This window comes from Glossina fuscipes, unplaced genomic scaffold (genome assembly GCF_014805625.2).
Source record: "Glossina fuscipes isolate IAEA_lab_2018 unplaced genomic scaffold, Yale_Gfus_2 115, whole genome shotgun sequence".
Classification (NCBI taxonomy): Eukaryota; Metazoa; Arthropoda; class Insecta; order Diptera; family Glossinidae; genus Glossina; species Glossina fuscipes.
The window spans coordinates 559,259-631,347 of NW_023998458.1; the positions used below are offsets into that span (position 1 = coordinate 559,259).

Sequence of the window (72,089 nt, forward strand, 5' to 3'; positions counted from 1 at the left end):
CGTGTATTTCATTTGAGAAGTTCCTGCAGCACCGCACTAATATTTTGCCAATGGACATAAATCATGTTTATTAATATGACTTAATTAATATCCTCTCGCTTATCTTGTCTGTCAGTCAGGCCTTGTTTAACTTAATTATAGGTATTGCGTTGATAGCTTATTTTATATTACATTTACTCTAATTTTTTTCATTTCACTTTTTCTCTGGTTGCAACTAATTTTATAATTGCTCTTCGTCATTGTATTGTGTATGCGCTCATCACTGCCGTCAACATTCTTGACTTGTGCAGTAAATGCGTTTTCGTAACAAAAGGATAACATTTTTCGCTGACGTATGTCGTTACCTTGTTAATAAGTTTGATAACTTAATTGTCCCGTTTTTTGTTGTTGTTGTTTTTTTTTTTTTTTTTAACTTTTCATTTTTTGCTGTTTTCTGCCATTTTTCATACATGCATGCGTACGTACCACCACCACTATGCGCTATCGCTTAGGTCTAAAACCTAATTAAGTAATTATTGTTAAAATAAGTTATTAAAGCAAAATATAAAAAGTTTGTCACATTTGCATATCAATACAATTATTGTGCTTACATGCAAAGACTTCGAATTCATGATAATAAGAAGGAATACTCTCTTCGGAACTTTGAATTATTTTAAAAGATCATGTTTTTCATTTCCCGTCGAAGATCAAATTTTTTCTTTAAAAAATTTATATCTTTATTAAGCTTTTTTTGCATTACTATCTATTTCGGCATATTAATTAAAAGACAACGAGTGGCTTCGAGTGCTTTTGCAATTGTTACGTACAAGTTACGTACATCTAGCACTTGCACATGAATCTTTCTAGCGAATTTATGTCTGATCAGTTCGTGGAGAGCCCGGTCCCCAGGTAGCAATTACCTTATTCGCTCACCTAACCAACTACTAAGCCAACCTTTGTTTTTTTTTTTTTATTAGATAACCAATCATTCAGGAGATGTCGTTTATTCGCGTAGTTCAGTGACGGCCGGAAGCAAGTGAGGAAAGAAGAAGAGATAGGAGAATGCCCTAGCAGCCTAGTGGGCTATAAGTGTTATGCCCTCATCGACTAAGCAACTATTAAAACTGCGATTAAAGTAAACTCTACCGCACTGAAATTCGAGCCAGTGAATACTGAAACACTGACTTGGTAATCGCGAATCTTACTTACTCGCCTACTTATGCGACCAACTTGTTTCTAAGCAGTCGGGGAACTTTCCGCACTGGGCCAGTTTTTTGTTTACCAGTAAACTGCTCTCCTTCTCTGAATAAAATAGTTAGTCTAGCTTTATTTTCTGCATCTTTTTAACCTTAGCCTTACGTTCCTTCATAGTCAGCCTTTTATTGTTCTAAGAAATGGGGCCTCTGCCTATAGAATACAAATTTTTGTTAGCCAAGGTTGGTTTTCATGTTTTTATCTTAAAAAATATAATCACTAAGCTATGAAAAAATTATTAACTTTTTGTACCCTACTCTACTTGTGGTGGCGATGTATGCGCATCTTGGGATGCAGAATTTTGCCCATCTGGCTTTCTTCCGTTCAACGTACCAGTCGTAATAGTTGAGATTTTTTGGTGAGTTTTGGTACACAAACATGTTTTGACCAAAAAACGAACGCTATCGAAAATCATTCAGATCAGCCCACTTTTTCGACTACCTACTATTTAACGCCTTTTTTTGAAAACTCGTTATATGAATTACTGTATCAATTGAAATAAAAAATAATCGCTCAATTAAACTAAATGTTTCTCCTTAACTCGAGAGAATGTAGCCCAATATGCCTTAACTTAACTCAATAAAATCACTCACAGATGAAGAAGAAAACTTTTAACATCCCAATTCTTCAGTGCTGCCCGCTAAAGTTTCGTGGTCGAATTTTGCTATATAAATAAATAAATGCCACACACGTTGGGCATTCTGACGTGTCATATTTCCCCACGTTGTGCAGTAGCCGGGCCGCTCGCAATCAGCTAGGGCAAGGCAAAAAACAGCAGTTTCACTTCGCTCTTTTCTTTCCCATACTTGCACAAGCACTCGCTCCCTACAACTTCATATTTATTAATAATTGGGCCGGAACTCCGGCGGTACTGCAATGCCGGGCCAACCCGCGACAGAAGTGGAGCAAGCCCCTAACATTCCGTCTATAGACAAAAATAAGTTTAACATTTGTTTGTCCTCCGATGGAGGAGCTATCAGATGTTAAGCTGATAAGAACAGATACTACACTTTGATCTTAGCCATAAGGCCGAGAAGCGATAAATTCCAAGCCTTTTCAATGTCTACTTAAATTCGTAAAATTATAATTCGTTTGAGAATTATAAGCATGTTTAATACAACAGCTTTATCAACTGTATAAACACACACTCACTCAACCACTTCTACGCCAACCCTTATATATGCGAATGATTGTAATGCTCTCTTATGCATGGGTTTGCTTTTCGCTTCGTCCGTTCACTTATACATTGCGGGTGTCTCGTTTTAATTTGGTCTTGTTTAAGCAGAAAAATGTGTTTTTCAAGAATTTGTTTTCAATATAACTCCACTAAACCGATTATACAAGTTGCAGTGCAAAGCAATACGTAAACATTTTACCTGCGATAGTAATTATAAGTAATAGATGGGAAATGTGAACTCTTTGCTCTTAGTAACAAAATTAGTTTTTGTGTGTTCACCAGTCACTATTTAGCTCGCTAACGTGGGCTAGTAGCAATAACTACATGTTTAGGATGTTGTTCGAACTTGTTATAATAATTAACTATAGCATCATACATATATATGTAGAGAATAGATCGTTTATGCTTTATTACGACTTCTCACAAAGAGATTTGATGTCAACGAGGCCGAACGTTACAATCTTCGTCAAAACGCTACTGCTCGTGATCAGAAGCATTTAATTCGGTTAAGAGCCTCATTTAGTGAATTGAAACCTTCTCGAATCTCTGAAATTAAATAAAAACAAACAGTGGACGCAACAATTGTTGCACTAGATCCGAAGTCTGCTACTTTCCTATTGACTTGAAAACAGTTCATTGGTGTAACATGCTCATCGTTCGTCACACATCATCACAAAATCCGGCCGCCTTCTTCTATTTAGAAAAGCTATAGCCAATTAGAATTTGAGTTCTATCGGAGATATCAGAAGCAAAGCCTTAACTTGTAAACTGCTTTAAAGGATAAGTCGTGGAACACATCAATTAACCAAAGGATGAAGGGAAATGTGATTAGTAATGGGTAATACTTTGAAATGATAAGCAAGTTCACATTGAGTAAGTCAAACACACTTCACATCAAGACGCTGTCGCATAGAGCTGTGAGACCGTCCTCCACGGAACATTTAGAAATGGCCACGAATTTCACCTATACTGCCGCTTTATCTCTTGTTCCGGTCATTCCGAAGAACAAAGCTTACTTAATTACTGTCGAAACAGAATACCGTTGTCTTGTAATTAAAGTAAGACACAAAATATTTTAAATTTTATATTTAATCTTGAAATTAATTTTTTGTTTTTTATAAAAAAAGACTTTCTCTCTATTTTATTCATATAAAAACGTTTTTGTAGATTTTTTTTTGCACAGACACACACACATACATACAGTTGCGTTCACAAATCAAGGCTTTGTGCAGTCGTTTGTAAATTGTTTTTGTTGCTACTGTTTATTCTTGCATTTTTTTTTTTTTGTTTTTCATCATCATAATCTTTCAAAATCATTGATCACTTTTTGATGTTTTGTTGTTCGAATCATTCATTCGTTTGAAAAATAATTTCAATACTCAAAAGGTTTTGCTACTGTTGTTGGAAAGAGAGAATCAAACTGTAAATCTAACGTTAAATAATTACTTTCTTTGAGCAACAACGGGAAAAAATGTTTATTTTTTTTTTCTAAAAAAAACAACAACAACAACAACAAACGAGAATAACATAAAAACAACAACAGAATTCTCACTTCACTTGCTGACGTTTGTTGCTTCTTTTTTGTTGTTACTGTTGTTGTTTTAGCGCCCTGTGTTTTATTTTCTCTTCTACATGAATTAATAGCAAATTTTCATTGTTCATCATGAAAATGATACTTACTCACTACAATATGCAAACTAGAAGTTTAGATACTTTAACCGGATCGTAACTTTCAGAAAAATGGTCTTAGGGCATTAAATAATTTATATGATCTTAAATAAAAGTAACATCACTATATCTTGGGTGGGTTAATTATTGGTGATATTGAATATATTGAGCTACTCTCTCTGAACCACTCTTACAGAACGATTGATCTGAGTTATATTAACATTTCAAATAAAGTGCACCTCAAGTTATTTAATTTATTTTAATGAGAGTTTTATAAGTATCGCCTCCCAGTTAGCGGCATTGCCCTGTAATGAGCAAAGAACCAACTGGGCAAACAGTGAAACAGCTGCAGGCACTAATGATCAGTGGTATCCCTGGGGCCCACCATAATACCTTGCCGTAGTTGTTGTCATTAACCATCCACGAGTTCTTCACATGTGCCCACTAATATCCTCAGAGGCTAAATGGGATTACAGTACAACACGCCCTTATGTACGATTACCCACATTTGCACACCTTCCCCGAGCACAAAGAAAAACGTTGGGGGAATAAACTCGATATCGAATTGGCATTTTGGATTGGTGGTGCTCGATAGCGTTGTTGTGTTGTGCTCGCACCGATGATACTGCAAATATTTTGCTGGAAATGCAACGAGCCGGTATCTTAACTCGATACAAGAGCAATCGAGCAATCGCGCAATGCGGTCGTATAGTTCGTATCGTACAGTAGCTCGCACTACGTACACGAGGAGAGCTGCTCTTAATTTCTGGAAGTGCAAAGCGTAGGCATTGTTCCGAACGTTTCTGAAACTTAACCGTAGATGGAGGAGAAAGATAACTTTCCGGTAATACTGCGCAATATCGCTTTAGCTATTGTAACTAGCGACGATGGGAATAACAGTGACAACATACTATCATCAATTGTCAGTGTGTTATGATGTCATAATGAAATTACTAGCGGTCACAACTATCACTAGGGACAATAACAGATCTTTCCTCAACTACGGCCACTAGTTAAAGAAAAATAATTGCGGAAAGGGTAGTTCGAGCTACTCTTTGCTTGCGTGAAAGATTGTTTTAGTTTTACGTAATGCAACCCAAACGTGGATACGAAGCAAATGACCTTACCCAGAGCCGAAAATACTCTAGAGATAACTGTGCGCACATACAACACGAAGCTTTTAATTGCTGTCATCAATGCTCACAAGGTTTAATGGAGTCATAGCGAAATCAAACATTTAAGTGGGTCACTATGAAATTCGTCTTTGTGCAATCTCCGCATCTGTCACGAAGGTAACTTGGTCAAATTTGTTGTAAGCCATTAATTGTATCTGAGGGAATAGGAAGCATCGAGAAACCTACTCTTCTCTGTTACTACTAACGATGGCAGGTGTTTAATTTTTCTTAATCCCCAAGAGAGAAAGCGAATCATAAGCTTAGTCGCAGTCCTTTTTAAGTGTCCGTCACCGTTGATCGTGGACATAGCTGGAAATTCTAGGATAAGCTGGCCTTAGTTATGGCCGTCATTGACTAAATATGAAACTGTACGTCTCTCCTTACTTCGAGTCGCTCGACTTGATTATCAATCTACTAAAGTTTTACAATTTCTTGCCTCAATAGCAATAGCAGTTAATTAACTTCAGGCTAATAACACAATTGTTGTGAAAGACGACAATAACTTTTGACGATATTCCTGGCAGTGTGCCTGACTTTCGTATTCCTTTTAACATTGCCGCTATTCTCGTTATTGTTTCCTTTTCATATGCTTTATATTTTACATTTTCTTTGAAAATTGATTGGTAGATTGTTTGAAGTGTTTAACATTTACTAAGAAATAATGGGAACGAAAAGAAAGAATTCAAATACTGAAAATATGAAAAAGTTGTAAAAAAACATGAATTGAAAAACTTTATCAAAAATAGATGACTAGCAAGCAGAACGAATCGAAGTAGTTTTTTAATATTTTGTTTACTTAAAATTTAGTTTAAAGCCAAATATAGAATATTGCTATTATTTTAATTTTAGACTAGCTAGAGTAAAAGAAAAAGACATTGAGCACTAGCAACACAGGATATCGGCTCTAATTTATAAAAGTACATTAGATATTGAGCTTAATAGTCTTGATAAAGTAATATATTGTATTGATATTCTGTTCTGTTTTTATGCCGATTTTAGAATGTCCATAGGATTAGTCGGTCTAAATGCAATACTCCTAGCCAAGGAAAAGTTAAGGCAGTCACATAGAATGTGCTTTATAATGAGACTTTGTCCACAATTGCAGATTGGAGAGGAGTGTATGGCCAAGGCGAATTCTCGAAAATGTTCGCATCTTGATTTTGTCAACATAAGTTAATAATTAATTGAGGCTTAATAGAAAAGTAGTGCTGACAAGGGTTTTGTAGATTTCCTTCTGTAATTTTCTCTTTAACTTTTCTTTCAAAGTATCTTTGAAGATCCATCTTTTCCATGAGATCGTACAAAATTAGAGACGCATGCAGAAGCAGCATATATCGCCGCTCGATCAATTTGCTCATTTCCCAATAAACCGATATGACTTGGTATCCAAAGCAGTTTAATTTTTCCCCGGGGTTTGTAACGATATTCCTTAATTTGTTGATGGTGCCCCACTTCGAAGTTCAAGGATTCCGTATAGCTTTTAATACAGACAAACTATCAGTAACAATGGCGGTTCGTAGCGTGAAGGAGAGCTATGGCTTTGGTTGTGAATGTTGAAGCGCATTGGGGAAATATTTGATTGAGATGAATCTACCCTGAAGCGTCTACCACGGCACAAGCCGATGGCAGACCGGAAGATTTTGAACAATCTGTGTATAAAAGATTCCAACTGCTACCCTCCAAACTTTGGATTTTTTCAGGAATCGGATTCCTGAATATTAAATTTAATTACTTCATACGATTGTGCTACGATTTTGCTAAAAAAATATTGACCGTTTCGACAACACTAGATAGGTTCATTCTGAAAAGTATGCAGACAATTTGGGAGTATAACGGACATTAGCCTTTTCTTCATCCAATTATCATTAAATTAGAAATGAATTTTTTTCATATTTTCGAGTATGATTATCGATCCCATGAAGATATTTCGGATATTTTCATTTACATTCAGTCCAAAAATGGTTCTGACCGAATAAGAATAAGTGAGAAATAAATTGAAATAAAATTGGAATTAAAATTTTATCATAAATTGTGGACGAACGAAAATTGCCGATTGTTTTAGTTTTTTCCATATCGTGGGCGTATATGTGATCGGACCGTTGCCATTTCTTAACCACATATTTCTAAACGGTCAGGAAATTTCTGTGCCAAATTCCGCATTCTTACTTTTATTTTTGCGACTGTGGCAAAGCACAGAAGTTGAAAAGAGGTACGTCATGTCTAGAAAAGTGGGCGTGTCCCATAATAAAACGGGTTGACATATATGTTCGTTGCCTTAAATTATTAAAACCAATGCATAACATCTGTCTTCCGGTTCATTATGCCAAATTGCTGGCCTTGAAATCACAAACGTGTCTCATTGACGGATGCGGTAAGCCCACTGGTAATTAACATTGTAATAATCGATTTGATTTCATTAAAAAAAAAAAAAGAAATGCGTACATAAAATTGTATCTCCTTTCAAAACTAATAATGAACTCCAACAAAAAATCCCGATAATCCAATTATTCATACAGCGTAAATAATTCCTAAGAAACCGAAAATGACCGTTTTTCCAGATTGTTGATTCATAGTCGACGAGAAATTGTACTAAACCCAGGACAAATTAAAATACATACTCGTGGATGAGTGAGTATCAACGATTGTTTGGAAAGGTCGGGCACGGCAATAAAAATCGAAAAGAAGGGATCATAAACAAGGAATAAACAAGAATACAGAAATTCAAATTGGTCAGTCCATCATTCTCCTGAATCTCCACTTCGGAGGAAAAGTGTAAACAATGTCAATAAACTCTTCACAAACATCTAATTGCACATCTAACGTTGCTTTCGAAAATAGGAACTTTTGAAAACGCCCCGCTTAAATGAACTCTTATACAGTAGAGAGCTCAAAATGTGAACGGACCCGGTCCAACTTTAGCATAATGTAATTTTATTTTTGGTTTGTCAGTACGGAGGGACTAGAAACTACCCTCATACTATTCGAATTTTCCAAACGTAATTTGTGCGTCAACGTACGATTATTTATTGCTATTGCTAAATATGTTTTTCCATGGACTATATATAGAGTGGTCATAAAAATTACCCGACCTTATATACTTTCAAAAGAGCTCGTTCGTGGGCCTAAATTTATCCGTGTACCAAATTTCATCAAAAACTCTGGAAAATTACAGCTCGTGAATCTAATCCGTGAATACCTGAATCGAGTAAATCGAGTCAGACACTAATTGTGAATAATTTATATCAAGCATGTCGCACAATTTCCAATAGTCAACGTACTCGTACCACAAGAGAGTACTTTACTTTATCTTGGTTTTAAAGGCAAGACCTTTTAATTCAGAATTCAGTTCCTATGACATGACATTCTTTCAAAACATCATTTCTTTATATTGTGTTTCGATTTTAGAAGATTTCTTATTTTGAAATATTTCTACATTTATCTAAAAGCCATCTCAGCAACAGGTCCTTCTAAATTTACATGATCGCAGGCAGCATGACCCCAATCATTATCAGAGATCTCCTTCTACGGAATACTAAGACTTTTTAAATGAAAATTAAACTATTCACATTATTCCCCCGGATGCTGTTTATTGCGTTTAAAGTAATCGGCTTCGAGCAGAAAACACAGTTATGCTCTGGTTTTTCCATCCTTGTATTAATTTCGATTTCCGATATGATTTTCAAGGTCATAGTCGATCCGGCTTTATCTCCTTGATATGGCGAACATGATATCCACGGAGCATCTTTTTTTTAATTTGGCGCAAGTCAAATGGAGGTAAACAAGACCAATAAGGCGGTTGCGTTGAATGTAGGATGTGAGTTGAATTCGTGGTGGAAACGTCTCGAACAACTTTCTTCTTCTTTTTGATATGGCCAGTCGGTCGGTGAATGCGAAGTGGGGAAGAGAAAGACAGGAATAAATACGGGGGTGGTAACCGTACCCTAGTGGCCTCACTACAGCTGGGATGAAAGTAAGCTCCACCGCATTAAGATTCAAATTCGTGAACACTGACTTGGTGGATGCGATTCTTACCTATTCGGCTGTTCATGCTGGCCGTGACACAATGCTACAAATGTATCTGCATTATACAAAGATCAAGAGCTAATTGTCATCAATATTGTCATAGCCTATAACGCTTAAGTAACGTGTTTTGCTAACACTTTGGCCCGGTGGAAGAAATGCTTAAAGAGTATTATCATTATAAGCAAAGGAAACTTGCAGCCGTATTCTGACATTGTAATCACTCACTAGCTATCGTAGAAAATGTATATTCTTGTCATAGGTGTTGTGACTTTATATTTACATTGACATTTCATAGCACAAGTCCGGAGAAATATTAATTAATATCACTCTGTGAGATCACAAATACAGAAAAAAATGCACTACGACTTGTGAGCTTTCTCTAATTACACTTATAATGCGGTTGTTAGCTGTGCTAACTTTCCGATTACAAGGTAATGATCGGTAGATAGGTCTCTCTTTTATGGAACTGAGTCTAGCGTGGAACTCTATCACAAATCATTTACCCCTGACAACCGATTACCAACATTGTTGGTCTGAAATTTGAAACATTGTCTTATTCATGTGTGCATCAAGCTGAGCAAGTTTATGATTTTGAATTTATTAAGCAAATTATGCACATTTTTATGATCATGTTTAATAGTTGAAAACAAAATGCTAAACTCACACGCCTATACGTACGCGTATTATTGCATTATGTGTTTATTGCAGTTGCTCGCCCTGCTTGCACAACAAACATCTGACCAAGAATATATTCTTTTTTATTCATTATCATTATTATTATTCGTTTCAGCAAAGTTATTGGCTTGTAATTCGTTTTTCTTCTTCTTTTTTTTTTCTTTAACATTTATCACCTTTAGCTAAACTTGCAAATGCAAATGCAGTGAACTTTTTTGGTTTTTTGGTTTTTTTTTAATTTTTTACACAAGGGTGTCAGGTCCGGCATGAAAGTAACGAAATTTATGCATGCATGCCTATGTTAGGTAGTAATCTGTATGTTACCGCACATTTACCACTTAACGGCTCGTAAAGTAAAAACAATTGTTTTGTTTGTTTTTAAAGACTGCAGTTAGGGTTTCCTGCTTCGCCTTTGAGGCTTTTTCAATAACAAGCGAAAAAAAAAAAAAAAATAAAAAAATAAAGGGACGATTTCCTTTAGTTAAATGAAGAGAAATTGCATTTTAATAACAACTAAATATACGATAAGTAAGTGCAAGCTTGTGATGTTAATGGTGAGCCAAAGTTATTTTGTAATAATGTGTAAAAGAATTTTGCTTATTAAAAATACTGTTGACAGGTTAAGAATGTTGCAGGATATAAATTAAAAAGATAAACTTTGGCATAAGGAAATTTCCAATGTGTAATAAACACAATATTTGTATTTAAAAAAATTTATTACTACACCACTTACCTTAAAATGAGCAAATAAAGGCTGCCTCTTGATAACTAAACCCATTTCGATTTTTTTGGTAATTTTTTCACTTTTGCGAAAGAATAACATGCATGCTCCATTGAATTGACTTGCAATGTGAATTTAAAATTTTGAAAGTGTTTAAGATTTCGCATTAAGCCGCATCTTAGCGAACTATCAACGAGTTAGGTATAAAATTTAACATGAGCTCAAAATCTTCACGATAACTATAGGTTTCCAAGTCTCACATACTAAACATAAACAAGTGCGATATGGCATAATATTGTCTTTGTCGCTAGTCAGAATGTGCGTAATCAAATGCGAGTTATAATCATAAAATTTTATAAATAAATTATCATAAATCATCTGCATCCGCTTTCTTTCGTATTTCTGTTCAACGAACGATGAATAATTTACACGAGTGTAGGGTAAAAGCTATCAATTATCCTTTTTTTTCTTAGTGTAGGGGAAATCATACGCACACACCTGCTTGTTAACACGTTGAACATAGAATTTCCCAATTTTGAAACAATATAACGATTTTCGATGCTCCACCTCTTGGTGTCTTGCGTAAATAGTAAAAACAGAGAACGCAATGTGAATATGAATGACATTAGGAAATATTTGTGATATAGGACATATATAAGAATCGAGTGTATTTAGGCATCAAGCTCAAATGGCATGCGTCACCAATCAATAGCACTCGTCCTTCAAGAGGGTTCCTTTCAACCCATCTCTAATACTTGAATATCTTTTTGACAGAATGATTTGTCAAGGAACAAAACAAGCTTCGGTTTCCATAGTGAGCTCCTTAATCGTTAGATCCATTGTTTTTGAACTACCCTTTTGAAAGTCGCAAACGGATAATAAGTCAAAGCTGGAAGATAGGGTATGACTTGCGGAAGGAAAATACTGAAACGGAGATATAAATGAACATTTTATAAAAAGAGACATACTATGACAATGACTGACTCGACGGAGAATCTGTGCCTAAAGTATAGAAAAGATTTTCGAAGGGAAGGATAAAATTGATCCAAGCTTTTGAAAATTATTTGTTCATTGCATAAAAAATTAAGCGCTGGCCGACAGTGCCCATAATATCAAGTTGCGGAGGAAGACTGTGAATGGGAATCTCATGGAGTAAGTTCTTCCCCACTTGCTTTTCATAATTACCTAATCGTCATACATCTACAAGATGAGTAGTTTTTTCATCTAAAGACCATAACATAAAGCAATGCGTCTCAAGACAACACTAAGATAGTCTCAAGTGAATGAGACTGAATGATTGACTTTAGAGGTAAAGCAAAGTCGCAGATACCAAGATAACATCTTGAAGTTGTTCGACAGAGAATCTTTTCCTAATTCACTAATAAGGACTTCTTGACGTAAAGCTTAATACATTTTTTTTAACAGAGTCTCATGTTCTTGACTGGAGCCAGCATTTCATCCTAACTCACGGTGAAGTCAAATTTTCAAAGAGGATTGTTTCAATTCCTGAAAAACATTCAGACATTTACTCTGCCCAATATAAAAAGCTCTAATCGAGAATAGCATCTTAAATCAGTAAACTGAAGGGCTATAAGATGTTGAATCTTGGAAATCCAAACAGAGATTTTTATAAAATTAAACTGGAGATCGAATGAACGAACGAAGTGAGAATTCCGCTGGGAATAAAAGATTCCGAAGTGAAGAAAAAGGCGTTGTTTGAGAACAATCACCCGAATTCAGCTCACGCTTATTTCACTGCTTACCACTGCTTATCTTCTCAGACATTCGAAATGACGTTAATAAGTAACGAGAAGTGAGAAGCTACGAATTCAAAGAGAAAGACAAGGATTACATACAATTTTTTGAATGTTATCTGCCCATTGCCGTAAGAAATAAGACTGAAATGGTTCTTGCGGTTTCCTTGACTAAAACCGCTCAGACAGAGAACAGAGATTACATCGAAAGTTGATAAAAGATATTTTAATAAAAGATATTTGCTTTTTAAATATCCTTAGCAAGAGATTATTGCGTATAAAAGCCTGTTAAGGTTGTTTCTTGTTCTAAAAAGCATCTAAACTAGACGTTGAATGCACCCTGTTAGTTCAGCTTAACGTTACAGGTATTTAACTGCAATAAATTATTTGAATTTATGCAGGCGCTCATCTAATAAATAATAATTGAGACTTAATTAGCGTCTAAAAGCCAGCAATTAACTTAAAAACAAGGCACACTGACGGTCCTCGGTCTTCGGTCTTATCTCCAAAGGTTTTTTTTGCTTTCAGTTTTGTTTTTGGTTTTTAAATGCTCGCACGTGTCATTCTAATATTTTAAAATATATTTTCATTTAATGCCGAGCGAAACACATGACAGTTGTTGCCAGTAGTGTAACGAATAAAAACAAGAATGCGTTAATTAGCTGCCAGTTTAAGCAAAGGAAGAAAAAAATGAAAAAAATTGAAACTTTTAAGTAAGTGAAAGAGGAAATTATTCATAGAAAGAGAAAAAAAAAAAAAACACACACGGAAAAGGAAAAAAAAAATTAATTTAACTCATTTTATCTTTCTGACACTAGTTTTCCAGTTTTTTTTTTTTTTTGCGCCTCGCTTACCCTACTGTTAATTCCCTTAAGAGAGAAGACTTTAACTTTTGCTGCCAGTTCATCAAGCCAGCAGCGGCAAAAGCAAATGTTTGCATTTGTTTACAGCAAACCGCTAATAAAATATTAACAAGTTTTGGATTTTGTTTCGTTGCTGCTTGTTTTCGTTTTTTGTTTGTGCTTTGGCCAGAGTATGGTTTGCGTGTTTAAATGCGTGCCTATACTAAGTTAATATTCCGGTATGTATGGATGTATGCAAGAATTTCACATTTGTATCTCAAATGTTCACACCCTTAATTAAGTGAGTTGCGTGTTGTTGCTTTTTCGTTTTCGTTTTCCTTTACTCTTTTCTTTTTTTCTTCTTCAATTTTTCTTGTTGTTAGTGTTGTTGTTGTTGCGGTTAAGTCAAATACTGATATGAAAATAAATTATAAAGATTAAGAGAGTTAAGTAATCGGGTTCGAAATATGTATTACTTTCGGGCAATTTATTGAAACATTATAAATATTGTATAAATTAAATATTTTGACTGCGAAATGTCATAAACGACTTCATAAAGATTATTGCTTGAAAAGTTGTTCGTTCATTCAAGCTTGATTGATTTTCTTTATAAATATTGATTGGGCAAAAAAGGACCTTCGCTTTTCTTTTTCATCATTACATCATACAAACAAACACACAAAGAAGCAGAGAGAGAGAGAGAGAGAGAGAGAGAGAGAGAGAGAGAGAGAAGAAGGGAAAATTGAAGCGAAAGTTTACCGCAATTTTTTTGAAATATCTTTTTTGACTGACATTCTTCTATTTTATACAAAAACGAAAAAAGAAAGTACATAAAAAAGTGTACTACCTTTGAATAATTTTGTATTTAACTTTGACAGATTAATGCTGTCAAAGTTGACGATTCAGATGTCATAAACGGTTCGGCTTGGTTAAGTTAAATAACAACAGCCGGATGAGTGCCATTCACCGGCCAGTAATAATAACAGTGGCAGTCGAAAAATGAAGGATAAGCGAAAGTATTAAATGCTTCATATGTACCTAATGAAAACACGCAGCCAAACAAACAAACAAAGGAGCAAGCACTCAAACAGCAGGATTACAGCCAAAATGATTGCTTATCGTTGTCATCTTTAATGATGCGATCAACAAATGTATTTGTTATGTTCATTACAAATATATACATGAAAGGGTGTCGCTATCAAGCCAGTAACAATAAAAAGTCGTCATAATCATCATAATCATCATAATAATTATCATTAAATATGAGTTGATGAAAACCAAATATTTTCAAAATATTTTATGTGAGTACACCGTTGTGCATGCGGGCACTTTGCTGGTTATGGCTTATTGGCATTAATGTAAGCAATTGTCAAAGGATTTATTAATGTCTCTTTTTCTACATCATAAAGCATTAAGTCAGATACTAAACAAAACTTTTTAGGGTGTCTTACTTAATAAACTTTTTTCTAACCAAAAGAAGAAGAAAAACATTTTCCTTCGAAGCCAATTACCGAAAAGAGGAAGCGTGCTATGTTCATTAACTCGGTTATCGAAGACTTTTTATATATATGTATGTGAGTATGTCTTTGATAACCTCAGCGGACCATTTTAACTAGTGAGTTTCCAAAGTTTGAAAAAGGAGAAACTGAAAGTTAAAGCAAAATTCTGCACAAATATACTAACAATTATTAGGCGACTGAAGAACCGCAGAAGGGAAAACGATAGCCCACGTTTTGCATAAGTGGTTTTTTTTAAATCCTATTATTTATGTCCCGCCATTTTGCTGCTCGCTCACTGTTGAAGTTCCACATGCCGTAAAAATTGATCTTGATTAGTAGGGTATACGTACACTCTTGGTTCAAGGTTGTGATGTACGTAGAAGACCGTTCGTAATCAGCTACGATCTAAAGGAGATTTGCAGAGCAGACGAGTAGGCATACTTGGCCCTTAACGGACGCGTAGTTCTTAATGGTTCACATGCGCCATTTTTTCTTCTACGTCGTCACCTATACGCATACAAACACTTGCTTTAAAATACCTAAAAGGATCTCCTTAATTTGCTCACACATACCCATCACCAAAGTAACTCAAATTAGAAGATCCGAAGACGAAGCAAGTAATAACCCTGAAGCGATAGATCTCAGTCGTGGACATATCTATAATCCGATTTAATTAAGTTGAAAATCTGAAGAAGAGCGTTTTGCCCTGCGTGTTTGCTTGTACTTAGTCCAACATGTCCGCCTTTATACTTTCTTCGCTCTTAGTCTAGCACCTATAGAAATAAAATAACTTAACAGGACACTTATGATCTTTTCTTTATCAAGCATGCAAGCGAGCCAATGGATACAAAAAGAACTTAAGCAAGAAGGGAAGTAGAAAAACTACACTCGTTAGTCCCAGCCAGATCAGTCCGAGATGTTAAAATGGTTTCCAACTTGTTGCTGGTTTTTCGAGGTTCATGAAAGTGCATCTTCTCTTGGCTCATTTGCCTCTGCCGTGAGCTTAATTAAATTTGAAACATGTTCTCTGTAGCTATCTTGTATGACTGAAGCAAGTTCACGAAAAAAGAGAAACTTTGCCGTAGAATCATTGGAATTTTAGCAGAGCTCGAGATTCACTATCTGCAAGGCTCAATAATTTCCCATAAACAATAATTTTAGGCCTCGATTGGCCTTTTCATCTGATCTGAGATCAGTAGGCTTTTTATGTTTGAAAAAAGTTTTTTAAGCGAACCATTTACGCACAAATCCAGACATTTCTGCTCAAAAAATACTCTCTTTCAAAGTCTGTAAAATATGCCACGTCTTTCTTTATAGCCAACAATATATTATGAGAAGCATAGTAGCAGGCATCAGTATCTACTAAACTCATTCAAATGTTCTACACTGCTTTTGTTATCACTTTAGTGACAAAAAAATGCTCTTCCAAAAAGGACATGTTCACCTACTCAAGAAGGCCTATGAAAGGAGCCAAGTTGATGACTTCTGATCAATAATATCGAATCCACCGTTGACTTTGACTCCTCGTTATTATTAATCAGCAGATGAATTTGATTGGCCGCTGGTTCACTCTGGTACTCTTTTAAGCGGAAAAGTTCTTGAAATGTTCATTTTCGTAAGAAGAAGAGCTATGAACTAGATTAACTAGATTATCAATTCCAACCAATACCAATGCAAAGAAGACAAGAAAATTATTCTGTCCTCTGGTTTACTTATTTTTATTTTTTCCTTAAGTGAAAGGCATTCAAAATTTGTTGCTCTAGCACATCTTTTTTTTTTTTTTTTGATTATCGGCATAACCAAGCAATTGCTGTTGTTGTTATACAATTTTGCTATTTACATATTTACTGTCAGCAGATTGATTGATATTAACGGATCTGACATTTTGGATGAGATTTGATTGCCAATAACTACATACGGTTATCATATAAAACTTAAATGCAAGAGTATTTAGTATTTTTATAAATTGCCACCCCGATGGCTTTAATTACATACATGCGCCCATAATATGTGATGAAATTTTTCGAAAGTTTATTTTATCATTCATGGAAAACAAACGAGAAGTAATTCATGCCTTTCAGTCCAATCTGTCGTGCAGTCAACTAACCAAAGAAATTTTAAAGGCATAATTAATCTTTCAATATTACTTACCATTATCTGCAATGAGACAAGACAAAAATTGTTTTTAATGTTAATTTAAATTTCCATTTTTTTGTTTAATATTTTAATGGTTGATCATAATGGCTACTACTTTTTTCCATGTAATCCCAAGCTTCTTCTTCACGTTCAATTGAATCGCTTTCTAAGCCTATGTTTATAAATGCAGTTGGGAATGCTGGCTTAGCTCACTTTGAGTGTAATACGATATTTGACGCATTTTTGCAAGTAAAAACACTATAGTGGGACATTGCCCACCATTAAATACCTTACACCACTTTGCTTAATACAATTATTCATATAACGACTTTTCCAAATAACCTCTTATGTGGGAAGTTAGGGTGGAAAATGCAGTTCCACCTAACCTATTTTCGATGGTGGTCGTTCTTGAGTAAAAACACGTCAGTGTGTGTCCATTTGTATCAAAGAAATAGAAGAAAGCAAGGTTGACAGAAGGGCAGACAAACTGAGAACGATCCAAAGAATGATTAGGTGGGTCTGCTTCAAGTCTCTCTGGATGATACATACATCCGCCTCAACTTAATATTTGATGTAGGGTATAAGAAGCAAGAGTACATTGGATTTAACAGAAATTTTTACTTTATTTCAAAAATAACGCAACTAAAAGCTAAAAATGATACAATGATGGAACCCGTGCAAAAAATATATAGAGGGTAAAGAGGAAAGGATAATGATAGGGAATGCATGGAGAAATTCCATGTACAATTTCTATACCTTTTGTGGAAATTTGATTTTTCGCTTGCCAGGAATAAACTTTATTCCACCCGTTGTCCGCGGGTGATCTCGTCGAACTGCTCAAGTTTCCTTTATAGATAAATTGCATTTCATGGTGTGTGGTTGTGCTATTTCTTAGAGACCTTCCCGATTAGCGTTTCACTGGTTTACCTAGTTGCACTAATTCAAACACGGACCACCCTTAATGTAAGCGTATGCACCATTGGTTGGTATAATTCACTTTATTTATCTGCATGGCCCAATACTTAATAGATGCATTAAAGACAGATTTCTTACTGGTATTATAGTCAAAGCCTGTGAATGAACGTAAAGGCAGACGACGTTATCTAAACGCAAAAGCAAGAAGCCTATTCATCCTTCTGTTGCCCGGAATTACTCTTAGCAGATTCGTGTTCGGACCTCATTCTTCTTTTGCAACTACTAATTATCATTTGCTTAATAGTTAGATAATTCATGCTACAATCTATTCCTCCCTTAATGTGGTTAGCACTCAGTGGAGGGTGTTAAGTCAAATCGATAATACAACTTTGGACTTTTACACGATCCTATTTAATTCTTCCTAATTGATTGACGAGCAGCTTCATTTTCAAATGAAATCAAGTATATACTGTCTCGCCGTTGATCCGTTGATCATGCTTGCAATAAGCAGAGAATAATAAGACAAAAGCACATTTACAGATAAGTGATATCGCTAAAAATACCAAACACCAAAGAAAAGTGTACCTGAAGAATAGTGACACCAAAGCAGACGATAGCAGTGGATAGTAGTGGGACTGTAAAGACTAGCAGGAAATTGCAACACATTGCTTTTGAGTGATGCTATGCGCTAAGTGTTGCAAGAATAAAGAAAGCCTAAGATATTAGCAAAAATACTGGCAGTGTTGTAACATATGCCAAATAAATAAGCCAACAACATAAGAACATAACGTTAAAGCATTACACTGAAATAGTGTAAATAATGCGGTAAGCATCAAAAGCAGTAATAAACAGTATTTCATCTGTTATAGAACGGGAGACTTATAGAATCAAAATATTCAAGCGGTCACTTCTGTAACATCTGAACAAAGAAGAACACAGAGGAAGCAGCAGGAGTAATAATGACAGGAACGTCATCTATGACAGAAGGGGACATCTAAAGAATAAAAACAGATTCGTGCCAATCGTACGGAATCAGAAATCGATCGCTATCGTCATTATTTCTCGTGGAATGGAAATGAAGAAAAAAAAGCCGTAGCAGAAGTAGTGAGTGGAAAAAGCAAGAGTAGCGATGAACGCCGCTACAGCAGTGAAGCAGTGGTCAACCAAGGAAACGGGATTAGAGCACCCAATCGCATCGAAAGCGAAGCCGATAATCAAAGTCATTATGTATATTGGAATAGTAACTACGATTCAACACTAATGTCTTTTCTAAATAAAATGAATTAATGAATTGTGATAGCTTCTCTAGAAGAGTATGATGAAATTAGAAGCAATCTCCGTGTAATTGATATTACAATTATACAATTTTCTCGAACTTTTTTTTTTTTCTTTAAATGCCTTTCGTTGCAATTCTAATAAAATGATCCTTACACAGACACATAATTCACTTTGTTGAAGCAATGACTTGTGATAAAAGCATAATAAATTCCTTGCAAATTAAGTATAAAAAAAGTAAAAAAAGTTAACTAAATTTCAGCAGGAAAAAATGTAATTCGTTTTTTTTTGCTTTCACAATAAAAACTCACAAGAATACAAATTATTATCTCTGAAAACCACAAAATGGAGTCTGTCGCACTCAATACGCATACTCGTCTTTGTTAAAGCTACGACGTATGAGAAGAGAAAACCAATACACAAATGTGTGCATTTATACAAAAATGAAGTAAAGAAAAAAAAAAAAAAAAAATTTGAATTTTTAAATTAGTTTTGTTGACTTTTTTCTTTTACAATTTGTATTTTGTTGTTGTACAGGAATGTAAATAAGAATAGTCGTTTGGAATGTTAATGCAGAAGAAAGCCAAGAAAGACAATTTATACGGTTCAACACGAATACATTGCTGCCTAATATTGTTTTATAACGAAAAGCGCTGGCAAATAGAATCTACATCCAGAATACAAGGACACAATACGATCCACCTTTAGAGGTAAGTACCAGCTACATCTTTGCACATGTCGTTCAACTAATTGCCACGTGATGTTGGCCGTCAAGATATCTAAAGTCATCACCTAAACTTTACATGGCTTCGGCTTTAATGTTCACACAGTTCCAAATGTTCGACAAGTGTCATCGACAAACTTCATCTAAGCAGGGAGAGTCGCCGTAAAGATGTCTATTGAGGTAAAACATATGAGTTATATTTACTGTAAATAATTTAGATCGCCTGCTTTACCTCGCCCTGGAGAGTTGATCATAAAAGTATTCAAAATTTATTACCCAATTTTTGGACCCATCCAAATAGGCGATCATTGTTGCATGTTACGGTATTGGTGGCAAAGAGGGCTCGAATATTTTCGATCACCGTCAAACTTTGTCTAAATATGAACCGTGAAAGGTCCCAGGAGTTCTGCTCAAAACATCGATTCGTCTTTATTAGTTTACTTAGTTGGTTTTTCTTCTTCATGAAAGAACTACGTTCATTATAGAGACCTGCGGACACTCTCAGTTAAGTGAATGCAATGCTAATTAGTTATGGTGTTGAGTCCATCAAGCTGGTTTTCAATAGTTCCAATCAGCAGCGTCGAAGCTAATCTTATCTAACTACGTATCAGGAAGCTCTCAGAATTTCATCTTATACGGCACATCTTTATATAATCTCATGCGATTACAACATCGTTGATCTACGGTTGTAGTAAAAAATTTAAATAGTCATGGATCGTAAACGAAGTGAGAAAAATTGTTACTCAGTCTAAGTACTTTCACGAATTACCTGATCGCAACATTATTCAGACATAAATGACAAACAGGTTTTAAATTGTTCGGAAATTGTCCTCTTGCTAGCTTTATCTAATCGGACAGATGCGATACTGAAGACGTCTAGGTTCCAGAGAAGGTCTGCTATAAGCTGTAGGCAAATAATTATTGGATCATATACGCGCACCATAAAATTGATGAGCGAATACCTATTAAAATCCCATATTATTCCTTAATACGTTATAGACAAAATGATATTCTATCCTTGCAGCTTAGTGCTCCTTCGACTCAACATCCAAATATTTGTCACTTGATGTAATGGAACTGAACCGTGATATAGGTAAAATACTACAAGCATACACTTTCAGCATAGTTTCGTTAAAATACTTAAGGGGAAGGCAGATAAGTCATAACATTCAATGAATGACTTGAAAGAAGCGCTTGCGGAGATAATAAGAAAGCAATCGTGGGCGATTCTGCGAATCGATTTAGCTGAATATATAAACCTGTAAATGAGAAACATTGAAAACCAAGTGTATTGTTCTAGATATTGTGCAATTTTGGAGCCACATTTCCCTTTCAGCAATAATGCAAAAAGGGAGACGAACCGTCTGCAAGACGGTGCATGAGAATTGTCTAATTTGCATTTTCATGCTTTACGATCAATTAACAAACTTAATATACTCTGTGTAGTGGCTGCAAAAAAAATGGAAAAACGTGTCGGAAAAAACCTTAAATGAAAGCTAAAGCAATATCTATTATAAAGGTAAATATGTAGCAGAAACTTCCAAGTGATTTGAAAAGACATCTTCGAAGAGATTGTCAGTGAAAGACTATATAAAAATAAAAAAAAAATTTGTATGTAAAAATTTGCATGTAACATATGAACCGTATAAGTATGTAAGATGCTTTGTATGCTATATACGTTTGTCGAAAGTAATTTAATTTTATGCAAAGAACTCAAAGAATTCTATCTTAGATTTAAATTAAAGTTTTCGTCATTTCTTTTTTTTTATATTTACATGCATATCACTTGTGTTGGTAAGCAAATTAAAAACGTAATTTATGATATTCCATGGGAGGAACTAAGTAATGCTTAGAGTATTCTTGGTTTTTATTAGACAACCTTAGTAAGTTTTCTACGAGCGTCAGATAACAGCTTATAAATATGTTAATTTTTTTTACTTTTTTTTTTGTTTTTTGTTTCTAAGCAAAAAAAAAAAAAATAAGAGTTGAAAGATCAAGCCATCATCGCCATCACCGCCATCACAGCCATCTCATTTCACATCGCATTATCTAAACTATGAAAAAGGAAAAACAAAAAAAATACAAAATAAAGCAAATAAGCCAAGAAGAAGAAGGAGAAGAAGAACTGCGGGGGAGAGTGGAGACATAAAGAAAGCCAATCATAATTTTTATGAAGTGGAATGTACGAAATTGCCTGACAAGAAACATTTTCACCATTTTACTTATACGTGTTGACGCATTCAAAGGATGCAAGCATCGACTATCATCCATCCCCGACTCGATTGTGCTTGAGTGTGTATGGGTGTGCGTTTGTGTTATTAGTTTCTTGTTTATTTAGTTTTCTTTTTAACTTTCCTCAAAGCCGACAAACATTTCAAATAGACCTACAAACCAACTCATAACTGTCACCATGAGTGCTGAGCTCGGTGCTTCGACAATATGTTCGCATATCGTCCCTCTCTCTCTCTCTCTCTCTCTCTCTCTCTCTCTCTCTTTCCTTCTCCCTTCCTCTTTCTGCCTCTTTGATATTAGTGCTCACATACAGTTTGTGGTCTATAATCACTACGTAATCACTGCTGTCAGAATTTGTCTGTGTGTGTGTGTGTAAATTTGTATATCCTCTTGTAAACACATATTATCACTACTCTACCTTCTTTTCATGGCTACAAAAAAAAAAAAAAAAACAAAGTGCGCATAACAAGAGTTAGAGCTAATTTTAATATTTTCCGTGACTTGAAAATCTTTGGATTTTTATTTTATATTTTTTTTCTTTTACTTTACGTATCTTATCCACAATATTGTTGTTGCCTTGTTGTTGTCTTGTTTTTTTTTTTTTTTAATATTCTTTATACGGTGAGATGTCTTTGACGCCATATTACAAAACTCGCCGAAAACAGATAAACACTGGCCGGTATGTGCTTCCCCATCGTCTTCATGCATAAAAGGTTACTCTTCGTGCTTAACGCTGATGCCAGTCAACGATTTATGATTTGAACGAGTGGCCCTCCTGTTCTTAGAACGATATCCCAGTGCTTTTTAGATAGCTTTAGCATCACTACGATAATCCTTCAACATGGAGTTCATATACTCTGCGAGAACGTTTAGAAGAGTCATGAAGCAAATGAGGGGTAACGCCTTACAAAATGTGTTTCTTGGTCCACTCTTGAAATGTAAGCGCTTTTTTCATAAACCCCACTAAGCACTTATTTCTACGTATAACAAAAATTTGAACCCAATAATAAATATAGTTGAAGATTGCCGTAAACCTTCGATAACGAAAGATCAGTATATTAAAAGGCTTTGTCTGATTTTCTATTCTTAAAGTTCTCGATGTCCTACAAATTGACATAAGAGGCTAAAATTCGGAATATTTTATTGCGAACGACCTTTATAAATACGGTTATAACATGGAACTGATTGATGCCTACAAACCTGCTTGCAATAGCTAAACGGCTGAGCCTTCCATCTTATTTTAACGTGTTTTTATTAATTAATTAGGGTGATCGGAAAGTAATTTCGTTCTTTTTTTTTAATGAAAATAAAGGACGATTTTCTTATAGGGAAAAAATAATACATCATGAAATTTAATCTCTCAGCCTTCTCAGGAATTGTTATTCGCCGGTCTGCATCAATTAATACCTTTGTTGTCTTGATAAGCTTTAGCGGGCCATGCCGAACGCGGAGTATCTTTGACATCAAAATTGTTGTTGAGTTTTGACACTGGCCTACAGTCAATACATCTGCTCCGTCCACAGTGCACAAGTTTTTTCTTTTTATCTTTTCGTTAGTTAAAAAGTAGAATGTGCCGAAAATCCTACTTTTCACTTTCTATCTTTGAACTAAAAACTAAGTCCTAACTCCTAATTCCTAACTAGAATCAGTCGATCTTTTGCAGAAGCAAGTCTTACTATATCAGCTGTCAAAATATATAATGATGAAGTGTGCAGTTGGCTGTTTAAAAACATAATTAAGTCCTTTGTTGTGAAAAGAAGGAATGCCTTTCCGAGCAACCCCATAGATTATGGCAGATATTCAGTGCGGCCCTATCCTAAGTTTAAGCATTTCCATGATGAACACGTTTTACAAAATCTTTTAAAAAGTATTTTAATGAAATAGTTCTCGAAGGATGAGCCAAGACAAACACAGCTTCTTTGGCTTTTGTATCTTAAATCACTTAAACGTTATTCGCAGTTAGATTATCTGGTAGCATGTGATGTGGCAGACCAGGTAGAAATGCCATCCTGCTGCCTTCATCGTCTTAGGGCCGGTTTTGCGAAGCGACCTTGAGAACTTGTGAATATATTTCGATTAGAGGCCATCTATTAAATCGCGAAATGCTTTCTCAGCTCGTTCTTGGACGAAAAACTGCCCTTCAGAGGAAATTTGCTTACATTTCACTGTATTTTCTTTCATTTGTATTTTCTTTACTTTTTATGTTGTTTACGTTTCGTTTGTTGTTTAGTGTTGTATTCTAATTTGCATTTATATATATTTTACTTTTTCTTTGTTGTTTGTTGTGTTGGTATGTGTTCAAAGTTAAAATATCCTGAAGCGACAAGTAATATTTGTTGACATATAAAATAGAAAAACTTGTGTGTTTGTATTATCTTTTCTTTTTCTTTTTTTTTTTTCTTGCTTTTTATACTTACGCTCATTTTCTGTTTAAGGCTTTGTATAAAGCATGTTTACGGTGGTTGTCATTCGAAGTTTTGATATTGAAATTAACCATAAAGTATTTGAATATAAAAATTTTACATTAACATAAAATTGTGACTTGAATTGGCCAAGTGTCTAAAGTAGCATAAATAGAAGATAAATGATGCTAATTGGATTTTTTCCTTTTTGGGAGCACGTGAACTCTCCAGGGAGAAAATATGAATATTGTTTTATATTCTCATTATAGTATTAGCATTTCTTTTTCAAATTAAAAAACATTCTTAAATAATACTAAGAAAGAACGGCATTTTGCTCTTAGCCTTAGCTGAAATATCAGCTTTTGCCCGTCTTACGGGTAACATAAGATATCTGTTGACTCTGCGTACAGATTGTTTCCGATTACTTTATCACTTTGCATTAGCATCATTTTGTCTTTTGTTGCGATTACTTCAAAAGTCCCTAAAGACTCTTGAGATCTATGAAAAATGAGCGAAAGAACTATCAACAATTTCAGTAGGATAGGGATAAAAAGGTAACTGTAAAAGTCCGTTTAAAGTCAAGTTAAAATGACCAAGCTGGCTAATCCTTTTATTCCCATCATCGAAGGATGAGGGGTACAATCATTTTCCTAAAACGTTTGCAACGCCTAGAAGGAAGCAGCGCCGGACCACACAAAGTATATACATTCTTGATCAGCATCAACTCCCAAATCAATTTAAGCATGTCTGTCTGTCCGCCTGAATGTCTGTATAATGTCTGTTGTAAACAGACCGCAAATTCTCCTGACCGCAAATATAAAGCTATCGACTTCAAGTTTGACGCAAACATTGGATATTCTTAAACGCAGGTTGGTATCGAACATGGCCCAAATCTGTCGAAGGACACGCCTACAGCATCAGATACACTGAGAATAACTCTCATGTTCAAAAGGAAGGAACAATTGGTCTTTTTTCTCATTATTCATAAACTATAGCAGATAGTTCTTGGCCTGAGTAGACGAGTAGGTAAGAACCGCGGGGTAATCACCTCGATAGATACACCGTAAAGTGACACACTTTCTACAACATCGAACACTGCTACAACTATGTAGTATTACTGTCGCAAGGGAACGAGCGGGAGAAATAGAGAGAGAGAGAAGCAAAACGTACAAAAACTGATAACTTGATATCGACCTGCAAGTGCGCCTCGGCAGAGGTGCTTTAGCAAATGAAGGGCCGCATTGCTTGTGCATCGCGTAGGCAAACGGACAGTGGACATTTCCAAAAATGCACATATCGATGATTGCCAAACTTTCGAGCACATTATGTTCGGGGAATGTAGTCATGTTAGATAACATATCGATCGGTCAGGAAGCCGTGAGATCAAATAAGAAAAAAAGTTAGTCTTTTTTGTTTTCCCTTTTACAAAATTTATTTACTCATCAACATAGTTTCAATCAAGAGTAATACTATCGGTCGAAGGCTTCTCTAATATATTGATGTCTTTATTTACGGGACGATCTATCAAGACGCGTAAGACACTTTCCGCATTGAACTCATCATTCAGATCACTATCCCGCAAGATTAGCAAACAGATAATGGTTAAGGCGGAATGAAATGCTGGATGGGATACTCTTTCAATCTTCAATTCATGCAATTCTACCATTGCCACTGACACGTAACACGTAACGTTCCTTTTCGATATCCTTTTAAAAAATAACTCCCTCTTGGCGAAAGGTTTGAGCAAAGTAGTGAATACACTTTTTGTTACCTTCGACATACAAGCTATCTCTTGCAACTTCACTCCCAGAAAATTGAAAATGGTTTTCAGGATTTTTCTTCATATTTCTTGGTGAAAGTCTAAACCACTCGTCTCCGTATAAATTTGTTTAAAAAGTAGCCAGCCACTGACGAGTTAACGTTTTCTATTGTGCGGGATTGTCATAACACTTTTCATTGTGTTTTGTTTCGCCAAGAAATAATATTAAACCATTAGCGGAAGTAGGGCTAGTTTGAACAGGTGTCGTTTGAACACTGCCCCTTCCTAAGCGGAATACAGAGACGTCATTTCAGGTATTATTCCCCAGATTTATTGAGCGATATGCTCTGCTGCATAAGTTTACCATTAAAAAAATAGAGAGAATCCACGGCCAGTATAAACCAAACAGAAGAACTTTTTCATTTCAATATCCCATTGAAATGTCTACGCTTAGAAATGCTAATGAAGATTTAAATTGTATCAAGTATTGAATGTCAAAATGAAAAACGGTGTAGTTCGCCCATCCATTCCGCTCTTACGGAGAAAGCAAAAAAAATCTCTCTCTAAAAGTTGCACTGCTGTGGAATGAAGTGGTGGTAGATGTCGAATGTCCCTCTGTGCAAAGCATCGCTGCTATCTTCATTTTTTTTTTTTTTTTGATCTTTTGATGTTTGCCCAGTGTTTTCACTTCTGCTATTGTCAAATGAAAAGTTTCTTAAATAAAATTGTGCGTGTTTTCAACAAACTGTTTTTTAAGGATACTAATCTAAAAAGCAATCAATACAAAGGCATATTAGAGAGATAACAAATACATATATAAGTATATATGGACTTTATGTGATATCGGGGAGTAACAAAGCAATAATGAACACTTAAGCAACTGTTACACATTTCTTGTATTATTCCTCTAAACAATATGGATAATGTCACAGTCAGCGAAATCATTTGACTTTTAAGTGTTTGACAAGTATTTGTATTTAATTTTTCTAATGCATTACCTATTATTCTCGGCAAGAGGAAGAGAGAAAAAGCATACGAGTCATAGGAGTAGTTTCAGTGTTATTTCGTTGCTTACTCTACAGTCACGTGGGCACGTGAAGCTTTATAAATAAATTTTATTATGGTCTTGCAAGGTGTGTCCCTTTATTGTGTTTTGTATAAGTGTTATATGAGTTTGAAAGCCTGTGTGGGCTCTGTTGTTCTCTATCACGGCTTAATAAAAAATTAGACCGCTTATCTAAACTTGAAACAATTTTAATATTTTTGCCTAAATTAGGCTACGGTTAAAGGCTTGGGACCTGTGACAGTTATTTGACCACAACATGCTAACAACCAATTAGTAATAAATAAAATAATTTGCATTCCGGGGCTTTGCATTGGATGGGCTTGTTTTTTTCTTTTTTTTTTTTTTTTTCCTGTAACCAAAGCAAAGCTGACTTACTTTCTAAATATTTTCTTAATTTAATTTTTATTTTATATTTTTTATTATATCCATAATCGCAAGATAGGAGGTATATTCATTTTGTCAAAACATTTGCAACAACCGTAAAGAAGCATCAGAGAAAGTAAATTATATTCTTGATCGGCATCAAAACCTAAAGCGATTTAAGCAAGCCCCTCTGTTGTTGAGTCTATGTAATATCTATGCTTAACATTCTTCTGGTCGCAAGAACAAAGCCTCGACTGCGAATTTGGCAGAATCTTGCACGCACGTTGGTATTGAGAAGTTGTTTTCTTCTTCCCTTTGCTTGTACATTTATATTCCACAGATGATACTGCAGCACCTGCACAATATGGAAGGAAACGGTCACGCTTACTCAAGATTGCAGAATGTTGAAATTTTAAGAAAGAAGGTTCGGAGGAGCTGCAAATCTTGCAAAGTACCAAATCTGAGTCATTCCAGACATGTTTATCGGTCCATCTGTCCATCTGTTTGTCAATTGCTTTGGTAAACGTTTCCATCGTCGTAAATTTAGGAATATGTACAAAAAACATGGCAATCCCGATCGATATTGACAATGACCAAAATTCGACGGAGTGCACGCTTCCAGTGCGATATAAATTAAGAAAATCTCGCCTTTGCCCTTTTACACATAAACCGCCCATTAGACATAAGCCGCAACAGAAAGACGACATAAATTTTCACTTTTATCCAACGAATATTGAAAGAATCAGCCACACCCCCTCAATATTATATATTATGTAAATTTAGTTTCTGCCTTTTTTGTTAGTCTTCTTTGCGTTAGTGCAGTGGTGGGCAGAAATGATTCGGTCGAAGCCGAATTTAATTTTCTTCTTCGTAAAAGAAGAAAAACACTCGCGCTGGTATGCATAGGTGAAGTGAATATCTTACTATTTGTTTTACGTTTATGCTAATTTGCTAAAGTAATTGGTGGCTGCGACCCGAGCTGTAAACGGAAACAGCAAGTAGAACATAAAGCTTTATATTAACTACTTAAATGGGTGTTTTTCTCCATAGGGTATCTTCTTCTTCCCACGTGACTAAACTTAAATTTTATTACCAAAAAATGTTAATTATTTTCAGTTTATTTCTCTTTAGCACACGCTCCGCATGCTTTTAATGTTCACTTCACTTGTGTTCATTGTCCCTTTTATTTTCCCGTCATTATTCAATTATGTTCGTGGCCTTTTAAAGTAAAAGGAAAACAAAAATTTTCTTTTCTAATTCGTTATCAACATCAAAATGAAATTAGTTGTCTTAGTTTGTCTCTACTGTCATTATTTGCCGCAAACTAGGGTAGACTGGACATGGACACTGGACATGGCTGGCATGTGACAGTGGCCCAACCTTTAAATGTTTTGCTTCTCTTTTTTTCTTTTTTTTTTCTTTTTTTTCTTTCTTTTTATTTAGCTATTGTTTCATACATAACCTATCAGTGCTTTTTGACACCAGTATTAATTTGTTTTCCGTCTACTCTCTTTTGTTGTTGTTGCAAATAATAAAAAGAAAAGAAAATTTAATTGATTTTATTGCACTTACAATTAATAGGATTTTTATCTTAAAAAGTACATGGTCCTAAAGGTACTTGTGAACATAATATTCTTTGATAAGCTTTAAGCTAAGAAACTAAGTAAATAGAAGAGTTACATAGTTAGACTTAGCCTTGCGGAGAAGTCTCAGCATTTTTTATTTTAAAAATATCCTTAGGTCGATCCCTGCAACGATGGCTTAACACCACCTATCCGGAGAGCATAAAAGGCAAGAATATGTCACTTTCCCTCCCCGCTTTCGGTCCAGCACCTTATTTATTCATAAATAAGGTTTAGAATAACGTATCGAAAACTCTCATGCTACTTCCATTCAAAATTGCATTATTAACGGAACGTTTCGAGAAACAGAGAGGATGTTCCAAGAAGTAGTTCTTTTAAGGTAATAAACGTTTTTCTATATGTTTGACAACATGAAAAACATGTGAGTGAAGTTATTCCTCAAAGGGAAATAGCAGCTGAGTAGGGGCACATTACACATTAGACATAATGATGTATTCATAAAAAGATGTTTAGCAATGCGCATCGAACCCGCGTCTTCCGGCTGAGTGTCGGACGTTGTAATTACTGGAGTACAGGGCAACCGCTGTTTGGCTGTCGTTGGTGAACACACAACTAACTTCATCATATAATTCAACTATGAGGAAAAAAATTGGAAAAATACCACAACCAATAAGCATTAATTTAAGGTAAAAGAATTCATAACCTGACAGTAGAGAGAGAAAAATTAAACAACAACAAAAAAAAGTGTTTAACATTACAGCCGAGAAGATGGACCAGTAAGTACCTTACACAACATCGCCCTATATAGTCATTTACTCATTTTGATAATAACATACATTGTTTTCCTGCAACGGCATATTTTCATGAAAGTCCGCAAATTGGCGAATGCTCGAAACATTACATGGCGTGATCCAAATTTAGCAAACTTAATTTACTTCTTCAAAATATTATTACTCCTCAGTTTTCATCATAAAAAACTGGAAATTACACTGTACTTCAGAGTAGCAATGGGGATTCTCTTTTTCCCTGGGGGGTCCACAATCGACTGAATTTTATTGCCGATGGTTGTAGGCAACCTGTCTTATTAAGGCTTCACGCCAGGTGCAGACGTTAAACCCCTACAGAAATCTGTCTCTCCATATAGCCCGGAGACAATGCGATTTTGCACTGCCTTAAGGATAAGGAGGGCATTGTCGTTGCTGCCAACTGAGTGATGATGAAGTAGAGATTAAAGGAACGTGTCCGTGTCTTATGGCAATCCCGTTGGGAAAACAGTTCGAATGGATTTTAGGTTTAGGCTTCATCTGGAGTTTCTGCTTACAGGCCACGCATCGCTTAAGGTATTCCTGCATAAGAGAGTCTGGAACTGAGGTTTGCTTATGCGCATGTCTGAAGATTGATTGTACGTTTGCTTCAAGTACTCGGATCTCAGTGACTAGGGAGCAATGGGTATACGGCCAGCTTTGACTTCAGTCCGGTCCTCTCTACTTCTGAAACGGTGACAGCATTGGGGCCATATGCTTCCCAAGCATTCATTAGAGGCAGCGCTGAGAGGCGTGATTTGCACAACTCTGTCTGCTCCTTGTCCGTGGTCCTCATACACTTGACAACGGCTAAATAGCAGTTGGTTAAGGGCTGCATGGAGCTGTTAAGTCTTACCGTACCGGAGAGCGAGATTATGTGCTTAGAAACTACAAAAAAAAGACCTTTTACTCCAGTTCGGATATATGATGAGGATTTTTTAATGAAAACACTTCTAGGATTGCGCGAGTGGTTTGAAATTCTCTTTCATTTTTAACCCATTAATACTTTTTACCATCGCTGCATGAACAGTCTAGTAAACGACAACATTTCGAATCTAAAGCGTTTGATATCAAGCCGTCCAAAGAACCATTTTTGTTTGGTGTTTCTTCCATTTATTGACAGCTGAATTCGTTTTTTAAATATAGGATAAGAAAATAACCGAACCTGACGAAGACTATAATAGTAATAGGATTAAGAGCAATAGGATTTCTAACGACGCCATTTGTTCATTGCGGCCTGAGTTAGAAGGCTTTTCCTTTATTGGCATATTTCTAAATATGTATAGAAGTCGGGTCTGTAGACGATAACCTATTAAGTTTTTCTTCCATCCCTGCAAGCCCGTTATGAATCGGAAAAGCGGAAAATACGGGTATTTTTTCCGAATAAATAAAAATCAAATGAAATGCCTTTAATAAGAAGGCTACGGCAATATATAATATAACGAAATGTAAATAAGTAATCGAAAAACTAGAAAAACGAAGTGTGCATGAGCCTTCCGGTGGAATATACTTTTCTGGTCGTACAATATACTTTTCTGGTCGTATGGAAATATGGTGGATCAAATGTTCAGCCAAATTAATATTATATGATATTTTAAAGGCCTTCAATTCAATTCTCATAAATTTGAAGGGGGATTTTTCCAACTCATGCAAAGATGTAAAGTGTCTTTACAAATTGTTGTCTTTACAATTGTTGAACATCCTGGTCATGATTCACGTCTTCATGGTCATATTTGAAGCGCATGATCAACTCATAGACTCTGCTATGGGCTAAAAGTTCTTCGATATCAATTTGCTCCTTCAATAGCAGCATTTTGCCTCTTCTTTTATCTGAGTTTTGCAACGATAAGCTATAGACACTCTGCCTTTCGCAGCGAAGTGACTCGGCTTCTAAATGCTCAATTGGTATGAACGCCAAGGCTGCTTTAGAAAGTGCTATTTTGAGAAAGGACTGTTGCGCTTAGGTCGCGCTATGCATAAAAGTGTAAGGATACAGTGCGATAGCGAAAACCAAAACTGAGATAGCGATTGACATAAACAACGTCCTTGCGGACCTTAGAAGTATGCGAAAAAAGATTGCGGCAATAGCTTGTATCTTTACGTATTACGGAGTACATATTGCGTGCAAACGTAAGTGATAATCAAAGACGTAAACCATTTTGAGGCAGAGGCCAAACATATAAGTGATAATCAAAAACACTAACCATATATATTATGAAGGCGTTTATGGAATGCTCCAAGCCGTTTAAGCGGTATCGTGTTGTGTCGGTAATGACACCTTTTGTCATCTGTTTTGCAAGTGTGTTTGTTTGGCCAAGCATACGCTTACACAATATCCTTGTAGCTGTAGTTTGCCAGCATTTTCAGGAAAAGCATAAATCGCTAAAACAGCAGCTTGCTTACTAAAATCTCTGCTAACCTAATATATGTGTGTGTGTATCAGAAAATTTCATACGTACTCATACACATATGTATGTTTGCATGTGTGCGTAAATGTACGCTTATTGCAGATGCCCTTACTTCAAGTGCACGAATTACTAAAGGATTTGTTTTGTAAGTACGAACGTTTTCGCTTCTAACCCTTATTGCTCGCAGGAATGCTCTAAATTCAACGTACCTTAACTAACCTACAATGTAACTACATTGTAGTAATTCATCTGGCGATTATTTCTGCTGGCCTAGTATACTAAGGTTGTTCTTAGTTACGACACGAAGTTACATGAAGGCCATTGAAGGACAAAAAAAAAAAATGTGTTTTTCTTTTTTTGTTTTGTTATGTCCCTGCGACACAGTAACAAGAGTTTCATTAAATAAAGACAATATGAAAAATATGGTTAATTTATAGCTGAATGCTTTTCCTGCTTGAGTGGAAGTGTTCACGAGGGCAGTTACGTATACGAGAAAACAAGCGAACAATGTGCAAGAGAGAAATAGAGAGCAAGAAGGAATTGTTTATGTGCGGCGTGTGTTCGCCCTCTACACAAACCGCAATTCTTTAGAAAAGAGAAATGCATTTTATAGTGCTGTGAGAGTAACACACCCCTTGAATGTTTTTGTTATTTTCTGCGTAAATTTTTCCCAACATTTGCTTGCAATAAATTCTGTTTGCCTAGTAGTTCTTGGGCGTTACCTTAAAAAGGTTTACATTCCTGATGGACACGTGTCTTAAAGTGCACTTCAAACGTTACTCGAAACGAGATTCTTTCTCTTTGCATTAATTTAGTGTCACATAATAATTGAATAAAGTGGGTAGAGTCGAGGCATTTCTTTTATCCAATAAATGTTAATATCTTAAGTTTATGCTATTATTTTAAAGCGTTAAAATGTGTTTATTATTAAAAAACCACCCAATTTGGGTGGGTATAAAGGCTTCGACTATAAACCCACAGTTTCTACAATAAAAAAGGGCAATGTGAGGAAAACAAAACCATCCCTAAAATACTTGCTAGCTACTGTGACTGTTACTGCTAGCACTACCTGGCAAATGTAAAAAAATGTGAAATTTTCATTAATTTCCCCTTACTGCGCTGTTGCTTCGCATATATATATATATACAATACATTTCCTTGAATTAGTGGGCATCCAAGTTTCGATCTAAGATTCAAATAAATGGAGCATGAAAAGCCCAGCCAAATGTAACGGTGAACGAGCGTATTTTACACGCGAGGGAAAGTATTTAGCTCTCACCACAGAAAATCTTTTCGAACGCCGTCCTTCATTGGTAATTGGAGACAGGGTTAAAGCCGCTATCCCCTGGGCCGAAGGCGAAAATGCCGAACGGAAATATGTAGGAGTGATTCACGAAGTGCTCCGCAATCGAACTCTAATTAGATTCGATTACAACTTTCAACAAAGTTATAATTACGTAGATTGTCGTTTAGAATTTTACTTCCCGCGTTATGAGTTCCGTAAACAACATTACGCCATCTCACGAGCGGCTGAAAATTTGGGCGAACAGTTCTTGTTTCCCTCCCGAGTACAGACGCGTGAATGCCCACAATTAGATATACACCTAAATGATGAGGGAAACCTCTTGTTACACCGGTGTCGCCGGTGTGAATGGCACAATTACATACTAAACTCCGAACAGAAAAGAGCGGTAGCGAATATACTACGAGGAGAAATTCGCAACATGCCACACACGTGATTTTCGGATCCCCCGGCTCAGGAAAAACTGTAACCCTAGTGGAGAGCATTTTGCAAATATTTAGATTGGTACCCGGTGCACGTCTGCTTGTAGGAACACCATCCAATAGTTGTTCTGATGTAATAACGACGCGTTTGATCGAAAGCGGCGTACTCAAAATGGATGATCTTACACGTCTAGTATCCCACAAGGAGATCAAATAAGGACTTATACCAGAGCATTTAATGCCGTTTTGCGCAGCAGGCAACAAATCCTGGGATACTGGGCTAAAGTACCCCTCCCAAGATGATATGATTGTGACTGAATCCGGAATCAAACTAAAATGCCAAGTGAAGTATTTAGGGCGCCATCGAGTAACAATTGGTAGTTGTGCTACCATAGGGAACCTTTTGCAAATGGGCTTTCGACCCAATCATTATACGCATGTAATAATAATCGATGAAGCCGGCCAGTGCACAGAACCAGAAATTATGGTTGCTGTTGCTCAAATATCAAAAGAACATGGCCAGGTAATCATTGCTGGAGATCCCCATCACTTGCAAGCAGTCGTCATAAACGAATATGCTCGTGGACGCGGTCTTCCGCTATCATTTTTGGAGAGAATTCTTTCGCGTGCTCCATACTTAAGGAATATTGGTAGATTTCCATTTTCCGGTTTTTTTGGCCCCCGCGTGGTTGTGAGATTACTCTACAATTACCGGACGTTGTCGTCAAGATTGAATCTTTCTAACGAACTGTCGCTACCAATGATAAGCGAAGGGAATTCTCGAGAAGCTAAAATGCTGAGACAACTTGATGATATACTGCCACAATCTCCAGTTCAAGCCAAAACACATGGCGTATTCTTCTGCGGAATGCGTAGTGCAGATATGCAGGGAGAAGATTCGCCGTCGTGGTATAATCTGAAACAAGTTAAGCATTTGCGAAAACTTTTTGTTGATGTCGACGTAGCGATGCCTAAAATTGGTTCTGTAGAGGAATTCCAAGGACAGGTATAAATTTCATAAACTTACACTAAATTGAATTAATTGACTTAATTACTAATGTTGTTTTCGTTTGTTTTTTTTTTTTAGGAACGGGGTATCATATTAATCTCAACAGTGAGATCAAGCAAGGAGCATATACCTAGTGATTTGCGACATGGATTAGAATTCATCCATAACAGCAAACTAAGTAACCTCGCGATATCTCGATATTACAATGTCCTTCTCAATTATCAATCGATCAATTGAATCGCTCGCTTGATCGATCCTTGGCCTCGTTATCTGATTGTAATATACGGTAACCCCGACCTATTCGTTTTGGATGCTCGTTGTCGTAACATTCTGAAGTACTGCGTCGACAATGATGCCTACTTTGGTTGTGATTTGCCGGAAATTGTCTGACTTGAATTACTTTTAATAATTTATTTTCTTTAAGAATTTCCACATTCTTCCAATTATCGATACTGTTATTATTGAACCACAACTCTTCGTGCCGTACTAAATTATTTATATTGTCTTTCTATATTTATATTATTCTCAAATTCTTACCGTTTTTGATGCAATGTTGCCTTTGTTGGATGTTATACAATTAAACAAAAAGAATAAGAATTTGCACAGAGTTGCTTGCAATTAATTAATTAATTTTAAATATAAATATATAATATAAGCATCGTCTAGTTGGAGCTTATAGCAACAAACGCATTTTCAATCGCTTTGACCAAACTGGCCTTTCCTGTTGCTATAGATTAATTTATATAATTTATATTTAAATATAAATGAGATAAATAGCTTTATTTATATAATAGCTTCATTATACATTTAAAATACTTTATTAATATATATAAAAATATATATAAAAGATATTGTTATTCTTTTTAATGGTGGCAAAGGAAACAAGGATGGCAGATTTTCGCCTGGACGTATATTATTGCTGAAAATGGAAAACTTTCTTCGTGATGTGCTAGAAAATTACCAACCGTAGGTAGCTATCTTATAAGTTCTGCTGTCCGGGGATTTTTACGTTAAACGGGAAAACAAAGCTTATCTTTTTCGTCATTTTATTTCCAAGCAAAGAAAGAAAAGTTATTATTTGACATAACATATTTTATCTGTTTGGCGTCGTAATCGAAGGGCCAATGGACCAATTTAGATGATATTCTAACAGCGCCAGACAGAACCAAATAAATTAAATTGGAGGCAAAATTTTTCGCTCCGTTTAAGTTGACTCTGGTTATGTAGTCTTAATTAAGGTATTAAGAGAAATTATTTAAGTACACATTCTCATGTTTTTCACATATGGATATGCTTGTACACTTTACTTTGCAGAACACATACTGGCGAAAAACCTTATCAATGTGCTTTATGTCCATGGCAATTTAATCAGTCTTCAGCTTTAAGCAGACATTTAAAGAAGCATACGAAGAGATAAGAAGAACCAACTAGACGTTTAGCAAATCTAAAATCCAAATAATACTTTTAGCAAACCATCTGAATCTTCACAGCGAACTAAAGAAGAAGAAGATGTAAATTATAGGCATTCAACCAATATTTTTATGTACGACTTCTCAAAAGAAACGAATCCGATATCGGATTTGTTAAGGCTTCATGTATTCTTCGTATTTGGTAGCTTGAGAGAGTGACTAAATGAGCGAACTTTGAATTTGGTAACTTGCGACGGTACCTAAACGAGTGACTACTTGTTTGAATGTAAATATTGGAAATATTATTCTCTATTATTCTCTTATCATCTTGCCGGTCATATTTTACAGGTCATCATCTTGCTGATATACTAGCCTAAAATAAACAAATTTTATAGCAAAGAAATGATATCATTTTTCAATAAATTTGATTTCAATAAATTTTGCATTTTCATAAAATTAGACTTTTTATTATCAAATTAAACAACGCCCTCGCTAAATTTGCCGTTGAAAGGCAAAGCACAGAGTCGCTTATAATAAATAAATGGTTAAAAGCCCAACTTAACACCTTAAATGTTAACGCCATTCAGCTATGTTAAATGCCCAACTTAACAGACAAAACAGATTCAATTCTGATAAAATGCAAAGCCGTCGTCAATTCTGTTAAACACAGATTCAATTCTGTTAAAATGCAGGCCACATCATTAAAAAGTAAATGAGCGAACTTCGAATTTTGTTACTCTCCATTTCCTTCGCTAACAACTCCTTAATTGAATGTATTGTAATAAAACTTTTAGAATACGTAATCTATGCTTTTCGTCTTTTTTTGGCAAAAGTACTACGCTTTCATTTTCATTACTAATTGCTTATGTATGAACCGCACTTTTTTAAGAAAAGAAAAATTTTTTACATTCGCATGTACAAACGACAGACGAGAGTATAATTTATATTTCTCTCTCTTGAACGCATTTCTGCGTAAGTGAATTTGTTTTTTGTCGTAGCTTAGTAAACGAGTTCGAATTTGGTCAAATCTGAGAGTAATTGAAAAAACGCGTTCGAATTTGATATTACCCATTAGACACCGTATAAAATATGTAAACTCTTGACAACTGCAAGATTGTATCTCTGTCTAGTTTGTTACTATACCATTCAATATCGCATTAATAAGTTAAATAGATGAAGATAGAGCTGAAACTTTCACAGATGCCTCTGTCTATTGGTCAAATTGTCCGTCTATTGGAGTAACGCTCTCAGCCACTAGAAAGGCAGAAAGATAACGATAGAGATTAAGCTTCACAGATGAGCCGCAAGAGACGCTAAACTATCCTCCATAGTAGGCAAAGCGACATAACGCTTTAAAATTTTAATGACAAAATAGACAAATAAAAACAAAAATACCGTCTACAGCCTGTAGGACATATTGATATTAAAATTTGTAAAAATATTTCTTACGCTCTGCTACATTTACGTCTGAAGGAATATTTTACAGGAGGGAATATTTACAATTGTTGATTTGAGCGTAAGGGTACGAAAGATTCGTTCTTGTACATGTCTACTTCGTTTGCTTTAGTAAAGCGACCTCTGCCAGCCAATATTCAAAACTTATACAAAAGCAATGACCAAGTTTCCCAGCAGATGGCTGAAAATTGCAAGCTTGTATTTGGTAATGATTCACAAAAACAAGAAAACGTAATTATATATAGAAGTTTTGGTCTTTGTAAAGATTATCGTAAGAAAAAGGTTCTGGTATTCGTTAAAGTCGCTTGTAATATTGCCATCTATTACGATTCATGACTACTTACAGTTATGTCGTCGTCATTAATTTCTTATTACGCTGCACAACAGTTGTGACAAAAGCATTAGATATATAAATCTCTATATATATAGAGCATATATATGAGTATCTACACAGGTATATAAATATCCATGTTTAGATATCTATGCATAGATATTTATATATGTGTAGATATATATCTACGCATTGATATTTATACATAGATATTTATACATTTGTATAGATATTTATATATCTAAGTTAATGTTTTTGCAATGTTAGATAGATAGATATGTATATACATAATATTTTGGGTTGTTATTATTGTCTAATTACGGAGTTACTCTTCCAATTCTTTTCTATATCAGAGTTATTTAATATTATGTGTATAAATATGATTAAACACATTAACGAAAGGTTTCAATAATGTTTTCGACTCCTGTCAATTTGTTCCTTACTCTTGATTTGCAGTCTTTGCACAACGGGAGCCATGGGCAACGCTAGTTGCAACCAAGTCCGCACTAGGGAACATCAGCCAGTTTGCGGTACCTTAAAGTCGGGCGATAAACTTATGCATTGCAGTTTTCCAAATAAATGTCTTTTAAACATGAGGACATGCAAACACCACGAACGTAAGCACATTGAAAAGAAAATATTTAAATATTTTTTTTGATAATATTTCTCTCAACTAAAGATTGATCTATGAAACCGGGAGTTGAGTTTAGGGTAACCAAAAACTGTCGTACTACATTGACACACTAACGTAATCAGAACGGCCGAGAGTAGCGATAACGATTTTTAAATTACTTTCTTCATTTTTTTTCTATGCAAAAAAAATTTAAAGCAAAATATGTAAATAAATTTTAAAGCAAAATTTCACTTTTATACATATTTCACTGAAGGACTAAATCGTTCAAGGCATATTTTCCCTCTAATTTATTTAAAACAAAAAGAAAAGAAGAAAGACGTATACTGTTGTTTGGCGCGGATTGTTGTGGTCCAGTATACTCGACGGCATGAACCACCGGGGAAACAGTCGGATTTTGGTGACAAGGAGTTGGTGGTGCTGGCATGAGAGGAAGTTGGACGAAGTGATGAACACAGAAATTTTTTGTGAACACTCGGATGATGCTTTGCGAGGGCGTTTGTAGTGTAATCAGTCTTCGGCCAGACAGCGTTTTAGTTTCAGTTCTATTCGTGACGCTCTCCAAACCAATCGCGTTACCCGTATGCTTACCTTACCGTCGACATTCATATTTTCGCACACTTCCCAGTATAGCTTACACGAGTTCTTTTTGCTAAGTGCGTCCCTCATTAGTTTTCTTCTTCTAATATCTACTCATTTGAAAAACATATCACAGAGGGATCGAAGGATAAAGGATAAGTTTCGGCCATGGCTTTTCAACTATTCTTCAATGCACTATAGGGTTGACAACGCTACTATGTAATTTCCGATCCGAATTCTTGTGTAATACGTTCGCGTTGATCGGTACGAAGGCAATCATGAATTATCGAAAGCTTGTGGATAATTTCCGAATTCGATCAGAGTTTCGCATGGATTTCTTAATGCAGTTGTGTGTGTTACAATCTCAACATAGTCGAATGAAAGCAGAGCTACTTTGCCTTCCCGGCAAGTGTAAATGCGGTAGTGTAAAAACGGATTGAAACCATTTTCTTACTCCTGGATATTGTAGACGCAAGCGTACGTAAGTTATACCGCTGAAGTGTGCAAAACAGCGTTTTTACGAGTTTTGAATAAAGCGACTATTGTGCCGAAGAAAGGTCAACATAGAAGCTTTAGTGTTAGTGCTTGAAATGACGAAAAGCGAACGCAATACACCAAAGGCGTATGATATCGCATGGTTTCTAGCACAAAGAAATTGGGCCCTCCAAAAAAAACCATTAGTTTTATATGTAGCTCCAACGATGCGCGGCTTTGCGATTATAGATCTGGAGGTAAAAAATAATGAGTTCCCCGTCTTATAAAATTGAGAATTTACGCAAAACAAACTACAAATCATGAAGTATTCAAATGGAAACGAATATTGATTCGTTCAGAACGTCGACAGCTGTTTTATGATGAAATTCAAGAAAACCGAAGGCGGTGAAGATGCCATAAAATGATTAAACAAATTTGAGTCCTTAAGAACTTATATCAGTTACTCTTCTCGCTGCCTTCACCAGGCATTACTCTTACTTTGATTGTCACTGATTTCGGTCAATGACCGTCAAGACAAATCCTGTAATATTGTCAATTTGTTGCTCGGGTTATAATTAACAAAAACGACACTTTTTGCCCGCGTTTCGCACAAAATCTTTACAACGTATTAGAAGAAGTTGTCTCCAACAATATTCTATCATAAAAAGCAATTTTTTTTTTCTTTTTAAATAAATCGACAAAATAGTGGATAAAAAAAAAGAATTCATATTTTACAAAAGTAACCAAGCACGTTATATATTTCTGGCCTTAAGCTCATCAGTAAAAAAAAAAACATTTCGAAACGATAGAGAAATGGATGGAGCGGCATTCGGACATTGCCAGAGATAAAGGGCACTCTGGCATTATGGTTCATCTCCGCAATGCTATTTTAATAATATCCGCTTTTATATCTATTTTTTTGATTTTTATTGTGTACAAGAAATTTTTGTTAATCTCAATATTTATAATGGGATTTTAATTAATCCCCAGTCGCATAATGCCTTTTTTATTTTATGATATCAACAAGAAAAGCTTTGGAAATCATTCTGTATTGTTTTATTTTTTCCTTTGAAATTCTTTCTTCAAAAGTTTTTCATTCGATTCGTTTTATCCAATTTTGGTTTGGAGGAAAAAATATTGAAAGCGAAGACTTATATGCTGCCTCGGTTTTATCTGATCCTCCAGGCTAGTAAATTTTCTTCCTATTTCACATTTTTAATGCCTTGACAATTTTGGAAGTAACACTTGCCTGTAATTGCAACTACGCTATGATCTGCGAAAAAGTGAAATTATATCCACGGTAGACCTGCAATGGAAAGGTGTTCGTAATTACTTATGTTCGTAGACAGATTCGGAGCGTAATAATTTTATTACGTCTGCACATACGGACAGACGGACGCGGTTAGATTGATTCAGAGTTCGATACCGATTAAAGAATGTATGTTCTATGCGGTCTTTGAAGCTTTATCTGGAATGCTGCAACTACTTTGCTAAAATGCTTTAGTAATTGATATAAAAGTCCACAAGTTCCATACGATATTATAGATATTCGCAAGATTTTGGATCAAGGTAGCAGTGTCAAAATTCAGAAAAGTAGGATGGAAAGTTAAAATTTTGCATAAATATTACAATCATTAAATATCCTACATCATCCTACAATTATTTACACAAGGAATTTCTAATTGTTTTAATTGTTATAGGGGAAGTGGTTCAAAAAGTCGTTTGATCCGAACTGTTTCCAATAGCGTTGGCGTCTTTATGCCAAAACGCGTAACACAATATCTCGAAAATTATGAACCTATGTTCGACATACGTAAACAAGGCGTACGGACGGACGGAAAGACAAACTTAAATTGACTCAGAAATTGATTCTAAATCGATGGGCATAGTAAAAGGTTGGTTTATCGCAAATCCTTCCGGGTGTCGCAAATAGCTAACATACCCTTATACTATAAGTGTTGTAGGGCACAAAGCTTCTAAATGTTTTATTTCAATTTTTTATCAATATTTTGAGATCTTTCTGAATAGTGATATGAAATTTCGCCGGAAAATTATTCTTTCGTCTAATGACTCGACTAGAAGGACTAGATATAAAAGAATTCGCTTTCAATTACAGTTATTCATTATTCAGAATTTGTTTTCTTTTTTTAGAAAGAAAACATCGCGCTATTGACTTGGAAACTACAGCAAATACGTTCCAGTAGTTCTTTATGATTATAGGTGCCCTACTCCTAAATATTTGCAGATTTTATTTTAGCTTTACCTCCCTCTTTATAACATTTTCAGTTTTAGTATATCTAGTTGAGTACTCTTAACACATATATGCATTCTGTGGCCAAATTTATTCCACTTTTCATAATATCGTCAAAGGCTTCTTTAAAGACTCTCTCTATTCTTGTAAGAGCTGCTTAATGTAGAGTAAGTCTAGTTTTATGCCGCAAACGAAATTTCATCGATGGATGTTTGTACACTTTCATTTCATTCGTTTGATGAAAAAAAAGAAGAAAATTGATTTTTATCTGTGCAGCTACAGATGCTCTCCGAGTTCTACCTAAATGTTATAAACACTTAACCCCATGAGCTGCGGACGTTTTTGAGCACTTAAACCCTTTTCCATTTCACTCTGTTTTCATCAACAACTGCTTTGCTCAAAGGATGTATTCTTTTTCATTAATTCTCTTTTGAAATCATTGAAATCTAATTAAAACGAAATTTGACAAAAAATTAACCAATCAACACTTGGAGTATTATTTCGGGTTAAATATTCCAGTACAGATTTTCTTTCAACATACACACGCACATACCAAGCAACAAGTTTGTACACATGGTCATAAAAAGGGAAAAAAGAAAAGCGAAGAAAGAAGAGGGAAATAATCTTAAGTACACACGCACACACAAGAATATATATCACCACTAAAATTGACAAATAATCTAATTAGCTGGCAGTGATGAGTGCAAAGCGACACAACAAGACGGGATACCGCTGCAGAGAACATAATTTTTTAGTTATATATATGTATACATACGTATATAATACAATAACAAGCAATCTACACAACATTATGTCAAAATGTCAACTAGAAAAAAAAAGAAAGAAGAAAAAAACGATAATAAATTGTTTTAATTCAAGTGATTTCACTATCTGTCAGGCTATCGGAAAACACGTGGGGGAAATGCTTTAAATAAGCAACTAGTGGAACGACGAAAATATACAGTTATTTATAGTTTCTCTTTTATGGCATTGGATGATTATTCACTAAAGAAATTCCTTAGAGATATCCTGTTGACACAGCTATGCGCTCCCCGCCCGACCTCCACCTCTTACCGCAGATCCATCACAATAACGACAAACTAAAAATGCAATTAGTTGTCTACTTAATTAATAGCGACCGACATCAATACAAATGAGTAATTAATTTTGGTTCTTTTCTTTTTTTTTTTTCTTCTTCTTCTTCTTCTTTTTTGTCTTTTAACTGGCAAAAGAAGGCATTAAGATGGCGGTTGCGTGCCTGTGTAATATGTTACATCGTTCCGATTACGCTCCAAGCATTATTAGCATTTTGGAAGTGAACGCAACCAGTTAATAATTCATAATTGAGCAATTTATTTTCGCCTCTTTGACAAGATCAAAGTCTATCACGCCGCCGACTTGATCTGAACAAAGTATGCATGAGCATGGATTGCGTAAATAAATGTAAATGTACGCAGATGCAAGTAATTTATGTAAAGTAATTACCGATCTGCCATATATAACGTCGTTCTGCTACTTTAGAAGACCTTTTCGCTATGAGAAATCACTCCGTTTGGTCAATAATTAAAAAATGAATTACGTTAACAAATAATTTCGAATTATTTGATAATCTAAGTTTGCTCGTCGTTAAGCACTGTATACTTATCTTGTTATAAGATGAAAATGAAGGATAGAAAGTTACGATATTTTAATTGATCAAAAATGTAAATGTAAACGCAAGAACAAAAATTGTCATTAAAATAATTGGTTAAATAAATATTTTTTGTCTTTTGCAATAAGCTCTTGGCAAACGCTATACACAACACGTAATCATTACAAATCAACACTTAGGATCTCATTAATATCTTTATCGTTGTTGCGCTCATTTCTCTAGCGGGCACATCACTTCCGTTGTCTCTACAAAATCATAAACAAACTAACAGCAAGCAATAAAAAGAACAACGATAACAACAGGTATCGTCTTATTTTCTTGTACGGCAAGCTCTTGATGTAATTTGGGGGAGAAAATGTGAATGAAAAAAAAAAATAAAAAAGGAAGAGGAAAAAAAGAGAAAAAGAAAGTATAAATATACTGTACAGTAGCTTTCGCTTAGATGCTTTTCACTTTATAGCAACGAAGATGATGGCTTTATGTGTTCCGATTTTATGTTGTAAGCAACCATGCAGGCAGAGAGCTATGAATGTCAGCTAATTTCAGATACGAACAAAAGGGTTTTCTCGATTGAGTCGTCAAAACTTGAGAACGCCGCCACACTTCTCCCATCAGGTGACTATATTGAAAAACTCAGATATTGATTTATAGGAGACCTAAAGTAGAAGAGATAGCGTACAGTTGCTTGACGGAGAAAGATTAGAAAGTTAGAATAAACCTACCAAGCAGAAAAACTCTCCAGAGTAACCAGAGTAGCGTACAGTTGCTTGACGGAGAAAGATTAAAAAGTTAGGATAAACCTACCAAGCAGGAAAACTCTCCTAACCAGTTATTTAATAATAACGGGCAACATTACCATCAATAAAATATTCGTTTGGCACTTTCTCGAAATAAACGTTAATAAGGATTTACCTTAACTACTACGGCCAGAATCAATGGCAGAAAGGGATTACAAGCTGAAATTTTGATCAATCCATTTCAGTCCACGTTCTACTGTTTATTTCTTCTAGTGATGGCGGCAAGCTACGTACAGAAGAGAGTAAAAAACATGAAAAGGAAAGCAAGAACCTTAAAAAAAGACGAAGAGTCAGAAAATATGAATACACATCGTGTCACATGTCGGATTTTGGGCAGAAGATATATAAAAAGCCTAAGCATGTTTTAAATTGTATGGGCTCGTAAATTTTTAGTGCAGGTTTCTGAAAATTTTCTACTCAAATATTATAAGTCTGCCTTATCAAATATTATAAGTCTGGAGATCATGATAAGGTTTTTTTGTGGCTTTGTTTTTTTTGTTTTAAGAGACGCTGTCGCGGCTACTTTAAAGCGTAGCTTTATAAATGAAAAGACGGGGAAGACTGCTTGTAATAAATGAAAGGCAGAGGAGAGACAGGAGTTGAGAAAAGACGAGATATATAAATCTGCACTTGTGATCTGGACCATTTGCTAATATCTAGAATTTCTTGTTAAATTCAGTTTAAAAAAATTTCCTTTATTTTACGTCAGCCACATTTCCAATTGCTGTTGTTCTTACCCTAACCCATGTTTACATATTTAACTATATATACAATTCCCAACTTGAGTATCTTTCGCACGATTATTCAAAATATCAATATTCCTGACACTGTGCTAGTGTCACTTTGCAGCAGGAGCTGTTTTACAATTCACGGGAGAATTCATGGATTGTCACGTAATTAAATGGAAAGTACTGTTATATTAACTATTAATAACTTACTTTGTTAATTTTCTTTATTTTATGGTGTCATTTTATGAGAGTTGTTCTTATATTGTCAAAATATTATTAACAATGTGACATTGATTACAAGAACAACATTACAACAAAATACTCATAGAATAATAACTCTAATAAAAAATCATATGGAATATGGAAAAATTATTTATAACATATAAGAGGACGGAAATTTATGGAGTATTTATGAAGAAAAAGAAAATTTTTCATTTGTGTCTTAAGAAGAATCTAGTGTAGCAACCATCCTAACCTAAAGTAAGTAAATAAAAATCGCCCAAATGTTTCGTAGTTACAGATATCTATGTGAATACGTCGCGATCACAGTTTCCTTTATGTGCTCGCAAAGGAATTTATAATCAATGTAAGAGAAATGCCTTCAAAGTCTGAGTACAACCAATATTGCTTTCGCTTCTTATAATTAGCGATCTCAGAATTATAAAATAGTTTTGGGCTTTAAGATAAGAGAAAGAAAGATGTCGCGCAACTTGAAGATTATAAAAATAAATTATTTTAAACGTTACTTCAAAATTCAAGCCATGAGTATTCAAGGGGTACGCTAATATGAATTTGAGTCTTTGTCAGCAGGTACGAAGTGCTGCCAATTCATTTAAAGTTATGATATGAAATATTTACGATATGTGCAACGTGAATCATTTGTTGTTAATTTGCGGAATTCTAGAAAAAGAAGCAGAATCTTCACTTTACCTTATATTAAAGTATTCTTCAAAAGTCGAATATTATCGAAAACTAGAGGTAGGAAAAAATGGGGGAATAAAATAAAAAATGAAAAAAATAATTTTCAGATTATATTATTATGTTTACAGTTTATTTTAAGCAAATTTTCCTCTCCACCCTTATTCCTTTAACGTAGATGACGTCCAACTAGTCTCGCCTTTTAATTTGGGCCTTCCGTCAAATCCCGTCCAAGCTATGTCAGTACTAAGCTTTGCTAAGCGCTGATCGGGTGGATTCGACGGCCCACATGTAATTTAATTACGGGATCAGAAAAACTAATCATCTTTTACAAAGTTTCCCTAGAAGCAGTAACAAGTCGTATTTATGACTTTTTTTCCCCCGGTTGGTTGCTCAAATTCCAATTTTGGATAAAAAAAGATTGGAACATATGTTTATCGCGAATTGTAAACACGCCAAATGTCTCCACAAGCTTTGCGCATATTTAAGGAGAAGGAAGTACACGTAGCGTTCCCATTGGAAAGTTTTTTTATTATTTTTCGATTGTCATTTGTTTTGAAAAGAACTCAACATTGTTTTCTTTTAAATATTTACATGATATTAATTAGCATAGAGAACTTTGGCACTGTTTTCCTCTAATGGTCCGATTGTGTTTACGTAATTTTTTTGGATGATTTTAAAGACGAGAATGAGATACTTATGTGACGTAGAAGCAATTACTAAGAAAACTTCTAATCGCGTATCTCTTGTACTAACTCGGCATATTCTCCAAGAAAGGCATTACACGCTATTGTGCACTTCTGATAAACCTTTTTCAAGTCCTCATTACCGTTTTCCTAAATACAAGAATTGTAAAAGTGAAACTATTAACTGTATCCGTCATTTGACATACGTAATGAGAATCATCAATAATGCTTTCATTTTTCGCCAAACCATAATCACCAAGTAGTTGAATTCGGTCTTTGCATTTTATCGGAGCCACGCGTTTCAAATCTTTTACAATTTCCTTATTCATGCCGAATATATAATCGAATCGCTCGAAGTCCTCCCATATCATTTGCCTGGGTCGATTTAAAAAAAGCATACCATCATCCGTGCAAACACATAAAGGCTCCTCATCGCAGCGATAATTAGAATGCCAACCGACCAGGGCAGCGCTGCGTACCTGCCAGCAATAGCTCATGCCAGCCTCTTCGATAATGTCGGCCATAACCGCTTCAGCAATTGGTGAACAGACACTATTACCTTTGGATATGCGAATAAACAGGCAGACAGTCAGTCAAGCAGAAATAATTTGCGAAATAATTTATTCTTTTATCATTATTTACCCGAACAAACCATTAGAATCTTGTTAGCCATATTTTCATTAACGAAATTTCTCAATAAATTTACAAATTTTATATCAACGACGAATGATGATTAAATGAATTAGTTGAGTTGACAGTTGGCATCTAAAATGACAATAAAATCAAAAGTCAACTGCGATAAGTACACTTTAAGTCCACTGAGATTTGTCAAAGCATTTGGGCGATCAAAGAGCTTAGAATTTTTAAGTTCTTCAAAATATACGATATAAAGAAACAAATATATTTGATGTGAAGAAACAAATTATTTTTGCTACAAGCTTACACCATGTCTAGTCGTTTTTCGTCAATACATAGTTATATGCGAATACCGTAGCCCATATTCACTTACAAATACCAAACTGTGTATGTGTATGTTTCTCCTTTGCAAACGTTTGAGGGAATGCGATGTCACATCAAGAAAGTTTTGACAGCGTCTTTGCTCGTACAAACAATGAGAAAGAAAGAGAGAACGTACGAACGGTTAATTAACAGCGTGATAACGATACACAAAAATTTCCTAACCTTAATTGTGAACAAAACGTTGGAACATCTACACATATATTAGATGGTTGGCGACTACTACATGTTGAAACGTTGTAAAGAAATGAAAACTATCAGTGTACATAACGATTAAATTCAATGATTTTGATTCTTCTCTACCTAAAATAACATTTTTCGATTTAGTTATTCAGCTTACAAAGTATGGTAAATCATGAAGCACTCCAAATTGCATTTCCGACTTTTACTGCTTTTATCGCCTGATTTGAAGAAATCTGCTGCCGAAACCCGCCAAACACGTTCAGAGGCTTAATGTTTCAACGTTTGAAAAGCGTTGATTGTGATATTAATGAAAAAAAAAACGACCTGGAGGAACAAAAAAAAGGTCACGGACCATGAATTGCAACCTCCCGGAGAATTTTCGAATTGCTTAGCAGTTGATAACGCTTAGTTCACTGAGTCAGGTCCTTATAAATATGATTAAACTATTCATTTGTATCCTTTCCACAGGCTCGCTTTTACCTGGACACTACATTAATTCTTCAATAAAATTTGATTTTCTCGTACATACGTGTTTGATATTAAAAATGCCTTCTCGTGACCTTAGGGGTTAAACGAATGTCAAAATTTGCTTTGCTTCTTTGAGATTTCGCACAGTAACACCGCCAATAAATCGTCGGTTGAAGCAGATAATGTGGGAAATGGAAGGATGGTGCCAGCATATCCCACTTAAATGCAGTTAATATTCCTTGGGCAAGTTTCGCAATATAAGCCAAGCATCGGTCATCCCGAAATGTCATTTCGCATATTTATCAGTCGTGAGTGGCCTTTCTTCAGTGGTTAGCACAAACTACACCAGTTTTTCTGAGTAGACAGACAGACCTATTCAGCCGTAAATAAAACTAATCTTTCCATAACATCTGCATCCATTTCTTAACAGTTCACAAAATAACATTTTCTTCCAAATTTTCTTTTAGAAGGAAAAATAACTTTTCAACAACTTTCGGGATAGTATAGATAGATTAAAAAACATAGCCTTTGGAACATGAAGAAAATGATACATAATTCTTGCACACATCTCTTTCAACCATAAATGCTGCGCGCACAGCAAACAGAAGCCGGCAAAAAAACATGTCTCTCACAGCAAAACAACAAATGCCATGCACGAAAAAATCATTTAAGCCCGATTTTGTCTACTTACTCCTATCTGCCAATCGACCCAACAACGTTCTCCCTAATCCACTTTCATATTTATTAATAATTGGGCCGGAACTCCGGCGGCACTGCAATGCCGGGCCAACCCGCGACAGAAGTGGAGCAAGCCCCTAACATTCCGTCTATAGACAAAAATAAGTTTAACATTTGTTTGTCCTCCGATGGAGGAGCTATCAGATGTTAAGCTGATAAGAACAGATACTACACTTTGATCTTAGCCATAAGGCCGAGAAGCGATAAATTTCAAACTCTCTCAATGTCTACTTATGTTCGTAAAATTATAATTCATTTGAGAATTATAGGCATGTTTAATACAACAGCTTTATCAACTGTATAAAGTAATGTTCAAACAAGTCATACCAGTCTCCTCTGTTCATTCGAACGCAAATCAAATGTGTTTGTTTGAATGAATGCCAGCTACATATGCATGCCTTAACAAAAAGTATTATTATTATTAATATATATATATATATATATATATATAATTAATTGAAATAATTGTTGTAATTTACGGGGCAATGAAAGCGAATCGGTTTAGAAAACACTGAGGTGGAAGGTTTCGATTTTTAAATGACTTACAACTTACACATGAACTAATATTACCGTAGTTTTCGGACTATAAGATGCACTTCAAATTTATAAGATGATAATATTTTAGAAAAATATATGTTTAATGTCGTAGTAGCAATATTTAGCTCATCTTCACCCTCGGTACTATCACTCGTGTGATGCGTTTACGTCACCTTTCGTATCGCTTTCATCTGAACATATATATAAGACACATCTTAAAGTTAGAGACGATTTATTGAAAAAATATTCGGACCTTCGGACTATAAGATGCATCCAAAAATTGAGCTCTTTTGTCTATGCAAGGAGGTGCGTTTTGTAGTCCGGAAAATACAGTAACATATATTCGAATCAAACGGAGATATCTTTGGATGACATACTAATGGCTTTTGGAAGAAATATGTTCACTATCGATTTTTGTTCTAAATTTTTGAGGCTACGGGATGAAGGACAAATTGGTAAATCATTCCATAATCTTGCGATGATTTTTAGTATACTTACTTTGTACGCTCTTCCGTGCTCATTGGAGATATTTAGAAATGCAAAAATACGACTTGGAACTTGGACTAGGATGCGAAGGGAATGCCAATTGAATACTTTCCGAAAGATAGAAACGGTACAACACGGTGAACACTGCGAATGTTAGACGGATGTGATATTGAAGATGATTAAGTAGTAGTAAGTCATAATTTTATCTTGACACATCTGCTCCTTTTCGCAGAGAAGTGCTTATTCACTCATTTTAAGAGACTGACATTGTTCTGTTCTACCACCAAAGGCCAAATAGTGCGAATTGATTCTACTAAGGAGGAAAAACTTTGCCACACTTCATGTCATTCATTTTTTTGGTACAGTCCAAAACATCGTAGTATTGTGTATTATATGTGCTTAAAATACTCTGTGGAATGAAAAGCTTTTTTCTTGTATGTTGATACGACTTGAGTTAACACCTGACAGAAGTTACATATCATTAGTTAGGGGCCTCTGTAATTACCTTAAAAATTTTGTATGGTTTCGTTTTTGTGGTTGAAGTTTATTTTAAGCCAAGTTTTCGCTAAATTGTTAAGCTTCTTCCGGATCGTTAACAAAAAACCATTATACAGACCATTGAAGACTTCATACGCTAGGTCGAATGCTACGTTCACCTCCACTTTCGGGTACACTGGATTAATATGTTCGATTGTTATGCTAATGTTATTTATGGGGTCTTTTGCTGTGTTTTGAGCCATCACCTCCTCGTAAAAGTTGTCGCTCTCTTCCGTCATGTCTCGAAGGCAGTGACGGCAATTCAACTGTTCACGAATGTAGCGTGTTATTCCGTAAGCCGTGAACAGTCGCAGGTATCTAACTTCATGATACCTTAGTTGCAGTTTGCGGAAGTCTGCAAACACCTCTTCACCAGGCCCGAATGGTGTGCACTCTTCTTCAGACTCTTCCTCAATTTCCTAATTCATATCATTTATTAGTCGGAAATCATCCACTTTTTTGAATCCTTTTTTATGTTTAAAAACCTGCAAGTTCTTTAGGCGGTTGCACATTTGTAAGATTTCGGTAGCCGGTCTGGTCCTCTTGCTTTTTGACGGGTAAGCCGTGCCACCACGGCAACCCCATTATTAACACTAAACTTCCCTTCAGCCAATTGGATATGGAGTCGTTCTTTGTTCCAGGACGCCATAGGAGAACCAAGCCCAATCAAACATTTACGAATGATTCCTTAAAACTGGTATATTCATAGCAATTACATTTTCGATATCTTGTTATTGACGTTGAGATGAACATTCTACCTAGTACTTGTAAATCTTCGATTGTAGCTTTGAATGCTTATCACCATTGGATCTTTTTGAAATTTTCAAGCTACGTTTAACATAAATTTCTTGTCCAAAATATTTATCAATCTTGAAAATCGGGCGAAAAAAATTCGAAAAATTTAAAAAGGTATTCTAATTTATAACCTAGCGAACCTAGCGAATGACAAGGAACTTGTGCCAAAGGCTTATAATAGCTAACATGAAGAATAAGAATTTCATTAACATGAAAAAGTTTTATCACACATATATTCCGGACAAGACCATTTACACAACTAAGAAACTTATTCAAGAAGCCATTGAAATTTTGTCGTTTTTTAAGAGAAGCACTTTGTTTAACGTATTAAATCATATTAACTTCATACCTCTTTCCCACACCTACTTAAATCTCTTTATTCATCTTTTCAATAATAGATTAGTTAAGGCGTTTCAGCCTTTCTTAACGCTCTCTAATTAAATAAAAAGAATAAGTTTTTTTTTTTGAAAAGTAATTTGAAGCAATAGTAGGAGGGTAATACTGGTTGCACTACTTATGAAACGAATACGTTAGCGATCTTCCACAAAGTAACATCTGTGATCTGAATGAATCCACATATACATATATATATATATATATATATATGTATATATATATATCGTCGATATATTTATGAATATGAAATATGATACAATGAAGAAGATCCTATACAGACAAGCACACACAAGCATATACACACTTGAAATATATATCGAAGAAAAGAGACAATTAAATGCGGTTTGTTTTTGTGATGATTTACGGCAACGCGTAACGGTTTCATACACATAGCGTTGTTAACTGAAACAATGCATATATCATTAGCCATATAAATAAATGACAAGCATACAAATTGCTTTTAAAAGGTGTAGATGACAATATTATATATTTAAATTTTTACACCCACCACAGCGAAAGAATTGTAATAAACTAATTTTGTCATATATTCCTGATTCTTGCATCTGAGAGTGGAGTAAATATTTGTCGGTGCATCCGTCTTGTCAATTTAGTACAGGCTGACTGACTTATATGGGGGCGTGTGACAATTTTACTTTTTGTCTTATGCCACTGAAATACCACAACGATCAGATTTTAGATTCATTTTGCGTTCTGTTCCACCCGAGACTACTATTTTTCTCTTCTTCTTTCATACAAACGTTCATCCTTTAGAAGTTTATTTAACTTATCACAGTCAAAAAAGTACCAGGAATATATCTACTCAAAAAAAAAAAATGAAAATCTCGCTTAATTAGTTAGTTACTGGCTGATAATTACTTTACGTTGGCTAGAAATGCTCATTAAAATGGTCCAAGTTTTTATGAAAGGCCGTCTGTAAATTCTTTTCTCGACTATCAGTAGCATATTTGTAGTTTTATTCGAGCTTGTAGGACTTTTTAATATATTAATATTTAGTTATAAGCATGCTTCCTCCGATCAAATTGCTTCAACAAAAGATGAGAAAACTTTGTAGAAGAACTTCAAAAAATTGCTGTAAAGTAACGTTTATTACAATTTGGATAACAAGTTGTATTTCTATGCTAATAAAATATTTCTTCAGTTTTGCTCTCTCTCTCTCTCTCTCTCTTTCTTTATCTATTTTTGGACTCTCTCCGACTTTATTCACTATATCCACCACCAAAGAATGAGGGCATACTTATTCTGTCATAATGTATGTAACACCGAAGAGCAAGCTTCAGGGACCCTATAAAATGTACGTATCCTTGATCTATCCGTGTGTGTGTTTGTGTGGATGGCTTGTTGACACCCGCCTGGTCGCAAAAACAAAGATAACGACTGCAAATTTGGCAGACACATTGTCGGTTGGTATTGAAAATTGGCCAAGTTGGTTAGAGCTCACGCCCGTAGTAAAGCTTAAAGTGAACGCAACTCTGTTTCATTATGCAAAATTTATGGACATTTGCTCATTACTTACGCATTATGAAATAATTTTAAAATTTTCAACATTTTCTTTTCGGAAAACTCTACTGTTTAAGTGCAAAAATGACCTACAACTGACTAACTTCGGAAAACTTTTTGGAAGTCTTGTGCCTATTAGTCGTAAGGCATTTTATATTGTATCTTCCTGAGATGAGGTATTAGCTGACTAAAAATGCTTTCATTCTAAAATAAATGTTGTGGACACCGCGAAGGGATGAATTTGTTCTTATCAAGGCCAACGACATTGGCATCAAACAAAAGGATTTGGTCGACAAGCCAAGTGTCTTACTTCTAAATTGTGATGGTTGTGTCCGTCACGGCGTGGTGGATTAATTTTTCCTAACAATAGTTTTTGGTGATCAAGAAGGTGCAAAATAAATTATATCCCGTTAAGGTTTTTATGATTATAACAATATGGGACGCTAAAGATTTTAATGCTGGTGGGTATGCGAGATTCGGCCCGTTCCGAATATATCTTTCTTACTTGTTTTTCATTTTGATTTATTATGATTTCTTATGCGCACTTTTTCAAGTTGTAATTTATGTAGAATTGCGATGGGGTGGAGAGAAAAATCTTTAAATATACATCATATAACAAAACTGACCTACAAAAAGATAAACACTTAAAATTTTACTTTAACATATTTCTAAAAGCAAGAGACAAAAAAGTCAAAAATTAAAATAACAACAATAGCTAAAGTTAAGGCCAACAATAATAACAATAATAACAACAACAACAACAACAACAACAAAAAACAAATAAAAAATAAGAAGGAGAAAAAACTGAAATCAACAGAACAAAAAAGAAGGAAAAAAAAGTATAACTGAACATGACCACAAACATGTGAACTCATGTATTTTTAACATAAAATATTTAGAAGTACTCACACGAGTTTAGATTGCAAACTGAATATTTCATAAACGTATATATTTGCTTTGCACCCCAAAAGAGGATGGAAAAAAGCTCAGAATCCAATACGAAAATCAAAAAAAAAAAAAAAAAAAAATCTAATAAAAATTCTAACAACAATAATAAACAAGCAAGAATGCTAGACGTGCCTTTAGGCGACTTTCGGATACCTATTAGTTTAAAGAGCACATTCGCCGTGCCCATATGCCGTGAAGTAACCGGAACCGTTCTTAAGAAAGATTTTTACATATGGTTAATAATGCCCATTCAAGTCAATTGCTTTTTTAAATGTGGAAACTGTACTTAAGAATGCATTTACCTGCATTTATCTGTTGCACCTTCTCTGCTTTTGAGGGGTACAAATAGTGGGTGGACGGCCGGGCGGACATAGAGAAACTGATTTAAATAGCAATGCACACATACACAAGCACAAGCGAACACGAACAAACGTACATACGTATATACATGTACAAGTACACATCTATATAGATGTATATATATATTTATATATATGTACATGTATATGTATATTCCGATTATCCTAATATATAGTCTTATTAATTTTTCAAGTTATCACAAACGGATTGCAACTTTTAATGTATCGCCACTGAAATCGACTAACAGCTTCAGCAAGCCAAGTAGTCGTAAAGTGCTTGAGCGAGCGAGCGAGCGAGTTCGTTTTAAAATACGCTTTAAATCGTCTACTTTGCGGAGAGGATCATTCCCTAATATTAACAAATGCTGATTGCGTGGCATGTGTATTTAAATATATCAACGGATTTTTTACGATTTGAATTTTGATTTTTATTTGCTTTGTTTTTAACGTTTCACGTACAATTTGTAGATGAGGTTTTCTTTTGGTTCAATAAAATATCCAAGAAAATCAAAAGTGCAAAAAATTTATATTCGCTTTTACAAAAAGCTTTGAACTTTGAAGACCCAACAAGCAACATCAATAAATGAAACTCGTTCCGATTTTCTTTAACTATCAAAGTTATCTTATCAAAGAGACGAATTTGGGTTAATTAATTCTCGAGATGGCTTTACAGTTATGAAAATTGATTAAAAGTAGTAAAAAAGTAAGCGACTTAATAAAGCGGACGCATTCAGCTTTCGATTTAAATTTGGATATTGTGCACAATTCAAACAACAGATCGATACGCCTCTTTAGATGCTCTGTTCATAGACAATTCATCATCCTTCGCTACCGGATCTCATATTTCTGCTGCATAAATCTGCCGAATGTCATTTGCTCTGACAAATGTAACAAAAAGCGCTTGTGCGAGTAACAAAGAATTCATCATGTTACATAACATTTTATGAAAATTTAATGCATTGACATTTTATACGGCAGTAGTAATCGTTTATGATAGAATGAAACGTGTTTATGTGCCTGGATTTATATTTACTTTAAATAAGGTACCGTAAGATTTTTATTTTCGATTTTAAAATTTGAGGTTATACGGTAAAGTTAAGTTGGCATCAGACATATTGTGGCATGGGTTTAGCGTGGGTACCCACAGTGGCTCAAGACACACATTTTATTTAATTGTAACCTACGCCCTCCAGCGAGTTAAACAATCCCTATAAACTAGGGGTCTAAACAACACTGTAGTCCAAATTGTTTATTGTGTATGGCTCAATAAACCCACTCTGGTCAGTGTTGAGGCCTATCGTCACCTCGATTTATTCCACTTTGACATGGAAAAGTGAAAACCACAGTCACCACGAGCACTCCCCGAAGGGCCGTACCCAAGTAGTCAGGGCCTACATATTGATCATATTGTTCAAAGAGGATAGGCTTGTTCCACCGTAGTCGGCATCAGACAAGTGCTAAGTCCAGTTTGTTTGGCTAATTTCTCCACAAACTTGTACATGGATATCTTAAATTTTGTGGTTAGTATCAGTCGATAGCCTGGTTAAGCTAGGATTACAAATTTGATGTGATACATCTGCTAAAGGGACAAAGGCTTACAAGTTTAAGAAAGTTAAAAGTTAGTGTAGAGGGAAACTCAAATATAGCGTACGCAGCAGACAGACACGAATGCGAACGATTTGGTGAAGGAAATCTGTTGGTCTATTTGTATGCTTGTCTTCCAATTTTCTTCGTCTTACTGTCCAAGTCTATGTTTTTCCATCATATTTATACAACCGTTCATTGATTCACCTATTCATCGATCTGCTTTCCAATGTACGTATCAATCTTGCACCGTACGCCCACCAGAGTATCTTTCCATCTGTCCCGCATGTACTTTTATTGCCATTCAGACAATAGTCTGTCCATCTATGATCCACCCATCGTTTTTTCGTTCCTCTGTGTCGCAATCTCTCTATCACTTCAAATTCCGGTAGTTGGTTCACTCGTCATTTTACAGCTGCTCGCAGTCCTTCTGTGCGCCATTCCACCTGTTCGTTACTCCATCATTGCGCCAATCCGCTAATCCATCTTTCCGTCACTCTACTCATGCTCTAATTCTACCTGGCCGCGTATCCATCCGGTTATTCGGTTGTTCTGCAGGCACTTGTTCTTTTATCTATATATTGGTTTGCCCCTCCAACGTTTGCCGGTTTATAAATGCTTTTCCATTTCATCATGTCTTCAACCATGTCCGTACCCTCGTGTCCGCCCATTTCCACTCATACATATCATTCGTTTTTTCTTGTCTATATCTTTCACCAATCTATCTGTATTTCTTTTAACATCCTGTCTACTTTTTCATAAACCTGTTTACCTATACTACCTCTCGCTCACATGTTTGCCTGTTCGTTATTAGTTGTTGTGTTATTTGTCCAAAAAGGTTCTCCGTGTAATCTACGAGGAAGGCTTCATAAACTTACTTTTCATCACAATCTTACAAATCGACGCTGTGCGGAATGATGTGAAAATAGCCTTAATTGGATTTCTGTTATCCGATCAAATTTGAATCTAATCTCCATAATATGGAAATTTGAAAAAAAACATTTTAGTTCGCACGCTCTTCAATTTGAATTTGTATCTATGGGTGGGTGCATGAAAATGTGGAACAACTTTGTAGTTATCACTTCATAATGTTTTTGTCGATGACTTTTGCTTGTTCCATACAAATACTTCATATGCTGTCATTTTAGGTTGTTTTAGAAACTTTTTAACACACTTTCGGTTTCTTTCAGTTTTATTATTATTTGTGGATATTAGAGAAAACCAAAGAATTTTAACATAGAACTGTTTCTTATAAACTCTGTTGTGTGATACACTCAGTCTTGGTTGATATTAAATTCACTCAATTAGTAAAAATAAATGAAAAGCTATTCAAACAATGGCATGTTAAAACATCATCTTGACCTAGAAATGTCGTCATATTTGCCCATAGACTGTCGCTTCAATTTTCTCTTAAGCTTTCTCTCAGTCTCTTACGCCATCAACGATAACTATTAACATTTATAATTTAATTAATTTATATTATTGTCCTACTAATGTATAGTTAAGCTCCTTAGATCTAAAGAAGAAATCTTATAATTATTTAAGCGAAACAACGTGACGTTAACGAATCTCATTAAAATAAAAAAAAAATAAAAAAAACAAGTAAGAAAATTATATTCGATCGTGACCGAATCTTTTACACCCACACAAAAGATTAAACAAAAGGAAAATAACTAAATTGTTACACTCTAGAGTATTGGGTGAATGAGGCAGACCAGAAAGCAAAGGTATTCGCAGTTAGTGTAGCATACGTGTACGGGCGGTGTAGGCGTGTTCCTTGATCTGTTTAGATTATTTTCCGATGCTTTTGCCAACTTATAGGCAATATGTTAATTTTTGCGAACAGGAGAACGTAGGTACTATATAGCTGGGCAGACGACAGGTGGACAGACATGCCTAGATGCATCGCAAATTTGAAACTGGCGAAGAATTTGTATACTTTATGGGGTTTTTGCAGCTTGCTTCTGCGCGTTATAAAAATATTGAAATATATATAATACTGGGCAGGCGTGGTCTCCCGTTTTTGCACGAACATACATTCAAATTTTTGTAGAGTTATCGCCTACAGTTTACGTGTAATGAACAAAAAACCAATCTTTTATTCCAGAGGTGTTCTCAGTTCACATGAGGCTGTTCGACCGATTTGGCCTATTTTCAATACCAACCTGTGTGCCAGAATTCTTCTGCCAAATTTAAAGTTGGTGGCAAGGGAATGTTTAGAACAGACAGACGGACATGCTTAGTTAGAATTGAGGCAGAGCAAGAATTTATACATTTTATGGGGTTTCTTAAGTTTCTTACTGGGCGTTGCAAACGTTTTGACAAAGCGAATTTAGCCCTGATGGGTATTACAATATCGAAGTTATTTAATAGAATTTGTATTTAAATAATTATTATTATAAAAACATGAAAAAAATAAACACCACCCACGTTGGCATTTTTATTAACAAATTCATCTTACATACACAATAGTAAAAATAATAATAATAATAATCCACGAATGCTTAAGAAGAGATAACCATAAGCATAGATTTCTTATTTAATGGAGGGAAAGTGCGCGCAACAGCCTTTCAAACACCACTCTCTGCTCATTTTTTATGGCACGCGTAATTTAAATTTAAATTTATTGCAGACCGCTTACGATCGAAAGCCAAAACGCATTGTACATGTACCACATATAAAAAATATTCCCATGATAATGATCATTGTGATCGCATTTGCTGAGATCTCATGGAAACAAACAAATCAGACAAACATTCAATTTGTGGCGACAAATTGACAAAGAAAAATTGCAAAATGTGTTAAATGTTCATTTAATGGCATCACCATCATAAAAATATGAGATCAAATTAATATTTAAAAAAAAAAAAAGAAAGAAATAAAATAACAAATCATATGAAGGGGGGAAACGCATATATCACTGCGTGAACAGAAAAAGGCGAGACGATCCACACATTTAGAAACGTTAAGGATATTTCACAATTTCTGATTCATTTTTGGCAAAATGTTGAGAGAAAATATTCATCCAATGCGAATGAAAACACTTCAAGCTTATCGCAGTTACCGTAACGTTTGGAAAATCAAAATTATCTCAAAATTGTGTTTTTTTATACCAAATATTTCCACGATGCCATTCTGTGAGTACTTTTATCCTGATATTTGCAGAGATAGATCTATTATAGAACATAACTTTCGCATCATGTTGTCAACTGTTGCAGCAGGTGCGACGTAACTTTTTCATATCTGTTTAAGGTCACGCGCCCTGCTTTGATGGTTGAAAAGAAAGTATGTTCGAAAATTGTATTTGGCTGTGATCGACATTTTTGTATAGCTATTGCAGGATAATCTATAGAATATATATATATGAATTTTTTTCGGTGCATTTGTCTACATTTTTTTATTGTACACCTGTTCTTCAACCGATTTGACCTCTTTGCAATGTAAAGACTTGTAATTTTTTTTTTTTTTTAAGAAATTCTAGGCCGATATATTAATTTACGCGATCGGGGGTATCTTTACCGCAAAGAGGTGCTCAGACGGACAGACGGAGATGCTTAAGTCCGTTCAGAACTATATATGTATCAATAATGTAAATACTACTGTGCGCGATCTGGAGCATCTTTACCACAGCAAGCTCACACAGACGGACAGGCTGACATGCTTCAATTTTTCCAGAATTTCATATTTATCGATAATATCTATACTTCAAAGGGTTTGTCTGACCTGAGATTTTTTTTAATTTTTCTTTGTGCCAGCTAGTTTCCTGAGGTCTCTCTGTCCATCCGTGTCTCCATGTGTTTGAGAGAAATTTTGAGACCTATTGAAAATGGATTGGACTATTTTAACAACCTTTACGTATTTCAAAACGTTCTTTCTTGCCAGACTTTAAAAGTTTAAGTTCTCTTATAGCTTAATACAGCTCGAGAAATTTCACTCTCTTTAGATAAGAAGGTCTCTGATTTTTAACTTGTTTACTTCTAAATACGCTAGGTTTCATGAAAAGAACAGCTTTACTAGCGGTCGAGCTTCTGCTTGGTTGTACAAGCGGCAATTTCAATGTATCCAAAATTGATCTATGAGCTTAGTATAAGAGATATGAATCTATATTAAATGAAATAATTGTATCAGTATATAAAAAATGCAATAACTATTAAAGTGTAGTAAATACATATATAATAATGCAATAAAAACATAATGAGATATTGAAGATAAGCCTTGTTTTTGCAATTTCGGGATATTGTTAAGGTTTTACGTAACCAAAAGTCAAATTTTTTTTGGGCGAAATTTCAATACACGCAATGAAAATATGTGCAAATAGATCAACAAATTGTTAACCGTTTCGTCTTCGTTCAAGAGTAATAAGGGCAGGACATGATTTCGAAAATGTGCAAGTGAAAGAGGGGCGAACATTTCAAACGAAGATAGTAGATTTGTTAAAGGTTTGTAAAGCACTGAACTACTCATCGGGCATTTGGTACAATACATAAGTTATAGAAGGGAAAATATATTGAGAGATTTTTGTCATTGGATGACGCGCATCAGAAACCGATAACCAGGTTACGTCAAAGTGAATTTGAGTGGTGACATGCAACCTCACGCTCATGCAGTGCACGTTTTTCCGCAAATATGTCCAAACTTATATGGAAATGGAAACGAATGAAATTTCTGCAACATATTCACTATATTTTCCTAGTTTTCTTGTCTGAGGGCCTACTACATCTTCTAAATGTCGATATCTGCGAAACTGCACTTCGCTCTAGCTATACGAATCCCGATTGCAATCTACGAAAAAAGCGAGGAAGACCGGCGCATATGCCCACATGATATTACCAAGGAATTGAATGTCGTTCGCAAAACAATTTGAAACCTCTTATGTGAAGGTTGATGCAAAACAAAGTTCGGGTCTCACAAGAATTGCCAATTAAAGGTTTGATTAAACGAATCTTTATGAACGAATTACCATTGAAACTTCGCGATATCGCGAATGGAATACAAGAGCGGAAGAGCTAATAATATCCATTAAGAATTTTTTATTATTACTATTGATTATTACTATTGTAAGAATATATATAGTTCGTGGAGTTTCTGAAGTTTACTTTCGTGCGTCTGGAAAAAAAGGAATACACCCCCGTTCTTCGGTGACGGTCATAAAAGGATAATCACATCCATTTGAATTTTGTAGTCAAATTCATTTTGAGTAACAATTTTTTCAAAAAATTAACAAAACATCTCTCAACACCTTTTCCTGCGTCTACTATATTCTTGCTTATGAAAGAATGCACAATCGATTTAATGTTTGTCTGCCTGTCGGTCTGTGACCAACACAACTACAACTTCAATATTTTGACTAAAAAAATTAGCTACACCTACCGGTTTGTTCTTAAAAAAGAAGAAAAACTGTGATAAATAGGACCGAAGGTTCCCTTACATTAATTGAACAGACCGGATATACATATACAGGAACATACGAACTGGGTAAATATAGTTTTTAGTTTTAAGCAATTAACAATTGGAATGCTGTTCAGAGTTACGTCCACGTTAAGCATTATTAAAGTAAGTTGCGATAAGCCAAGAAGTGGTGCTAAGTCCCTTCGAAGCGAAGAGTTCTCTCTTGCATAACGGGGTTCTAAAAACAACTATATCCGTTTTGTTAATTCCTAAATGGTAATAAGATGAAATCGAGATTGAAAGAATTTGGGGGATGCTAGATGAAATGGGGATCAATTCGCTAGACCCGTAAATAGGAAGGGCTAGTGTGCAATAGAAATTCGCCCGGCTTCGAAGGAACTTCAGCAATTAAACATTGCGCTTTATATCATGCAATTTAACTTCCCCGAGGGGCACAGTGCAAGCAGCGAGTCACCTGTGCGGCGAGCAAAAACCTAAGTCCACAAAGTCTGCCTCGTCTTACAATCAGGGAGTTGTCAGAGTTAAATCTCTACAAATACAAGTTCCCCTGTGAAGTTTTCTACCAGTTTTGACCAGGTAGAAAATGTGACGACTGTCGTACCGTCCAAACGAAAACTGTTTTTCAGACTTCAAACTATTCCCTTTGTGAGGTCTTTAACTCGAAGCGAGACAACATTCTAGTATTTGGCCTTTCTTTTCGCGCTTCTTTTTCTTCTCTTTCTTGTGATAGTCCTTAAGTGACTTTTTGTTTTCAACGCCGATTTCTCAAGCAAGATTTTATTTATTTTCTTTTCTTTTATCAAACATACGCTTAACGTGAAGACATGGTAACTTTATTATAAAGTAATCGAATGCTTTTGTTTAAAGTAATCAAGTATAAATGAGTTCAATTGCCACATTTACTATTATACACCCTGTGAACTTAATATCTCAAGCAATTTACAGTTATGAAAATATGTAACATATCCGCAAAGCGGTAAGAACAACAATCCCTTAATACAACGCATATAGAACAGTAAATCGAAAATAAATGAAAATTACGACCAAAGGTATGAAGAAAGTGCGAGAGGAAGTATTACTGCTCCACTCAAACTTCAACATGCAAAAGACTTAGTTGGCCCCAGAGAACACTTAAGACAATGTTGATAGTTATGACAACAGCAATGGAATAATGTCTTATACACAATAGTATATTTTAAAAATACACGCTACACTATATATATCTAAGACCCGCAAGGACTTCGTTCTCTTATTAAGCATAAGACAGGAACAAGAGAGACAGGGAGACAGAGAGAAAGACAAAGAGAGAAAGAGAGTATTGCATTGAAAGAAAGAAAAAAAAAAAAAAAAGAAAAATAAAAAGAAGGAAATTGTGTTATAGACATAGTCCGGGTAATAAAGGAAATCCTTAAAGTGGTTAATTTTAATAGCATTTGGCCAAGTGAGAATAACATCCTTACCTAAAGCACTAGCAGCCATATTGAAAACGATTCCAAATAGACTGTAGGTATAATACTCGTTTTTTCTTTCTTTGCTTTCTATTTTTACTTTTGCCTGTAAAACTGCAAAAATTTTTGGGAAATTTTTCTCTCTGAGAACATCATACGAAAATTACCCAAGAAGCAAAGTGAGAGTAACCGAACTCTTAACCTGCCATTGGCTGCTTAACTGCTACAAGAGGGTGGTTCCCTAAAACGCTCTATCAGAAAATACTCACTCGTCGCGTTAGAGCACAATTTTTAGCGCCGTCTCTGTCAAGAGGAGAAATTGAGTCAAGGGGCTGAGACGTCTTCTTGTCCCCACCTACAAAATACTTGTATAGATATTTGTTGTATATTAAGTGAGGGTTAAGAACTCGTGCATAATGCATTAGTTTATTATGTTTACGAGTTTTGTTGGTGGTGCTGGCTGTGCTATCAGTACCATATCATACGTTGTCACTTAATGTCGGTCTCATATTATTGCCAATGTATTGTCTGTGTTTGTAAATGGGAGTCATATTACACACTTCACTTTGCGAAGAAGCGAGAAGAAGAAGGCACATGGCATTATGGAGAGTCCATTATACAATATGATGGTAATAGTAAATGAGAATATATATATATATATATGTATGTATATCTATGTAAGGTTTGATGATATTACCGTGGTCTGAGAAAATGTCTGGTAAGTAATATGTGGTCGTTGTTTTTACTAGTAATGAACTTTGCTTAATTTGCTGTTTGCTCTGTGGGTAGCGAGAACAAGCAACAAAAAAAAAAAGAAAACATTAAACTGGTGTCTGGTAGTCCTTTTGCTTCCTATTCATCCTTTCTCTTCACATATTGACAGCATCGTCGACGCAATGATGCAAATATCTACAGTCATTTACCGTTAGAATGACAGCCATTTATGGCAATTAACACTTTAGCTGTTTATTCCGGTCGAATGATTATACAAAGCGATATGGTTACTGTTTTTCCAAGGAGTATTGGAACATTTCATTCTGCTACATATTTTTTTATTAAATAAATGTTAATTAAGTATTTCTAAAGCATTTCTCATATATAAGAAAAAAATCAGAAATACGCATCCAAAGGCCCACTGTACACTTTTTATATACCCTTGAACTTTACAACTTTATATATTCGTGACCAGCATAAGTGTCTGATCCTATTTGACAACTTCCGTACATCTTGTTGTGTAGTTCACCGATTACTAAAACTATTAGTGTTGCACTGGGTGATTGCATGTATGGAGCTTTCCCATCGCATGTAAACGTCTAAAAACAATCGATTCATCATCTGGTAGGCCGTTCGAAAGTTCTTTGAGTGCTTCAGCTGATTTTTCGTTCAATAAGGCTTGCGATTCGTTGCCTTCGAACTTTTCTGGTCTTCCAGGCTGCTCTATGTCATTGACATCAAAGTCACCCTTTTCATAAAGCCGTTGAAAACAAACCCGATAATTGACAACAACAAAAGTAATGAATGTCGATTATGTTATTTTAAGCACTCCATGATTAGCGTCTGTGTACACTACACAACCTAATAATAGTAAACGGAAAACTGTTATTTTATGCAGAGAAGACTGAAAACGATCGAATTTAACCGATGCGTACGTTGATGCGTCACATTACTTTATCATTTTCACCAACAGATATCGCTAATGAAAATACGTGTAAGTACCTATTTAAGTGGAGATGTAAAATTGAAATTCTGTGTGCTCCCTTAGTTCATGGCCGCAGGTCGTGCAGATATCTGCACTTATTTATTTTTGTACATAGCAGTGTTCCGAGACTGTCTGAAGAGCCAAGTCAAAAATAATCCTGAATAACAAGCAAAATGTCTTTACATCAGAATATAATTTACAGCTTTTTATATCCGCTAACGATTGCCAAAAAATTTCACTCCCAAACGACTATAAATTTTCCACGGGTTTTGCTTAAATCCGTAGAAACCCTGACTTTTAAAATTTCCTAGAGATATCTGTCGATGACTCTCTAGTACGCTGCCAACCAATATAGATCAAAGGAAAGGAAGCCTAACTCGAAAAAAGTAATTATTGACAAAGTGGTTTTCGAAAGTTCAGATTTTAAACAGATTTCAATGACCTTTAACCCGCACTAAAGACGTACTTGCTCTGCTGTCTGTTGTCCTTATCAATTAAAACAAAGTAGCTCTTTAGACTAGCATTTTGCACAGACCGTTGCTTAAGCGTCAGTGAAATTTCGATTATTGATCGGAGGAATGAATCGCCGTAATATTTGACTTATGTTTCAAACGACTGTCTCCTAGTGGAGGGCATCTGTAGTCTCTCTCGAAATATGTGAAGATTAGCAGCGCTGGCGCAAAGCTCATAGGTGGCAAGCAAGCTTGTTCCATTATCGATAAAAAGCTGGACTCGTAATATTCGCATTGTGTTTACAACTGAATGTTGGAGAGGAAGACTCTTCTTTCCCTTTCGAAATATGTCAAGATAGGCAGTGGCGATGCTGGCAAGCAAGGATGCTGCATTAACGATATGCACCCTTTCCTCTCTTGCCCGTTTCCGTCTGTACTTCCTTAATCTAAGTTAAGGTCCTTTAATACAACCGATGAAGGTAGAAGTTCACCTTTTCCTGCCATGATTTTTTGGTCTTTTTCCCTTGATTCTCCAAACAATTTCAGTAACATAAGGCGATAGTTATTTCTGAAGTTTGTCAGACCTCTGTTTATGAAGACGCTTTTGCTTCTTATTTTTAAGGTTCTTCTTAGAACTCTCTTCTTAGAGAGTTTAATCTGACAGCATTTTGAAGCAAAGAAATCCGTTGCGGCAGGAGAGATGTCTTTGGAAGAGAACCTTCGAAAGGTGAAACAGCGATTATATTATGACACTAGAAGGTCTCGACAAACTCTGGAACATTGAAAATACCAAAGCCATTGACAGTCTTTAGTGTACGTATGTATAGAAAATTATAAAAAAACAAATTTATTTCGTACAAAGTCAAAATTACAAAGATACACACAAAGCATTTAAAGTTTTTCGCTTTTAATTTGGAAGAAAATTTTTGCCAAACATTTTTAAATAAAGAAACAAGAGATTTTGAAAGGAAAGTATCCTTGATTTATACGCTTTGGAGAGGATTCGCGCTCCATCCAATTGATAACAAAGTTGCTTGTTGATAACAAGATGGGAGAGGTGACAAGGCCGAAGAGTAAATCGCGCAAGGTAAATTACCGCAATCCGTTATTTTTGCTGTCCATTAATAATAAGCCGTTTTATCAATTAATAATTATTGCGATGACGATTATGGCGACGTTGAAAGGCCACCAGCCATATTAGCAAGTACTGGAATGCCTTTAGTGCCTGACGTCTGGCAACCTTGTATGAGCTGATAAAATCCGTCGATCCCGTCATAAGTACGCTAATTTAAAATTTCGATTTAGTTATCATCTATAGTACCAAAGATGCGAGCAAAAGATTAATAAACTTCAAGAAAGATTTTTTATTTTATTTTATATATTGAAAAAATCACAAAAATGTTACGGAAATTACGAATTGAAATGAAGAAATTTGACGAGCAATTCAAAATATTGAAAAAATTGACTACTGAATCATAAATGATTTTAATTTTAATAAAATATATAGCAAGTGGTGTCCGGTGGACAAGTCGAAAAGTGTATATATGATATTAACGCATCATATTGGTAAATAAAGCGGGCAATAGACCAGCGGGCAATAGAGTAGACATAGTCGTGGACAATTCGTTATGATCTTCGGTGAAACGATGACATCAATCAGTTAGAGGTTTTTTTAGGGATACGGGAGGGATAAATCGCAATAAGATCCTCGCTTTCTGGTGAACTATTACTACGTCGCAGTAGATAGGTAGTACTCGTAGGTGTAAAGAAATTAAGAAACCAATATACACAGGTGCGCTGTCTTCATAACAATCTATCTAACTCCTTGAAGCTCTGTTTAAAGCTTTCTACTTGAAGTTGCCAACTTCACTCATGAGATAAACAAGTTTTTCTGCTAATATTGATCCACTGAAGCAGAGATGAGTTGTGATTTACTTTGGACTTTTTCTATCCGTTTTAATCAGCTGCAGACCGATGATCTTATTTTTGCGCAGTTGACACGCAAAAAGCTTGCCCCCATTGACCAACACGTGTTTCGCGAACTTAATAGCTAGCGTCGTTATGAAAAATTAAAAACACGTCAGTTATGGAAAGGCTCTTTGCATCAAATGACATAAGAGCGTCTCGGAGTGTACTGTCGCCTCTGAGATGCTACCGACTTACGAATATTCCAAATCAGAAAAAGTGAAATTGGACTTGTTCCCTTCTCCTTTCTTAACGCAGGCATTATATGATTAAAACTGGCAATGCCAGTAAAATAGTTCTCCTCCAAGTGTATGATTATTGGATCTATTGACAATCTTGCTGGATTTTTCAATATAAGATAAGCTAAGAAAATAGAAAATCGGCATTGTGTAGATACTTTATAGTCCCGTCCCAGTAGGTTGTTATCGCTTCACACTACGCTAAGTCACACTACGTACTTCAAAGAATTTTCATTGCAACCATTGTAAACTATTTAAAAACGTAATCTATTAAATAAAACTTTATTCGCGTAAGCGAAAAAAAAAGAACTGAACGCAAGTAACCAACCTGAAAATTGATAAACATGTTTAATCACGATTCTTGCCACTAATTGGTTAAATAAAATCGTAAATTAAGTACTTGCACCATAACATCTAATGGTGACAACGGTAGCGACAGTAAGCACTTTTACAATTAATTAAAAATTCCACCTTAATGCTAGACGACCACAATTTACAGCTTATTATAAATTCCTAAATACGCTCTAGAAAATTAACTCGGCAACCGAAAGCAAACCAATCGAACGAGTAAAGACTACGCTACACCTATACATAAGCTAGCGACGACGATGACTGCTACCACTAATACTACTGCTACTACTACTACTACTACTACTACTACTACTACTACTACTACTGCTACTACTACTACTATTACTACTAGTACGTGTAAGCAAATAAACTCTACAAACTTACAGAGAGTAATTAGAAAATGTTAAACACTTGTTTAGCAACGCCACGGCGAACATACATTCATCTGCAGATATAGAAATTTAAAATGGAACCTGGATAGCGGCGTAGACGATGCGCTTCATTGGTATAAAATAATAGGGGGCAGAGAGAGAGGTAAGAAAAAAAAAAAAAAAAAACGAAACTGTTTAGCATGATTTTCGCGTTTGATCAATTTTCATACTACAAAATGGCAAACACAGTTAGCTGGGCAAATAGATACCGAGGCTGGCCGTTAGGCGCCGAGGTTAAACATCAGTTAGGCATACATGTGCACATGGTGTTTAAAATGAAGGTCCTTGTATTTCATTTAGCTTTCACTGCTATTTTTTGTGGATTGAGATTGTTTTTGTTGTTACCTCCTTGTTGTTGCTCCCCCTTTTTGTGTTCTTGTTCTTGTTGTTGTTATTGTTGTTGACGATGATTTTCACTCTTGTAATAAAAGCCATGAAAATGAGAAAACAAAAACGTGCTAATTGCAATTAATTATGCAAGTTATTGAATTTTCCTAAACGGCCGAGAGTGTTTTAGTATTTGTATGTTTACGTTGTTTGTGTGAGTTTGCCGCATTGAATTGTTATTCAATTCTCATTCATTCACATTTGAAGTGGTCTAAGGTTCAAAACGGGTACAAGCTGTGTTGTGCATTACTTAAGTACAAATTAAAATTTCGAAAAAATTTTGATGATTACCGACACCGATCGAAGATAAGTGCGAAGATAGGATAAAATATTTAAATAATCGTGAGGATTAAAAGCTGAATACTACATTCTCTGAATGTTTAGAATAATTAAACGATGAAAAACCTTCTTCGCATCACAACGACTGTTGAAAGCCCTTAGCTTCTAGGAAATGATTCTTTTGTACGAATATATAGTTCACGTCTTGGATATTCCTTACTGTTAGTAATAACACAATAATATCAAAAGTAAAGCTGTGGTAATTTGAAAATTACACAATTATATTATCCATCCGAAAATATGGCTTACATTTTCATTTTTTCCTAATATCAATGACAAACAACAGCGAAGGAGAAATTATCATAGCTCTGGACAGGACAAGAAGTCCTATTTCATGGGAATGTTTCTTTTGTCCCGAAATATTGTTTACATTTGGATTTTTGTTTATTATTATTATTATTATTATTTTAATTTTAGACTAATGAAATGAATTCTTAGACTAAAAAAAGACATTGAGCACTAGCGACACAGGCTATCGGCTCGGATTTTTGTTTAATATCAGCTATTTGGTACTCCAGTGTATATGAAGAGGTAGTGGTGGGGCATCAGCATTTACCTCTTGAGGATACTTTCTGGAAGAAGTGAAATGCAGTTGCCTTTGGAGAATAAGTTAAATTTTTCTCTATGCGTGCGAAAATAAGCTTTACTTACTCCTACATAATAATAAGAATAACTTGGTATGACTTTAGCAAAAACATAAAAGAATAAAGATATATTGAAATTAATATATTTAAAAGATAGCTTTAGGAAGTTCATACGAACGTGTCTAAGCCTTTCTAGACCGCTATATGTCTATAGCGCAAATTAACAATGCCAACATTTCCTTTTTATTGTCGAGCTTGCTTCAATATTTTGATTATTGCAGATACACCTGCATGTAAGTCATAACTCCTTTAATTGTCTTCATTTAACATTAAAAGCGACAGGCGGGCAGCTGCGAATAGAAACTTCAAAGCTTGCAAGAAAGTGAGCGCGCAAACATATGAAGCAAGCGGCTGAATCTTTCTATTTTTGTTTTGCAATACTTCAGAGTCTTTGTAAGGTTTGGGTCTATAAATGAAATGACAAATCAATGCAATCTTTTCTTCCACAGTGAACATAAAATTGGTACAAATGTTATGTAAATATTTTGAAGTAGTTTACCTACATATTATAAATGGGATTCAAGAAAGAGTTTCACCGCTTTTGAACAGAAACCTGCGAGATGCTATGCTAAGGCGCTACGAATTCTTCGCTAGACGAGGAAAAATTTTCACATTTGAACTTTAAAACAAATCGGAATGGGTACAAATAGAAATTTATATTGAAAAATTTTGCCTAAATAGTTTGCCTTTCACTTAACTTTTTCAAAACGATATCGAATTTATTTTGAAACGTATTTTTCAATATTTCGCAGAAGAAGAGACTTTTCACTTAATTTTTTTTCTTTTTATTATTTTACGATCACAATTAAACCTGTTTGCCACAAAAGGAGAGAAAATAATTCAGTTTTCCCGAACTTTGCATTTTGACGAACGTGACTATAATTGTGTGGTATTCTATGAATGTATTTCATACAATATTTCTCGATTTTGAAAAACGAACTGAAGGGGACGTGTAAGAGGAGGAATAGAAGCTAGTTAAGAAGGATAAGTTATCCTAAGGACAGCCAGCACCGCATCTAAGTAATATCTGCTTTGGAAAGCGTAAACTTCATATGAATGTTCAGCGACTCACAATGTTTGAAAGAAGAGAAGAAGACAAAAAAAATTTAATGAAAATTTTCATACTTGAACCAACTATAAAATTTTAACTGAATTCGTGTTACGGATAATGTGTGTCAAAAGCCTTGTCCAAAAACATCAGTACTTATGTACCAGAAAGTTCCGAGCAATTCTGTTTGTAATTTATCGTGAGTGTCATTCATTTTGAACGGTTAATCATCATTCTCAAATGTATCTAAGTTTATCAAAAGCATAGGTTGATCTGTCTGCCAGACATTCGATTTTATTATTTGGCTTGGCTTACTTCATTTGAAAGGCTACGTACGGCACGGCACCGTTTGTTTTATTAAGAGTAATGAACATTTTACTCGAATGTCTTCTATTCATAATGGCAGACAATATCAACACCATCACCATCATCATCGTCATTATCATCATCATCGTCACCATCATCATCATCCTCATTATTATTATTATTATTATTATTATTACTATTATTTTAGTATATAAATTACAAAATTTAATGCATTGACTTTGAATGCTCATTAGTTTAATTAGGACACATATTAACGAGCCTCATTGGCTGCCGTATGTTCACTTGTAAATCGCATATATGTATGTATATAAAATGATAATGGATTTAAAACAATAGCAAAAAGAACAACAACAATAATATAAATATATATATATATATATTTACACAATAGAAACGCAATAATTTTATCAGTTAAGGCTGAAAATGAATGAAAACATACGCATTGCTGTGATAATTCATAAACAAGAGAAAAAAAAAAAAAAGAATGTTTATAATGGCAAATAATTTAATTAGCAATAAATTATAATTGTTGACCGCTCATATAAAATGAGTTATTAATGGCTGAAAATGGTTGGCGTAGATTTTAAGCTCATTTGCATGAATAATTTAAAATTATTTATTTGTTGATTTTTTGTTGTTGTTCTTTTGCTCATTTGAGTAAACATAATAAATAGTAATTCTATGGAAAACTAATTTTCAAAATTATA

At 35.0% G+C, this 72,089-nt stretch overlaps 1 protein-coding gene, 2 non-coding genes and 1 pseudogene across 4 annotated transcripts; 1 reads left to right on the forward strand and 3 right to left on the reverse strand.

Annotated features, from left to right (window-relative positions):
* Positions 1 to 2,077: 2,077 nt before the first annotated feature.
* On the reverse strand, positions 2,078 to 2,274 carry LOC119640184. Its single transcript, XR_005247614.1, has one exon. It is a non-coding gene; the product is annotated as a U2 spliceosomal RNA (small nuclear RNA).
* A 31,367-nt stretch (positions 2,275 to 33,641) lies between these two features.
* Positions 33,642 to 35,599, forward strand: LOC119640160 (annotated as a pseudogene).
* Positions 35,600 to 46,962: 11,363 nt separating this feature from the next.
* Positions 46,963 to 48,047, reverse strand: LOC119640151 (low molecular weight phosphotyrosine protein phosphatase 1-like). Of its 2 annotated transcripts, XM_038037998.1 has the most exons (4): positions 48,021 to 48,047; positions 47,720 to 47,842; positions 47,284 to 47,636; positions 46,963 to 47,227 (listed from the first exon to the last, which is right to left on the reverse strand). In XM_038037998.1, the coding sequence occupies exons 2-4, from the start codon at positions 47,748 to 47,750 to the stop codon at positions 47,123 to 47,125; spliced, it is 489 nt and encodes a 162-aa protein (XP_037893926.1). In that variant the 5' UTR covers positions 47,751 to 47,842; positions 48,021 to 48,047; the 3' UTR covers positions 46,963 to 47,122. The 2 variants fall into 2 exon arrangements, with proteins under 2 accessions (XP_037893926.1, XP_037893924.1); XM_038037996.1 differs by lacking the exon at positions 48,021 to 48,047 and having other exon boundaries at positions 47,720 to 47,975.
* Positions 48,048 to 49,491: 1,444 nt separating this feature from the next.
* On the reverse strand, positions 49,492 to 49,688 carry LOC119640185. The gene has a single exon (XR_005247615.1). It is a non-coding gene; the product is annotated as a U2 spliceosomal RNA (small nuclear RNA).
* Between the last annotated feature and the right edge of the window lie 22,401 nt (positions 49,689 to 72,089).

What these genes read in the sequence shown, in the direction of transcription:
- LOC119640151 (XM_038037998.1), bottom strand. Translation starts at nt 47,750, where the DNA reads ATGGCTAACAAGATTCTAATGGTTTGTTCGG. An exon ending in GATTCTAATGGTTTGTTCGG is followed by an intron (nt 47,637 to 47,719) that starts GTAAATAATGAT and finishes GCATATCCAAAG; the next exon opens with GTAATAGTGTCTGTTCACCA. An exon ending in TTATTGATGATTCTCATTAC is followed by an intron (nt 47,228 to 47,283) that starts GTATGTCAAATG and finishes TCTTGTATTTAG; the next exon opens with GAAAACGGTAATGAGGACTT.